Source organism: Carassius carassius, chromosome 21 (assembly GCF_963082965.1).
Source record: "Carassius carassius chromosome 21, fCarCar2.1, whole genome shotgun sequence".
Taxonomy (NCBI): Eukaryota; Metazoa; Chordata; class Actinopteri; order Cypriniformes; family Cyprinidae; genus Carassius; species Carassius carassius.
In genome coordinates, this window is record NC_081775.1 from 893,792 (window position 1) to 965,136 (window position 71,345).

At 41.1% G+C, this 71,345-nt stretch overlaps 4 protein-coding genes across 8 annotated transcripts; 2 read left to right on the top strand and 2 right to left on the bottom strand.

Annotated features, from left to right (window-relative positions):
• The first annotated feature begins 17,859 nt into the window (after positions 1-17,859).
• Positions 17,860-19,829, top strand: trh (thyrotropin-releasing hormone). Of its 5 annotated transcripts, none has more exons than XM_059502690.1 (5): positions 17,869-17,981; positions 18,264-18,479; positions 18,927-19,056; positions 19,105-19,300; positions 19,817-19,829. In XM_059502690.1, exons 2-4 carry the CDS (start codon positions 18,275-18,277, stop codon positions 19,253-19,255), a joined length of 486 nt encoding a protein of 161 aa, XP_059358673.1. In that variant the 5' UTR covers positions 17,869-17,981; positions 18,264-18,274; the 3' UTR covers positions 19,256-19,300; positions 19,817-19,829. The 5 variants fall into 5 exon arrangements, with proteins under 5 accessions (XP_059358670.1, XP_059358671.1, XP_059358673.1 ...); XM_059502689.1 differs by having other exon boundaries at positions 17,870-17,981; positions 18,924-19,056; XM_059502687.1 differs by having other exon boundaries at positions 17,860-17,981; positions 18,304-18,479; positions 18,924-19,300.
• Positions 19,830-21,479: 1,650 nt separating this feature from the next.
• mbd4 (methyl-CpG binding domain protein 4) lies at positions 21,480-26,834 on the top strand. Its single transcript, XM_059502691.1, has 7 exons — positions 21,480-21,592; positions 21,929-22,057; positions 22,953-23,012; positions 23,226-23,360; positions 23,808-23,957; positions 26,493-26,596; positions 26,688-26,834. Exons 2-7 carry the CDS (start codon positions 21,982-21,984, stop codon positions 26,760-26,762), a joined length of 600 nt encoding a protein of 199 aa, XP_059358674.1. The 5' UTR covers positions 21,480-21,592; positions 21,929-21,981; the 3' UTR covers positions 26,763-26,834.
• Positions 26,835-27,987: 1,153 nt separating this feature from the next.
• LOC132097055 (protein disulfide isomerase Creld1) lies at positions 27,988-39,717 on the bottom strand. The gene is made up of 11 exons (XM_059502692.1): positions 39,571-39,717; positions 38,012-38,133; positions 36,795-36,877; positions 36,564-36,674; positions 32,828-32,919; positions 31,699-31,878; positions 31,402-31,497; positions 29,649-29,732; positions 29,485-29,580; positions 29,269-29,409; positions 27,988-28,226 (listed from the first exon to the last, which is right to left on the bottom strand). The coding sequence occupies exons 2-11, from the start codon at positions 38,126-38,128 to the stop codon at positions 28,006-28,008; spliced, it is 1,221 nt and encodes a 406-aa protein (XP_059358675.1). The 5' UTR covers positions 38,129-38,133; positions 39,571-39,717; the 3' UTR covers positions 27,988-28,005.
• Positions 39,718-43,432: 3,715 nt separating this feature from the next.
• wu:fl23c11 (interleukin-17 receptor C) lies at positions 43,433-54,686 on the bottom strand. The gene is made up of 16 exons (XM_059502956.1): positions 54,632-54,686; positions 53,915-54,100; positions 51,096-51,123; positions 50,888-51,016; positions 50,652-50,815; positions 50,188-50,302; positions 50,040-50,075; positions 47,056-47,198; positions 46,906-46,968; positions 46,442-46,493; positions 45,898-46,121; positions 45,660-45,713; positions 45,518-45,569; positions 45,294-45,389; positions 44,793-44,831; positions 43,433-44,714 (listed from the first exon to the last, which is right to left on the bottom strand). The coding sequence occupies exons 2-16, from the start codon at positions 54,017-54,019 to the stop codon at positions 44,002-44,004; spliced, it is 2,013 nt and encodes a 670-aa protein (XP_059358939.1). The 5' UTR covers positions 54,020-54,100; positions 54,632-54,686; the 3' UTR covers positions 43,433-44,001.
• Between the last annotated feature and the right edge of the window lie 16,659 nt (positions 54,687-71,345).

Sequence of the window (71,345 nt, forward strand, 5' to 3'; positions counted from 1 at the left end):
ATCTCTGTTCAGTTAAATAGTGTCTGTGCATTTATTTGCAATCAAGTCAACGATATCGCTGTAGATGAAGTGTCCCCAACTAAGCAAGCCAGAGGCGACAGCGGCAAGGAACCGAAACTCCATCGGTGACAGAATGGAGAAAAAAACCTTGGGAGAAACCAGGCTCAGTTGGGGGGCCAGTTCTCCTCTGACCAGACGAAACCAGTAGTTCAATTCCAGACTGCAGCAAAGTCAGATTGTGCAGAAGAATCATCTGTTTCCTGTGGTCTTGTCCTGGTGCTCCTCTGAGACAAGGTCTTCACAGGGGATCTGTATCTGGGGCTCTAGTTGTCCTGGTCTCCGCTGTCTTTCATGGATGTAGAGGTCCTTTCTAGGTGCTGATCCACCATCTGGTCTGGATACGTACTGGATCCGGGTGACTGCAGTGACCCTCTGATCTGGACACAGACTGGATCTGGTGGCCACGGTGACCTCGGAACAAGAGAGAAACAGACAAATATTAGCGTAGATGCCATTCTTCTAATGATGTAGCAAGTACATAGGTTGTTATGGGAAGTGTTTCCGGTTCCGGTTTACCTAATTAATGCAGCCTAAAAATCCTTTAACGGATTTGGATAATAAAAGCATATTCGTATGTTATGTGTATGCCAGGTTAAAGAGATGGGTCTTTAATCTAGATTTAAACTGCAAGAGTGTGTCTGCCTCCCGAACAATGTTAGGTAGGTTATTCCAGAGTTTGGGCGCCAAATAGGAAAAGGATCTGCCGCCTGCAGTTGATTTTGATATTCTAGGTATTATCAAATTGCCTGAGTTTTGAGAACGTAGCGGACGTAGAGGGTTATAATGTAAAAGGAGCTCATTCAAATACTGAGGTGCTAAACTATTCAGGGCTTTATAAGTAATAAGCAATATTTTAAAATCAATGCGATGCTTGATAGGGAGCCAGTGCAGTGTTGACAGGACCGGGCTAATATGGTCATACTTCCTGGTTCTAGTAAGAACTCTTGCTGCTGCATAGTTTGTTTACTAAGCGTGCAGAACAACCACCCAATAAAGCATTACAATAATCTAACCTTGAGGTCATAAATGCGTGGATTAACATTTCTGCATTTGACATTGAGAGCATAGGCCGTAATTTAGATATATTTTTGAGATGGAAAAATGCAGTTTTACAAATGCTAGAAACGTGGCTTTCTAAGGAAAGATTGCGATCAAGTAGCACACCTAGGTTCCTAACTGATGATGAAGAATTGACAGAGCAACCATCAAGTCTTAGACAGTGTTCTAGGTTATTACAAGCAGAGTTTTTAGGCCCTATAATTAACACCTCTGTTTTTTCAGAATTTAGCAGTAAGAAATTACTCGTCATCCAGTTTTTTATATCGACTATGCAATCCATTAGTTTTTCAAATTGGTGTGTTTCACCGGGCTGCGAAGAAATATAGAGCTGAGTATCATCAGCATAACAGTGAAAGCTAACACCATGTTTCCTGATGATATCTCCCAAGGGTAACATATAAAGCGTGAAGAGTAGCGGCCCTAGTACTGAGCCTGGAGGTACTCCATACTGCACTTGTGATCGATAGGATACATCTTCATTCACTGCTACGAACTGATGGCGGTCATATAAGTATGATTTAAACCATGCTAATGCACTTCCACTGATGCCAACAAAGTATTCAAGTCTATGCAAAAGAATGTTGTGGTCAATTGTGTCAAACTCAGCACTAAGATCCAATAAAACTAAGTGAACTCAATGCATTGCTTACGGCAGCCACCTCAACTTTCTTGAGCAGCGCACGTCATCCAAATAAAGGTAACCTGCCTGTCCCCAAAACGTCACCGTCTTCGTCGCTGTCTTATGACGACCACACATTCATATACTATACACATTGTTTTGATTTTTATGGATAATGAACTCGGATATTTTTTTATAAATGAAAGGTGGCTGATAATCTGGGATGAATGAACATTTAATTGCTTATTATATGACTACATCGTCACACTCCACCCCTCTTTAAGAAAAGCTGGCCATTAGGGTAAGGCGTCAAATCATATGTCTTCAATATTTTTCTCAGTAAATCCAAGAAACTCCTCCTCATCACTGTCCTCCTTAAAGATTTCTAGTAATAGATGTTGTTGTTGTGTTTCAAGTTCTCGTGCAGACGGGAAGCAAGGTTTGAGCCTAGAGACGTGTACCAGTCTTAAGTCTTCTCCAGTGTCCTCCAGGACGATTTCATAGTTCAGAGGTCCTAATTTCTGGACTATCCTGTAGGGGCCTTGCCATTTTGGAGCAATTTTTGCTGAAAAAAACTTAAGTGCCTTGGAATAAGGGTGAGTGCGCATCCAGACTCGGTTCTTCTCCTCATACAACACTTCTCTCCGATTTTTGTCATAGTTACGTTTTTGACGTTGACGTGCTGAATGAAGTTTCTTCTCAACATACTCCTTCATTTGATTTAATTCTGCCAATTTGTCATAGCAAGAATCATCAGGAGACACATCTCGTGGTTGCAATAGCACATCCATGGGGCCTCTGAGCGAGCGATTGAGGTTCAACTCTGCTGGTGTAACTCCTGTGGACTCATGGACGGCAGAATTAAGAGCAAATCTGAACTCTGGTAGGAGCTTGTCCCAATGTTTATGATTGTCACTGACAAACGAGGCCACCATCGTTTTGAGTGTACGGTTCACTCTTTCAGTGAGATTTGTCTGTGGATGGTAGGCAGTTGTCATTTTGCGTCCGATGTTCCATTTTTTACAGAGCTTCTGGAACACGGAGGAGACAAACTGTGATCCTTGATCAGACAAGATGTAATCTGGGACCCCCCATCGGGTAAGTATTTCTCTGATGAGTATCTGTGAGACAGTTTCAGCTGTGGCCTTGCGTAGACTAAAAAGCTCAATCCAACGAGAATAGTAGTCCACAAAAACTATCAGAAAAACATTCCCAGAGGAGCTCCTGGGGAATGGCCCCATCAAATCCACTCCCAGCATTTCCCATGGACGTTGTACAATGGTTTGTTGCAAAAGGCCAGGAATTCGACGACATTCAGGCTTGTAACGTTGACAAATGGGACAGTTTTGTACAAACTCTTTGACATCTTGGTTCAAGTTAGGCCAGTACACCAAAGCTTGCAACCTTTTGAATGTTTTGAATCTGCCAAGATGACCAGCAAGAGGGTCTTCATGAAGAACCTGGAGTAACTGAGATCGGAGAGGTTTTGGTATGTAAACTTGGTACACAATTTTGTGTGGAAACTGGACAACTCTGTAGACTTTATCCTCTAATATGGAAAATTTGGTAGAGGAATTGACAGTGATTTCTCCTGATTCCACTATTTGTTCGTACAGATGGTGAATGTCTTGATCCGTCTGCTGTGCTTTCCAGATGTCATAATCGGTGATTGGCAGATCCTCTGTTTTCTCGGGTTTCCCCTTCGACTTCAGAGATAAAGCAGTGGAACAAGTTAGAAGGCCCGGTTCATTAATGTCAACAGGAGCTCGAGACAATGCATCAGGAACCGTATTATACTTCCCCTTCCTATACTCCACTGTGAAGTTGAATTCCTGGAGTCGAAGAGCCTACCGAATTAGACAAGTGTTAGGTTTCTGTGTTTTGAAGACCCACATCAAGGAAGAGTGATCAGTAATGACTGTGAAGAATTTTCCTTCCAAGTAGTACCTCCGTTTTTCGAGGGCCCACACGACTGCCAAACATTCTTGCTCGGTGGTCATGTAATTTCTTTCTGCCGGATTTAATGTACGACTGGCAAATGCCAGGACTTCCTCAGTGCCCAGTCCTGTTTGCTGCATGAGAACAGCTCCTAAGCCGACCTCACTGGCATCAGTGTAGATGACAAATGGTAGATTCAGATTAGGATGTCCCAACACAGGTGGAGACACAAGGAGCTGTTTCAGAGCTTGGAAGGAAGTTTGACATTGCGAAGTCCAAAAGAATTTGACACCTTTCCTTTTTAAGGCATTCAGGGGTTCAGCCACTTGCGAGAAGGGTGGTACAAACCTATGATACCAACCAGCCATGCCTAGAAATCTCTGGACTTCCTTTATGTTCTTTGGCACAGGAAAATCTTGGACTGCTCTGGTTTTCTCTGGATCTGCCTTGATACCTGTATCAGACACAATATGGCCAAGAAACTTCAGAGAAGTACGGAAGAAATGTGTTTTCTTCATATTAACAGTCAGGTTTGCCTCTTTCAATTTATCCAAAACAGCCTGGATGTCCTGGAAGTGCTGTTCCATTGATGAAGAGTATATAATTATATCGTCTAAGTAGACGAAACAGTTCTTTCGCTGTAGCTCTCCCAGGACTCTCTCCATCAACCGCTGGAAGGTCGCTGGTGCATTTTTGAGACCAAAAGCCATGACCTTGAAATTAAATAACCCCTGATTGCAAATGAAGGCAGTTTTATCTCAACTTTCCTCTTCCATTTGAACCTGCCAATATCCACTGTTGACATCCAGGGTGGAAAAAACAACAGCACCACTCAACGACTCCAGAATTTCCTGAATTGTAGGAAGTGGATAGGCATCTGATTGAGAGACTGAATTTACCTTTCGGTAGTCCACGCAGAAACGGTAACCACCCACTTTTTTGGGAATCAATACCACTGGAGAAGACAATGCGGAGGAGGAAGGCTCGATGACATCAGCAGCTAACATCTCATCAATCAGTTGTTTGATGACCTTCTGTTTCGTAGGAGAAACACGATAAGGCTTTTGTCTTATAGGAACATCTTGGGTAACATAAACTTTGTGTGTCAAAACACTTGTTTTACCCAAAACCTCTGTGCAGACATCAGAATTCTGTTTGAGTTGGATCAGAAAATGCTCCTTTCCTCTCTCATCTAGGCAGGTGTTTTGGCACGCTACATTCAGAGGGTTTGGTTCTTCCTTTGTGGTACCAGGGGGAAGCACAGAAAAAAGAGCAAGAGGGGAATAATTATGCCATTCATGGAAGTGAGCTTCATTTTTCAGAAAATAATATTTTTGATCAGGATGAAACCAATAGACATTGCTCCGGATGTCCATTTGCAGCCCACTGAAGAAAAGATAGTCTAAACCCAACACAACAGGAAAGGCAAGCATTTGTGGGGCTAGGACAACCACTGGTAAGGGAACAGTTAATGTTTGTACTGCAATTTGTACTTCACCCCATCCTAGTGGTTGCCGGGCTCCTCCATCAGCCAGATAAATGGGACCCTCAGTCCAGGGTCTGAGCTGTTGAGTGTGATAACCCATGGTTGCCCACAATTTCTCATTTAACAGTGTATATGACGATCCTGTGTTAACCAAAGCTTGGCCTTGCCAAGAGTCAATATTTACAGGAACAATCAACTGCTGAGGTAGAGAGGTGGAGAAAGGATGAGCAGGTGAGTATACAGACTCCATATGAGTGACAGTGCTAACAGTTGGATGATTATCATGGTTACCTTTAACAGGATTTGGACCTTGCTGACCTTTATAGTTTTTATTCTTAACAGGCCCACTCTGAGGACAAAAATTCGGAGCGTGAGGTCCTTTACACCGCCAACAGAAGGGAGATTTAGTGGAGTCCTGTGATACTGAAGCTGGTACAGGGTTTGCCAACTGACTTGGAGCAGGATTACTTATTTTAAGTTTCCAAGGTTTTTTTCCGTTGTTCATACTGCAATTGGTTTTCCTTGTTTTTTTCCAACTGTTGCCCAAGACGGACTAGACCATCAACAGAAGTAACTCCATTACTTCGAAGCTGACTTGCCATCTGAGGATTGATGTTCTTCAAGATCAACTTAATAACTTCATCCTCTTCAATTTGTGGCTTCCATCGTTTGCACAGCGCTCGGTACATGTAAGCAAAATCTCTTATGCTCTCACCTTCCTGCTGTACACATGTTCTTACTCTCTCCGCTAACTCATCCTCGTAATCTTCTGACAAGAAGGCAGCAAGAAACTTTGCTTCAAACTCCTGCCAAGTGTTTGTCTCAAGTCGAGCAACATCCCACCAGTCTCTAGCTGTACCATGGAGCACATTCCTGAGGGTTGCTATTCAAAGGATCATCACAGTCTTCTAGTCGGCCAAAGCATGGGAACTGGATTTTCACAGGCCGTTTACCCAAAAAACGTCCTCTACCTTCAACAGTGGTAACCATTTCACTTGTGGAATTAGGCTCAGAGTCACCCAGACCACATTGAAATGTTGAATGGAGTCGCTGTAATCTGGTACTCACCACCGGCATTTCCACAACAGTAGAAGCAGATGGTGACGTAATTGTTGGTACAGAAACATTGGATTTTACTGAACTCTGCTGTGATGACTTGAGAGCTTCAATGTCTTTAGCTAATTGATGAAAATGTTGTGTGCACTGGTGGAGTTCATTCTGTAAATTACTATTTGAACCTGTCTGAGCAAGAAAGGTATTCATTTGTTGAGTATATTGATCAGTAGTCTTTTGAATGAGATCCAGAGTATTAGCCATTGGTTCCATGACTGTATTGAAATCCTTCAATACCTCTGCATGATGATTCTTTAGTTGCCAATGCAGCATGTTATTAACCTCTTTCCTGAAATACTCAAACTGATTACTCATAAGCTGTTTTATTTCGGTTGTTTGTTTCACAGATGGAGTATCCATAATGTTTTTCAGCTCTCCAACTTCAGTAAACAAGGTGTCGTTTAGACTCTGGTATTGTGTTCTGGTCATTTCACTCAATTGCTGAAGAATCAGAGTGTCCATGAATCCAGTTAATCCTAAGGAGGGCTGAGATGAAGGTGATCTTGGGGGTCTGAGATCAAAACTTCCTGTTAAGTCCATATCTAGCAGAGTGTGTTGAGATGAAATGGCCTGAAAACCTTCCAAGGTGCTGCTAGGGAGGGTGCTTAGAGGAAAGGATTGAGTTCCATCTTGATCTAAAGCCATAACATCCATAAGATCCTCTTTAAAAGTCTTGGTTGGGGTTTGGTTTCGAGCTCCCTCCATTTCATGGCAAGACCTGCTTGGAGATGCAGCCATTTTGCTTGAAGAATTGGGTGTTGTTTTTAGTCATTTGAAATAAAGAAGGTCTGATTTGAGTGCATTTTTCTTCTCACAAGTGTTTAATATTTGGGTCCCATCTGGGGTGTCATTTTTATGTAACTATTTCGCACACTCTTTGGTTTGGGGTTTTTTATGCTGGGGTGCCAGACAGGTTTACTGTCATTAATTTAGTTCAGTACAAAAACGTACAAAGGTCTTGTGCAGTCTGTTTGTCTTTCACAAAACCCCTCACTTATTTGAGAAAAGAATTGCAATGCAATAATACCCCAAAAAAACACTCTTAAATAGACCACTACTGCATTCAATATGACAAACAACTAGAATTCATTTAAATATGTATATTATTAAGTGTCCACACAGTTTTAAGTGACTCAAAAATGACCTTGAGTTGAATAGGAAAAAAAACAAAAAACAAAAATTAATTCACAAATTGTTCCCCACAAAGGCCACAAAAAAACAAACAATATAAGCTCAAGTCACCAGATCAGCAGTAATTCCAACAGTTTAGTTCATATAGTTCAATAGTTCACATAGTCATATAAATACATTTCCACGATCAAAGAAAACAGTCAAAAAAAAGTCAAAAGTCAAAAGTCAAGTCACTTGAATACAGTCATCCAGAACTGGCCTAGCAGTGTACTCACGACTCGACTGTTTTCCTCTAACAGTCTGGTCCACGTTTTTCTGAAACTACCCAGACAGTGAGTATACAGGCTGGAGGCTCCCAATCCGCCAATTCCGCCCGGGTTTTAGAACTGCTCACTCGTCTCGTACTGTTAGCCCTGCAGCGTCTCAACGACCATCCGCTAGTCACACCATAACGAGGATACAATCCTTTCCTTTTAATGATCCAGCGCGCGGTTGATTAGAACGCAGACGAAACACTTTAGCCATGGATAAAACAATTAATCGCGGGAGTCTTCGAGCGGAGCTCTGCGAGTGAACTCAATGCATTGCTTCCGGCAGCCACCTCAACTTTCTTGAGCAGCGCACGTCATCCAAATAAAGGTAACTGGCCTGTCCCCAAAACGTCACCGTCTTCGTCGCTGTCTTATGACGACCACACATTCACAGACTGATAATCTGGGATGAATGAACATTTAATTGCTTATTATATGACTACATCGTCACAATCTGCACCTCCATAATGAGGATATCCACAATAATCTACATCTCTCATCTGGCTGCATCTAACTGTATATGGATGCAACACCCTAAATAGACTTCGGCAGTTAATATGGTGGCTGCCGGGTTGATTCTGAATAGCCTCCAGAATTCAGTTCCTACAATTCACAGTCAAGAGCAGTCGCCACAGCATTATGAAACGTATCCCATAGTCATAACAGCCATCCTTGGGGGTTTGAATAGTCCGAATCTGCTCATCCCCTCAGACTATGCAGTAGAAATTAAAACCATAAACAAGGGATGGTTATGTTTGGCAGTTATGCAATTCATACATAGGCCACTTAATCTACTCAACAACAATTCCTCCTCCAAGCAACTCCTATACCATTACTCCTTAATCTCGTAAACCGTCTCTTCGTCTCGTTTCCCATTTCAGAAGTTAGACTTGGCTCCGGAATAAATGCGTCTCTCGCCGGTCATACCACAGACCGAACACCAAATAGGCTTTCCAAGAAGCCATTATTAATTGCCTTGCTCCAAAGATGATCTCCAGGATACCACTCCGCCAGAACTGTCTCAAAGCTTCCGTTCCCATCAACCGACCCACCATCCATCTACAACTTAAGATCTTACAGTCATTCCTTCTTCAGATCCCCACTTGCATTTAAACCATACTTCTAAAGGCTTACGAAAACAAGAACGTGCATTAACCATTTAACGCCTGAACTAATCAGCCTCTGCGTCCTCTCTGTATGATCGGGCATTCAGAGCTCACACTTGACTCAGTCAAGTCAGGTCAAGTCACATTTATTTATATAGCGCTTTAAACAAAATACATTGCGTCAAAGCAACTGAACAACATTCATTAGGAAAACAGTGTGTCAATAATGCAAAACGATAGTTAAAGGCAGTTCATCATTGAATTCAGTGGTCATCTCTGTTCAGTTAAATAGTGTCTGTGCATTTATTTGCAATCAAGTCAACGATATCACTGTAGATCAAGTGACCCCAACTAAGCAAGCCAGAGGCGACAGCGGCAAGGAACGGAAACTCCATCGGTGACAGAATGGAGAAAAAAACCTTGGGAGAAACCAGGCTCAGTTGGGGGGCCAGTTCTCCTGTGACCAGACGAAACCAGTAGTTCAATTCCAGGCTGCAGCAAAGTCAGATTGTGCAGAAGAATCATCTGTTTCCTGTGGTCTTGTCCTGGTGGTCCTCTGAGACAAGGTCTTTACAGGGGATCTGTATCTGGGGCTCTAGTTGTCCTGGTCTCGGCTGTCTTTCAGGGCAGTAGAGGTCCTTTCTAGGTGCTGATCCACCACTCAGCTCTTCCCAACTTTGGGGGTCCTCATTGTCTGGCCTAAATATATGCTAGAAATGGTACCCCCACCCTGAGTCTCTCTGAGCCCTCAATTTAAGATGCCCTGATCAACCTGACCATCATCCCATTCCCTCGACCCCTTCATCCCATTCCCTCAACCCCTTCATCCTCTTTCTACTCTTCCCCAGTTTCTTAGTTTGTTTGTGGCAGGGTCCTAGCATGTGAAATGGAGTTAATTGGTAGTAACTAAAGTTCGGGGCAGGGGCACGCCCAAACAATCACCTGACTTCTAAGAACCTCCATATATACCAGGCCACGTCACACCACACTGCTAGTCTCGTTTTCTCGAACCTACCCTTCCCTCGCATCTTATCCATTTAGTAAACCTTCTCCCACATTATATCTCTATCAGGTTGTATCAGGGGGGGTCCTCATTGTCTGGCCTAAATATATGCTAGAGATGGTACCCCCACCCTGAGTCTCTCTGAGCCCTCAATTCAAGATGCCCTGATCAACTTGACCATCATCCCATTCCCTCGACCCCTTCATCCCATTCCCTCGACCCCTTCATCCTCTTTCTACTCTTCCCAAGTTTCTTAGTTTGTTTGTGACGTAGTCCTAGCTTGAGAAATAGGAAAAGGATCTGAACTCAGGATCTGAACGCAGCGGACGTGGAGGATTATAATGTAAGAAGATCTTGTTCAAATACTGAGGTGCTAAACCACTCAGGGGTTTATAAGTAATAAGCAAGATTTTAAAATCTATACGATGTTTGATAGGGAGCCAGTGCAGTGTTGACAGGACTGGGCTAACATGGTCATACTTCCTGGTTCTAGTAAGAACTCTTGCTGCTGCATTTTGGACTAGCTGTAGTTTGTTTACTAACCGTGCAGAACAAACACCCAATAAAGCATTACAATAATCTAACCTTGAGGTCAAAAATGCATGGATTAACATTTCTGCATTTTACATCGACTATGTATTCCATTAGTTTTTCAAATTGGTGTGTTTTACCATGCCGTGAAGAAATATAGAGCTGAGTATCATCAGCATAACAGTGAAAGCTAACACAATATTTCCTGATGATATTTCCCAAGGGTAACATATAAAGCATGAAGAGTAGCGGCCCTAGTACTGAGCCTTGAGGTACTCATACTGCACTTGTGATTGATATGGTACATCTTCATTCACTGCTATGAACTGATGGCAGTAATATAAGTATGATTTAAACCATGCTAATGCACTTCCGTTAATGCCAACAAAGTGTTCAAGTCTATGTAAAAGAATGTTGTGTTCAATTGTGTCAAACGCATCACTAAGATCCAATAAAACTAATAGAGAGATACAACCACGATCAGATGATAAGAGCAGGTCATTTGTAACTCTAAGGAGAGCAGTCTCAGTACTATGATACGGTCTAAATCCTGACTGGAAATCCTCACAGATACCATTTTTCTCTAAGAAGGAATATAATTAAGTAGAATTTACAGTTTTAGCTATATGAAGTTTGCACAAAACTAAATAATGATCTTAGATATCATCACTTGGCTGCATAATTTCAACACTATCAACATCAATTCCATGTGACAGTATTAAATCTAGAGTATGATTTCGACAATGAGTAGGTCCTGATACGTGTTGTCTAATCCCAATAGAGTTCAGAATGTCTATAAATGCTGATCCCAATGCATCTTTTTTCATTATAAATATGGATATTAAAATCACCAACTATTAAAACTTTATCTTGGATGTAAAATCAGCAAATTCTTTAATAAAGTCTGTATGGTGCCCTGGTGGCCTGTATACAGTAGCCAGTACAAAATACACTCATATAATAAGACTAATTTCTCTGGATAGTGTTATATGAAGCACAATTATTTCAAACAAGTTATACCTGAAGCCTGCCCTCTGAGAAATACAGAAAATATTTGTATAAATTGTAGCAACACCTCCCCGTTTACCATTTGGATGCGGCTCATGTTTATAACAGTAATCTGGTGGGGTAGACTTGTTTAAAATAATGTTGTATTGTGAGAGGGCTGATGAGATTTAGAATGTGCCCCGTCACACTCTTTTCAGACCGTTCCTGCAACTGTGAATACAGCACATTCATGTTACTTTAAACTAGGCAAGATAAAAGTTATAAATTCTGAAAAATCGCTAATAAATGCACTGTTCAGGTTAGGTGGCCTATAAATCAAGGCACAGAATAAAGATTCTAACACGGCACACTGAACCTCAAATGACGAAGAGGCTTTAACGGAAACAGTCCGTACATTTATGATGTGTGCATTAATATAATGCTGTATATAAATGATATATGTATGTAGAAATGCATAGCTCTTAAATGTCTAGAAATGTAAGTAATTTTTTACATTTATCTCCGAGAGCATCATAGTACAAAAATAGGGACATATCTAACAGTAGCACAATACTAACAACATAGTGCAATGGACAACGTGTGTTGCATTTGCTGAGTCTGCAAACATCGCAGTAGGGTAGATCATATAGTGTGCAACGATAAGCAGTTAAAGTCCTTAGAGTAAAGAGTAAAGTGGTGCCATAATAGGTATTAAATAAAATGTGTAATTTCTGACCATTACATAATGTCGAGTATTCATCTCTAGACCCCCAGATGTACTTTCTATTAGAGAATCTTACTAAATAACCATTTGATGCTCCACAATGAACAACAAAAGCAGTTAGATTCAAGTGTTAATCAAGGTTACATGTTCTTTCCAAACCATTGAAAGAAATGTTTGAGAGACATCAGGAACTCTTTGCATCACAATGATTTTCGAACACTGCAAAATCAAAAGATGAGGAAAAAATGTTTTTTTCCATGTTTACTAGACACATATCTTTTTAGCAAAGGATGTGTACAGTACATACATATACAGGAATACACACTTCCACAACAAACTAGAGCATCAGCTTCTACATCCACTAGTTATCTTCACTAGTAAGATGAAGCAATGAAATGGCCAAAGAAAAAAACTAAACATACACTGATCATTATGTCTGAACAATAATTTTTTTTCAAGACAAACATTGACCGTTAGTTCGACGGCTCTCCGTCTCCAAATCGTGTGAACAGATTGCAGATGTTTCTGATTATGAGCATGTTTCACGGTTTATTGTTTCATTCATTCGGTGAGGGATACAGATATCAGACTGATTTCTTTGTTTCATGTCATCTCATGCACAGGAAGTCCTCCTGAAATGTAAACCAATTAATTCCTCTTCTTTTTTCCACTGTTCATATGAAATGATTGGTATTGACAGCTGAAGTATTGGACGTGACAGCGCATTAAGAGGCCTGATTTATTCCATTACACGGTGATTCCCTCGCTGCCCTTCTCCCATCAGCTGGCCGACCGTATGAGAGTTTGTGGAGATGATGTGAGCTGTGCAGAATGAATTCAGCGAGGCTTAGAGGAAGCCCAGCAGAATGATGTTTGCTTTAAGAATGAGACTTCGGTCGCCCGTCAGTTCCTGGCCCATTATATTCCTCATTGTAACTCTGAAAGAAGATTAGGGCTTCTTCGGGACGTCTTTAAAAGCAAGAAAGTGATGCAACACCCAGCTCAGACTCAACGTCATGTAATCTAGCAAAACCAGCTAAGGGACACAAACACGTCCATGACTAAGAGTGTGTTACTAACACACTCCACATTCAAAAAACTATAGTATTATGGCCATTTTTGGTGTCACATATTTTAGAGCAGTCAGTGCAATTCATGAAAGAAGTCAGTTAAATCTGATGTAAGCCCCTTCGTGATTGTTGACAGTTTCATAAGTAACTTTAATTTAACTACACTTATTTTTTCTCAGTAATTGTAACAGTTACATTTATTTTATAATTAAATAATGTAATTTAGTTACATGTAACTAGTTACTGCTCAACAGTGGTGACCAATATCCAGAGCAGTGTGTTTCGCTCATATACTTGAGCAGTTCTGCAAAGTTCTATCTATCAAAAATGGCGCCGCTGTGTGTGGCTCGCCGTTTACCTTTGATGGGATTATTGCTAATTTGTCTGTTTCTACTGCTTGTCACTCGAAATGTGTCACCGTTGCTGGTGTATGACCGCCTGACTTTGTTAAGTATATGTATCTATGGCTCTGTTGGTCAGTCAGCCACGCTGCCGCCTTTCATCGCGTCCATACCTGCCTATCTATGGCGTGAACCCTGCCTGCCACTCCGCAGAAATCGCCGCAGGAAACGCGGGAAGAGAGGCGGAATACGTGTCAGGCTCAGAGCGTACCTGACATCATCCTCCACCTGCGATCGGGGTCATCCGTGTTTTGGGTCGTCAGCTGGGTTCATCGGCTGCAATGTGCGTTCTTTGGCATGCAATTACCGGTGGCTCCGGTCGATTGTACCGGGCTCCGAGTGCCCATCTCCCCGCTACTGGAACAGGAAGCGCTCCTCCAAGCGAGGCTGCGTGCTTGGGAATCTCTGCTCGCTCAGTCGTGCTTCCCAACGGACTGAAAGGCGCTCAATTCACATGGCGCTGATCAACACTAGGTCACTTACAAATAAGACTTTTATATTGAATGACTATTTTATGACATACGCTCTGGACTTTTTGTTGTTGACGGAAACATGGTTGAAACCAGGTGATGACAGCGCCTTCTCGGAGCTCCTCCCCCCTGGCTGCTCTTTCTACAACTCCCCACGAGTGTCAGGTCGAGGCGGTGGGCTGGCCACGCTCTTCAAAAATGAGTACAGATGCCGGTTACTACCTGCACTTGTCTATAATAGTTTTGAACTTCAGCTGTTTGTGGCTGATCTAGATTATCCTGTATTGTTTGCAGTTATTTATCGCCCACCAAAGCCAAACAAAGATTTTATGCACGAGTTCTCTGAGTTTTTAGCTGATATGAAATAAATATGATAAGCTTTTGGTTTGTGGGGATTTCAATATCCATATGTGTTGTCCCTCAAACCGACTTGCTCATGATTTTAAAACTCTTTTAAGTTCTTTTGGCTTAAATCAATGTGTGAAAGGTCCGACACATCAACTTGGCCACACATTGGATCTCATTATTTCACACGGGCTCTCAGTTTCACTTGAAGAAATAACAGAATCTGGTATCTCAGATCACTTCCCCGTTAGATTTGAGATCAGTATTCCACCACCCACTAGTAAACCTGTCTCCTCAGCCTCTAGGCGCCGCTGCATCACACCCTCCGTAGGTGTAGAGTTTGCTTCTGTGTTTATGGGCTCACAGTTTTATGCTATGAATGGTCTGGTCTCTCCTTCATCCCCAGATAATATTCTTTCTGTGTTTCTCTCCACAAGCACTGACATTCTAGACTCTATTGCCCCTTTTCGGACTAAATCTATTAAACCTAAGGTGGATCCTTGGCTAAATGACACCACAAGGGCCCTTAGGCAACACTGTAGGCAAGCCGAACGAAAGTGGAAAAAGGACAAATTATTTTCTTCAGTAGGTTTATTAAGAGACAGCCTAGCCACATACCAGAAGGCTGTGAAGGCGGCGAAGATGCACTATCTTTCTTCGGTCATAAATAGCAGTTGTCATGAACCTAGAGTTTTATTTAATACCATTAACTCTGTGTTGAATCCATGCACCTCTGATCCGACAGAGGTTTCAGTTAGTACATGTGAGAAATTTCTTGGTTATTTTACTGACAAAGTAGCAGCTGTCAGGCAAAACTGCAGTGCTAATTTTAACGTGTTTGTACCTGCTGATCCGGTGCTTTCTGCTGTTTTTGAGGATTTTAAGCCAGTTTCACTTACACTGCTTTCTGAGGTAGTGCAGCACATGAAACCCACCAACTGTCCGTTAGACATTGTCCCAGCCAGGATAGTGAAAGAAGTTTTTAATACCGCCATTGGGTCAAGTTTACTCACTTTAATTAATTTGTGTCTTAGTCTAGGTTGTGTCCCAGCTGCATTTAAACATGCTGTGGTCAGGCCCCTACTTAAGAAACCAAATCTTGACCCTTCAGTGTTATCTAACTTTAGACCAGTTTCTCATCTGCCTTTTCTGTCAAAGGTTTTGGAAAAAGTTGTTTTTATACAGTTACAAGCCTTTATGCAGAAAAATTCTGTCCTTGAAAAATTTCAGTCTGGTTTTAGATCACGTCACAGTACCGAGTCTGCACTGCTAAGAGTACATAATGATATTGCCTTGTCTGTGGATGCCGGGAGTCCTGCTGTGTTAGTGCTTTTGGACCTCACAGCAGCGTTCGATACGGTGGACCATGCAGTCCTCCTCTCTCGTCTTGAGCATTGTGTGGGCATTCGAGGATTGGCACTTCAATGGTTTAGCTCCTATTTAGCAGATAGGAGCTTCTCTGTTATGATTGGTGAATGCTCCTCGTCAGCTGCTCCTCTTTCTTGTGGGGTACCCCAGGGTTCAATTCTTGGCCCAATCTTGTTTTCTTTATATATGTTGCCGTTAGGGAGTATTATAGGAAAGCACAATCTATCCTTTCACTGTTATGCTGATGACTTGCAGATTTATTTGCCTTTAAAACCGAATGATAATGTCGCACTAGACTCCCTACTTAGTTGTATCGATGATATTAGGATGTGGTTGTCACAAAATTTTCTTAGTTTAAATAATGAAAAAACGGAGTGTATCATCTTCGGCAACCCAAACGGTTCAGCGGTGAGTTTGGGGGCTTTGGCTCCATACCTTAAGCCTGCTGTCAGAAATTTAGGGGTTACTTTTGATTGCGACATGAAATTTGACAAGCAAATCAGCAATATTGTCAAAATGAGTTTTTTTCAGCTTCGTCTTCTAGCTAAAGTTAAGCCTTTTCTTAATAGGCATGATCTAGAAAAGGTGATTAATGCTTTTATTAGTTCGAGGTTGGATTATTGTAATGCTCTCTATGTAGGTTTAAGTCAAGGTTCTATTGCACGACTTCAACTTGTGCAAAATGCTGCCGCTCGGTTTTTAACAAATACACCTAAGCGTGTACACATTACTCCTGTCCTCTATTCCTTACACTGGCTTCCAGTACAGTTTAGAATAGATTTTAAGATTTTGTTGTTCTTTTTAAAGCCCTAAATGGCCGAGCACCAGAGTACATAAGTGAGATTTTAACCCTGCGTGAGCACAGCCGGTCGTTACGGTCTTCAAATCAACTGGTTTTAGAAGTCCCAAGGTCAAAGTACAAGCGTTGGGGTGATCAGGCGTTTGCAGTTGCTGCCCCAAGACTTTGGAACAAGTTACCCCCTGATATCCGTACAACTGCAGATGAAACTCTTTTTAGGTCTAAACTTAAAACCCACCTGTTTAGGATGGCTTTTAATACATAGTAGTGGTGACACAATTTCCCTCTTGCTGTTTTCTTTTTTGTTATATGTATTTTATGATATGATGTTTATTGTATTCTATGATGTGAAGCACTTTGGATACCTGACGGTTGTTGTAAAGCGCTATACAAATAAATGTTGATTGTTGATTGATTGATTGATATACTGCACAGTACAGTATCTAGCAACTCAAGTCATCTGAAAAAACCTGAAAACATATCAAACATGCTGCTAATATATCAACAATACATTTATTAAACAGTATGAAACCTTAAGTATATGGCAATATTTGAATATATTACTTGTTAGATCATGCTAAGATCCAGTCCGGGATGCCGGATCATGTCAGAAATTAGCAGTTTTGTCTCAGCAGAATACAGCGAGTCCTGTCTGATTCCCAAAACTGTATTAACAGTCCTCTATCAACTAAGAAGTGGACTGAAGAAAAGCCAGCGAAGAGCAGAAGCTGGAGATGAAGTGCTGTTGATTAACATAGAGCAGAGTTTATTAGAAAAATAGTATTAAAGACATATAACTGTCTAATCAATAAATGAATCGATGAAATGGTTATCACGATTATTATAAATAATTATTTGATGAAATTGAAAAATAAAATGATGATAAACGATTATAAATAAATGAATAACTAATACAAAAGAAAGTAAAACACTCTCTGTTGAGGCTAAACAGTTTGCATTTGAGGAGATCCTTCATACTTGTGAAGAAATCTGGAACTGAAATTTTACATTTTTAAACGTTATATTTTATGTATTATCAATCAATTTGTTCTGTGTTATTTATTTTATTACGGAAATTTGATAATGGTGACCGCGGATGAAGTAAAGTTGCGATGCACTAAAGGAAAACCATTATGTTAAATATTAGTCCCTTTCCAAATAAATACAAGTGACAAAAAAAGCTCTCATTGGTCTAAAGAAAGACATTTATATGCCGTTGTGTGTTCGTGTATGTTTCAGTTTTCTGAATGAACAGACCGTGTCTCTGCAGCACACTGCCCCCTTCAGGACAAAACCTCACATCAAAGTCATGAGTTCCGCCGACATGACGTCAGAGGGTCGCGCGGGGGGGGCGAAGAGCGCCTACATAAAGTATCCGCGCGACTTTGACGCTTCAGTCCACTAACAGACGCATCGACCGAGCATCATCAGACTCCAGGTGAAGCAGCTCCGCACCGCAGGTGAGAACACATCACAACTCTCTCGGGAACACTTTACTGTAGTGTCCTTGTTACTCATGCTACATGTACTTACTATTATAATAACAATACATGATGCATAATAACTTGCAAGTTTTCCTGAATCCTAAAACTAACCATATAGTAAGTGCATGTAGTTAATTAATATTGCTCAGTATTTGAATGTATAATTAGAGTGTAAACGCAGTGTAAGCACCTTCTCTGACCCGAGTCCTGAGCAGACTGGTGTTGTGTGTGTGTGTGTGTGTGTGTGTGTGTGTACAGTATCTTGTCACATGTGTCAGGTGGTGTGTGTCATCAGCAGGACACAGCTTGTGATGAGGGTGGTGTGTGTGATCCTCTTGGCCTCTCTGACGGTGTGTGTGTCACCCGGGGTCCAGACTCAGACTCTGCCGGGTGACAGTGACCCGTCTCTGGATGAGCTGCTCCAGCTGCTCGGCTCCATGCTCTCACAGATGGAGGACGAGAACTACGCCAACGGTGTCTGCTCACAGCTGAACACATCTACTACAACTCTCTCATACAACTACTGACACATAAGACATCTTTTAACAACTGATTCATTGTTTATTGTCACAATATCACATATTCATTCAGTCACTATTCAAATTGTGTGTGTTTTGTGTACTATTATAATAACAATTAACTATGCATTATTACATGCAAATAAGCCTAATTATAATCCTAATCATACAGTAATTACATACTTAGCACTTGAATGTATAATTACACTGTAACCTTTTCTGCATGTAACAAATGGACAATAAAATACAAACTGTGTAAAATTTACCATCAGAACAAGCACAAAGTTTCAAAAGAAACCAGTTATACTATGTAGAAATGATTGTGTTGACTTCTCCGTGGCATCATCAAGACACTCCCAGAGTTAATGTTCCCAGAGCTGAAGTCCTGATGTCTCTCCAGGAGAGCAGACGGCGTGGCTGGAGAAGAGACAGCATCCTGGTAAACGTGAGGAGGACAGCGTCCGGCGGCTGAGGAGGCAGCACCCCGGGAAGCGTCTGATGCTGGAGGAGCCCAGCGAGCAGAGCGAGCTCCACAAGCGCCAGCACCCCGGCCGGAGAGAGCTGCAGGAGGCAAGCCTGGCCAAGCGCCAGCACCCCGGGAAGAGACTGTGTGAGGACTGTGATCCAGCCAGCGTCCTGCTGGAGCTCCTGGACAGAAGCAGCGGCGAGGAGAAGCGACAGCACCCCGGCAAACGCCTCGAGCTGGAGGACGAGCTCACGGAGCGAGAGTGATGGCAGAAGAGCTCGCTGAACTGTCCGAGCTGTCAAAACGGACAAGTAAGTGTTGATTGTGATTCACGGAAAACACATCCGTCTCCATGTGTCCTATACAACCTGTTCCTGCAACAACATTCCAATCGACCAATCAGAAATGATGGAGAACTTTCTCAGTTTTCGGCTTATGATCAGGGTTAGGTGCTTCTACACCCTTGTTAATCAGGTGAGATTTCCCACTGATTTAAGGTAGGAATAAATTATGGGTAGAGTTGCCCTTATGAAAATTAACCATGTTTTTACCACAAATAAAACCAAATACCCATGTTTACTAAAATTCAGCCATGCTGGGCTAACCAAATGGTTTTGATTCATAACGTGGTATTTGTAGTAAAACTGTGGTTACGCAAATTGTAATCACAATACTGGTTAAAAAAACATGGTTACTACATTTTAACTACAATAAAACCATGGTTAATTTCCGTACGTGTAGGTTTAGGGGTAAGGACTGGGTTAACATGTCTTACTTGGCAAGGTTTTGTTTTACCGTTCTCTTGTACGTTTCTCGTTTCGTTCCAGCAAGAGGGTGTTTATGGTTTTTGGTCTCTGCAGCCCCTGCTCCACAGGTTTGGTCTGGCACACAGCTGTGCTGCTCCTCCAGGTGCCAAACATTTCACTAAACATCTCCAGCACCATCTCCCACCAACCGGTTCACTACCAAACAGAGCCGGGATATTTTTCTAATCCTTGCATGACTTGACCTGTACATGAGTTTATGGTTTATTTTTGTTCTATTGATAAAGATCATATAGATGATTATAATGTTGTACAATAAAATGCTTTGGATGCGAATGTCTGCTTTGAGTATCTAACATTCACAAGAAGGGAAAACAGATTGACATGAGCTGTGATGAGAATGCATCAGATTCAGAGTCAGTCAGAATCACACACAGCAGTGAAACAGACACAGCACAGTCATGGAGAGCGCTGGCCAGTTAACAGAAGTCCATCAGCTCTCAGTTCAAATCTACCTTCATTTTATAGTTCACTCTCCTCTGAAACTGTGCCAGTTTATTTTATTGTATTCAGCTCAAAGGGCTCCTGATCTCTGACTGACTGCTGATGATCCTCTCAGAGCTGCAGGGTGACCTCGGGAATATACAGTGCATATGTTTACAACAGAGGCTATGAGAGATTATTATGAGACATGATGATAGTAAATGATGCCTGGATTGCGCTCACTAACTGTCCTTTTAAAATAAGCCCTAAAACGGGATATCCCTGGGGTCATGGGTCACAGTGACTCAAAGATCTTCACAGTGCTGATTTCCTCACTTCTAAATCATCTGAGGAAAGACTTTGGTGTACTTTACTCCACTATCATTAGGGGGCAGAATTATCATTATTAAAATGAGTGTACTCCTACAGTACATTTCTTTCACTACTTCAGTGTGTGCTTTTAGATAAACACATAATGGTGGAGGGGTGTAAGGATGATAACTGGTTTAACAGAGGCTTTAACTGCATGTAGCTGTGATGTCCAGGTGCTCCTCTGATCTGTGGGATATTGGGCACTTAAAGGTCATCCAAAGGAGATCTTCAGTAAGGTGACCAGATGTCCATTTCCCAGGGACACATTCTGCACAGGATTTCCAAATTGCCTAACATAACCAGGTTTTTCTGTTTGAGCTGTGGACACCTCAGGCCAAGGACATCTCTAAAAAAGAAAAAAAAAACATATAGGTATTTTAATTATAGCCAATGTTTTACAAGAAGAGGCCCAATTTACTTGGATTCAGCCTATAAATCCCCATCGATACCATGTGCAATAATGGTGTACTACAATATACAATTAATACACTGCAATTGCTGACATTATCAGAGAGAAACAGGATTCAGTATTCCAGAAATGGTTTATTACACATATATCTGACCTTTAAAAATACAGAAATGTCCCGTAAATCTACAAGGGTTTAATTCTGAAGTGCACCCTCAGAGTCCTGTGAATTCATTTTAACAGTTATATCCTAAAAAACAAAATGTTCTAAGAAAATATTGGTTTTATATTCTTTATTTGCGTAACACAATGCATGAATTTTCGCTTGTTTTATATTTTCATTATGAATTCGTTCTGAAAAAAAAAGAAAACAAAAAAAGAACATAAGCAGCGTTATTTTCCTCCGAAGCGCTAGGTGTCGATAGAGCAGAAGTGTCCCTGTTGACGCGACGCGTCTCTCTCTGAGCTTCCGCTTCCGGTGTGTACGGTCAGAGTCAGAGCAGAGCCCGTGAGGAGCGCAGGTCTGTGTTCGGATCCCGGCGAGAATGAGGCGCTCGGAGGACAGCAGCAGCTGCGTGGTTTATCTGTCAAGATGTGATCCAGTCCGATCGAGGAGACCGAGACAGCACTGACTAAAACACGGGCTTCATTTAATACAGAAACACTGAGACATCGGGAAGTATGTTGAGTCTAGGAAAACCACTAAATCAATTGTGGTTATAGATTTTTAGTATATCGAATTTCACTTCAGAAAACAGGCAGCATTGTTTTAATCTCAGTAGAATTATCAGATAAACTTTCTGCCAGTTTAATGTTGTGAGAGACCTTAAAGTCATGAAGACACCCTAACAACAGCCCAGTAATAAAGAGTCCGAGCAGTGGTTCAGTGTTGAGCTCTCTGTCTCAGTCCTCAGGGAGAGATCTTCAGGTGCAGGACTGGGCTCCTCAGACACTGAACAACACAGAGATGTCTCAGACTCCACACAGGAGAAGAGTGCTGACCACAGAGCCTGCAGACAGAGAGACGAGGTCACGAGAGCATAGTGAGATCCCCCTCATCACAACACCACACTCACTCTGTCCGGCTTTACCATAGTCCTAAACAGACATAAAGACAGGGCACTGAAGGAAAAAAAAGAATATCTTTCTCAGTATTTGTATATGTCAATATAAATATCTAAACATAGGTTGACTTGGATGCAAATGTACATTGTTAAACACTGAAGAAAGTGGAAGCTTAAACCAGTGCGGTTCTCTTGCCCTGAAGAATAAAAGCTTGTTTTTGTTTTTGGCCGATGGGCAGATTATTTGTTTGTTTTAATCAAACGCACTTTTTTTATCAGTTTGTCAGAAAACGACTTCACTCATGTTATTTTGCTTCTCAAGGAAATGTATCTTGATTTAGACATTTGCACTGTAGAAAAAGACCACAATGCACTTGTTTTTCAGCTCCAGTAATTACTCATTCAGATGCAGTGCAGGCCTGTTGGAAGCTGTATCTTCAGTCCTAAAAATGAAAATGAGTCCATGTTTTACTCACTCTTGAGCATCCTAGGTGAATATGAGTGTCTTCTTTCAGACGAATCTGACCGGAGTTATATCATTAAACATCCTGGCTCTTCCCGGAGCCGTGTGAGGCACATTTTTATTATGGATGGATGCGCTTTATTGTGCTCCTTTTGTGAAAACACCCATCCACCGCCATTATAAAGCTTGGAAGAGCCAGGACCATTTTAATATAACTGACTGGATTCATCTGAAAGAAGAAAAGTCATATACACCTAGGATGAGGGTCAGTAAAACATGGACTGTCCCTTTAAATGTCCTCTAGCAAGGCATTGACAGGTGTTCAGTGAGGATTGTTTGTTTGGGATTCATGCAGTGATAAACTATGATCTAGTGTCTAACACACGCAAATGGATGTGTTTCTGTTTTTAGGGTTGAGGTTATTAGCAGAGAAACGGAAAACGAGTCCATACTTCAGTGGAAGGAGTGAGGGTAGGTGATTGAGTCTGATCTTCAACTGAGCTAACGGAGCTAAAGGAAGGATGTGGCTGTAGCTGGGCTTGTTCTAATATAATCATGTTGTGAGATAGTATTTCTGCAGATAAACCCAGATATGATCTGTGGTCATAATGCATGGTGTCTGGTTAGGAACGCACATTTACAGCTCAACTCAAAGAAGACGAGTTGAAAAGCTTTCTTCCTCAGCTCTCAGTGCCCCGAAGCGCAAGGCCTTCAGGAAGTGGACTCCGCCGCGCTCGCCCTTCAACCTGGTGCAGGAGACGCTGTTTCACGACCCCTGGAAGCTGCTGGTGGCCACGGTCTTCCTCAACAGGACCAGCGGTACGCAGCACATCCACGAACTCACTCGGCTCCGTCTGACGTGAACACAAACAGACTGTGTGTCCGGTCTTAAAGGGACAGCAGCCTCATTTCAAGCCTGAATCACTTTAGTAGCCCTAATAAAGATTAATGTCAGTTTATTTTATGTCCGCTTGAAAGAATCAAGAATGCATAATTAGCCATTGGTATTTAATTGAAAATGATGAGTAGTGATTTTAAGTTTAATATAAAGGCATTTCAATCAGTGTCTGTCATGATAAACCCTTTATATCAAACCTATATAATGAGTTTTAGACAAATGCTTAAATGCATTACACTAACTAAACCCCTTAGATTTAGTTAACTAAATGTATTGTAGATTTAGTCGATTAAAACTAAAGTATGGCTAAATCGAACAGTGCTGCCCAGTAGGAGTCCTGAGGTGTGTGTGTGTGTGTGTGTTTGCAGGTAAGATGGCGATCCCGGTGCTGTGGCAGTTCTTCGAGCTCTATCCGAGCGCAGAGGTGACGCGGGCGAGCGACTGGAGACCTCTGTCTGTCCTGCTGCAGCCGCTCGGTCTCAGCACGCTCCGCGCCAAAACACTGATCCGCTTCTCCGGTGCGTGCCTCACTCTGAGCTAACATGTGCTCACTCACGCTCACGGGTGACTTCTGTCTTCAGCAGAGACCGAGTGTCCTCACACTGACGCTCTGATGTCCTCACGCTGCACACAGTGCCACTCTGAAAAACCTGTTACAAATAGTCATATTACTGCATTTTATTTAGATAAAACATTCTTAATAATACTATTACATTTCAAAATAAAGTAGGAGTATTAAATAGAAATACAATTATTTTATAGTAAACTTTAAAATAATGCTAATACAACCCGAATTCCGGAAAAGTTGGGAAGTTTTTTTAAATTTTTGAATAAAATGAAAACTAAAGGAATATCAAATCACATGAGCCAATATTTTATTCACAATAGAACATAGATAACGTAGCAAATGTTTAAACTGAGAAATTTGACACTTTTATCCACTTAATTAGCTCATTTAAAATTTAATGCCTGCTACAGGTCTCAAAAAAGTTGGCACGGGGGCAACAAATGGCTAAAAAAGCAAGCAGTTTTGAAAAGATTCAGCTGGGAGAACATCTAGTGATTAATTAAGTTAATTGATATCAGGTCTGTAACATGATTAGCTATAAAAGCTTTGTCTTAGAGAAGCAGAGTCTCTCAGAAGTAAAGATGGGCAGAGGCTCTCCAATCTGTGAAAGACTGCGTAAAAAAATGGTGGAAAACTTTAAAAACAATGTTCCTCAATGTCAAATTGCAAAGGCTTTGCAAATCTCATCATCTACAGTGCATAACATCATCAAAAGATTCAGAGAAACTGGAGAAATCTCTGTGCGTAAGGGACAAGGCCGGAGACCTTTATTGCAGTGGTTCCCAAACTTTTCCATTCTACGACCCACCTAGACAAGTGTAATCTATTTCACGACCCACCAAAATATATATATATAAAAAAAATAAGAAAACGATTGACATTACTTTAAGCCTAATCTTAAAAGTTTGATGACAGAAATTAAGTATTTAATAAAAATAACAAATTTTCACTACTAATATTTCAGTTTTAATTTTTGTTTACAGACGTTAAAATATGTAGTGTTCATAAAAACGTGAAGCAGGCTCACTCTAGTGAACTGTAATCTGCGCTGCTGTGTTTTGTTGCAGAAAATACATTCATGATCTTCCGTTTGTGTCGGCGAGAACGGAGCACAATCCAACACTTATTTAGAAAAGCATGAGAAGCAAAGCAGAGCTATCTAACACAGTTTTGAGATTAAAATAATTGTGAAATTGGTAAAAAATTATAATAAACAGATGTGTCTCATTTTAAATAATAATAAAAAAAAAAAATTTATTTTTGTGATGGTTAAATAAATGTTCAGCAATATCTTCAAAAGACTTCTGAACTTTGGCAAATTTTTCTCTAAACAGAGATGATACATCAAGGAAATATTGCAAACTTTTGTACATTTTGTTATGTGGAAATGTTTAAATCTTGTAGTGTTACAATTAATCCTGCATTTGTGCCCTGCTTATGGAATTACATTTGTTTCAATAATAATGAACGAAACTTTATAAAACTGAACGTAACTTTTTCAGAAACTATCAAAAATATGCCATTACAAAAGAAGAAAAACACTATGAAAATGAAAAAAAATTAACTCAGTCGCACAAATTTAACAGGCTCTTCAAATATGCTTCATTCTTTGTTAATGTTTTTCAAAGATTCGTTTTCGCTAATCGTGGATTCTGAATTCATTGCTACAGATTTCGCTTACGTTTCGCAGTTTTTCGTTTGGTGTTTTGACACAAACATCTCATGGGGGTGGTGTTAACAGTGATCTACTCTGATTGGATAGTGAGCTTTTGATGGACAGGTGCTCTCTGACCGGGAAGTACAGACGCCACCCAGTGGCCTCTCTCGTCCTTCACTGTCGTCGCTCCTCTTTTGTATACTTCCTATCTCCTCCGGGGTTCTCGAGACCGGTGAGTGTTGCAGGTGTCGCTCATTTCCCAATCACTCCACGGCTCTCGGCCCCGCCCCACTCGTCACATTCGTGCAGCCCTAGACTGAACTGTGTGAGTGTGTGTGTGTGTTTTTATTGAAACGCAAATTTAGCTGCAGCCAAGTGACTTTGTGTGACCCACCTTGTTCCATTCTGTGACCCACAAGTGGGTCGCGACCCACAGTTTGAAAACCCCTGCTTTATTGGATGCCCGTGGTCTTCGGGCTCTCAGACGACACTGCATCACTCATCGGCATGATTGTGTCAATGACATTACTAAATAATATATACGGTCTTATGAAGCAAGAAACAACAGCATCCAGCTCCAGGATTACAGTTAATAATGGTTAGTTTCTTGCACAGACCAGTCGTTTCACTTCATAAGACCTCAGTAGGTCGAGTATTATAGTTGTGTTTCCTTTATCTTCTTATCTGACTCTCGAAGTTCATCTAAAGATCTGAATAAACGGTTCGTTTCAGCCAGTGTAAAGACTGGTGCTTACATGTAGTGTACACACTATATATACAGTATATATCAGTGGACGTCTCATGATTGTGTGACATCGTCTTTGTCAGATGAGTATCTGAGTAAATCGTGGCGGTATCCCATCGAGCTCCATGGCATTGGCAAATACGGCAACGACTCGTACCGTATCTTCTGTGTGGAGGAGTGGAGAGAGGTACAAACACACACTACTTTACATGAGTTATGCTCTCGTGCAGCGGCTCAGAGAGTGTGTGTGTGTGTGTGTGTGTGTGTGTGTCCTGCAGGTCACTCCAGATGACCACAAGCTCAACGACTATCACGCCTGGCTCTGGAAGAACCAGGAGCAACTAGGAATCTGATTTTCTGATCTCTGAATAAATCATAATGTCTGCAGCACACATGTGAATCAGTGTCAGATCTGTCTCCTCAGAACATCTGATGTCATCATGTCGGTTCATCAGTTCAAGAGAAACGGTTTCTCTTTGTGTACAAAATAAATGGACTTTTATCTTTTGTACATGCTTTGGCTTAATGAATTTTCATGAATTGACGGGTTTTAAAGTCAGTGTTTGCCTTTTGTGTAGTAGATGTGTTATCGGAGTATTTGTTGAGGGCATTGATTGACTAACAAGGCTTCGGTGGCACCCATTGATAAGCCTTTTCAGAGCAAGAAAAGCTCGTCACATTTTAATGAACCTTTAAGAAAACGTTCTTTGCAATAGAGTGCACTGAAGAATAGATCACAATTCAGATTTCATGTTTACTTTAAAAAGGAGTTCATAATGCTTGTAAAAGAGTTCAGGTGGTTTCAAACGGGTTCTGTGTCACTGGTTATAGCTGAGGAAAGCGAGGCAATTCAATAGTTTTTTTATTAGATCAGCGTCCTCCACCCTAACCTACAACAAGTGATAAAACAACTCCAAACAGAATTCACATTCACACTGGACAAAAAATAAATATGACAAACGAGATGAAATAGTTCCACATGTTCATCTAAAAAAACCTACTAGTAAAATCTCACATTTTCTAGTTGTGCTCGGTGGATATTGCGTCGTGTTGAAAGCCACGGTTATGAACGAGCTCACAAACTGGTCTAAAAAGAAAAGCAGAGAAAACATCCAGTGTTGATGGAAATTCATTGATCAAAAGGTGTGTGAGCTCTGTTAAAACTGGTTTGCTTTTGATGAAGACATTTCACATGATCTCTCACACACACACACACACACATCCTGGTTTGAGAGCGAACACACTGGACATCTGTGACCGTGCTGCATTCATGCATTTGGGAGCGTTTCAAACAAGATTTCTTGTGTCACTTCAGAAGTCTTTCAAATAAATGGTTGTATTAACACAGGATCCATGTATAAATGAGTGCACATGACAATAATGTGGTGGGAATGCCAGCATGTACAGTACCTCTACCTGAATGAGTCTCATACAGTCCATCTCTTGCGGTTTGGCCAGACATAACCGTGCAGAGACTCACGAATACAGCAGCAGTTGAACTGTTGAAACCGTGTTATAAATGAGCTTCATCATCCACAGAGCTTTAATCAGCAGCACTGCTCCTGATCGACATGCACTCCCAGAGCTTGACGTCCATCAGCGTCCCTTAAGGAAGCCGTCCAGCACGCGGTCACCCTTCTCTGACAGCCAGTATCCTGCCATGGCCGCCAGTCCTCCGATGAAGATGGCCGTGAAGACCATGTCTCCTTTGGCAGCTAGAGTAGCGAGAGCACAGATCACCACGCCGAAGAACATCTGCTGGAGCACGAGCACCTCGTCATCCGTCATGTCATCAAACAAGCCCTTCTCTGGCCCCGCTGCGAGGACACAAACAGACCAGGTTACAGGAGCACAGGAGAGCTCAGTTACTCAGAAGGTGTCACCGTATAAACCCTATCCACCCTTCTCTCAGAAGTAGCCCTATGGGCAAGACTTAACAAGAAGAATACCAGCATGGAGTAAACAGTAAAACTGTTTGCACTATAAACCAGTGTGTTTCTGATTAAGATTTATTAACATGGTAAGACACACCCATTTTCGATATAAAGCAGCAAAACGAGAAAAAGGTGGATATCATAATCAAAATTAGGAGCTTCCTTCAAGTGCTCTTGGTCAGAATGTAATGGACAATTTTATATTCATTACTCTATAAAAGATACTTTCAGAAATGTCTTTTTGTCCATACAATGGAAGTCAACTGGTGTCAACGTTCCTTGTTTAAAATATCTTAAATTATGTTCCTGGGAAGAAAGTCATCCAGGTTTGCTGAGTTTTTGTTAAATGTGAGCCAAAATCATTACAATTAAGAGAAACAAAGACATTAACTACTTCAGTCTGTGTGCATTGAATTTATTTAATACACGAGTTTCATAATTTGAGTTGAATTAGTGAAATAAATGAACTTTTCCATGAGATTCTGATTTATTGAGATGCATCTGTAAAGGATGGCATGGAGTTCAAAACGAAACGCCTGAGAAGGACCTCTGAGGAGACACATTTTCATTATACACCTATGAAACGGGCCTGTATTATTTTCATTTATTGTGCTGTGAAATTGTTTTACAAAATTGTAATTTAGACTGAGACAGTAGAACACAAATAAAGAGAGGCTTGAGTCAATTCACCGACTTCTTTCTGAATCAAGTTTTCTTCATTGGAGCTCTTAATTTTGAACTCTCAAAGTAAATTAAATAGAATAATTTAACATTAAAATGACCCCCCCCCCACCCCAATTCTTAATTTGTCTCATCTCCTCTAAATCTTGCAGTAAATATTGTATGGTGGACTTTATATCATAATAATATCACGTCATGAGATTTGAATATGGTTCCTTCCTCCCGTGTTTGGACTGTAACTCACTCGGTGGCAGATTCTCCACACAGATGCTGTCCCGTCGAATGAAGCCCTCGGCACACTCGCAGCGGAACGAGCCCTCCTCATTAACGCAAGCTTCGTTGAGTCCTGGGCATGCGATGGCTCTCTCCGAACACTCATCGATGTCTGAGAAAGCCAGAGACTCATCAAACATCATCTCACAAGCATCGAATGTACCAGGGTTTATAGAAGTTGTGTTACCTAGACACTTAGCTCCAGTGAGTCTGAACCCTCGAGCACACTTCTTACAGCGAGCAGGTCCACTTCCCATACAGCCCACACACGCCTGATCACAGCCTGCACACAGCTACATGAGCACACACTCCAACACACATCTGCACTCGGAGCATTAGCGTGAGACTGACCTCTGCACTCATAAGAGCCGTCTGTGTTGAAGCAGTACGTGTTGGACGGACATCGAGCCAGTTCAGTGCCACATTCATCCACATCTGCAGCACACACACACACACACACAGTGTTAAAGAGCTGGGAATACTGCGGTTAACTGACGATCTTGTTGCAGCTTTACATTACCATTACCATCATGATCATGTTCAGACTATTGCCACACTCTGTTCTCCAGAGATAAAAACACAGAAAGACTTCAGTTTTGGTCTGTTCCCCACTCTAGCTTCACAGGAATACTACAGGACAAAGATGTTTTCTTCTGAGACAGCAGGGAATGAGGAATTTGATTTACGTAATTATTCAGTAAGCTGATAAATTATTGAGAATATGATTGTTTCTTGTTTATCATCGTGTCAGTGTTTTATTTGCAATAACACATCATTTATTACAACTGTAACATTACTATTCTAGCATTTGCTGTCTTTATTTCTTCAATTTCAAACATTATTATAACATCTAACTTTTATTTTGAAGGACAACCGTTTTCCTTGACTCTGAAACCGCACATTTCATGTTATGATTTAGTTTTTATTCTGATTAATCATGCCACTGTGTGCTTGTGTTGTAAATCTCCATTTGTGTTCCACACAGAAGCTCACATGGGTTTGGAACAACATCTCCACCCCAAAATGAACGTTTTGTCATTAATCACTTACCCTCTGTCGTTCCAAACCTGTCACAGCTTTGTTCGTCTTCAGAACACAATTTAAGATATTTTGGATGAAACCCTTGAGGCTTGAGACTGTCCCATAGACATATGTCCCATAAATAAATAACAGTGTCAACAGTTTTAGTTCAAATCAAAGCTAAATGCATGTAGAAACAGCGCATCCTTGTGGTGCGGAGGACACAGAAGAGCACACGCTGATGTGTAGGGTGGCCATATGCGCCGTTCATACGGGACACGTCCCAGACAGGGTTTTAATGATGCCAAAAATATCCAGGTTGACCGTTGTGTAACATTCATGAGAGCTATAAAGAGCAGAGCAGACGGCTCCTTATGCTTCTGAATCACTTTCATGTGTTTCTTCATTCATTTGGCTTGAAGCATTGTGGCGCACTTTGGTTTTTTTTTGGATTTGTGCGCAGCGACGCTTCAAGTCAATCGAACGAACAAACACGTGCGCATATTTGCATCGCTTTGATCGTTCCCTCTAGATCTCGCCTTCTCACACGCAGCCCCACGATTGGTCGATTATGTACAATACCTGCATGTTATTGGCCATACTGTTCTGGATGTTTTAGGTATTATTCAAATCCTGGCTGGGACGTGTCCCGTATGAACGGCGCATATGGCCACCCTAGTGATGTGGACAGACACAGAGGAGACCGTTGACAAAAGAAATAATTGAATAAAGTTGTTATTTTTGTTTTCTTCGCTTACAAAAAGTGTTCCCGTCACTTCACATAACCCTGATTGCACGTCTGAAGGCAGATGGACTATTCTGATGATGTCTTTCATACCTTTTCTGGACCTTGACACTCTTATTTATTTAGCAATCTATGGGACAGTCACAAATCTTCAAAATATCTTAAATTGTGTTCTGAAGATGAACAAAGCTTTTACAGGTTTGAAACGACATGGGAATAAGTGATTAATGACTAGATGTTCATTTTGGGGTGGAGAATCCCTTTAAGTAAAGAGGTTTCATCTCTTGCTTTAAGTCAGTGTTTGATAGTTTGACTAGCTCTGAATCTGGTGTCACTCACCGACACACTTGTTGCTGTGAAGGATCCATCCAGGCTTACAGTCCAGACATGTGCTGTCTTGTGGTCCTGTGCACTTTTTACAGGAATGATAGCAAGCTACGTACAACAGGAAACAATGTAACTTACAGTCAATATATATATAATTGCCTGAGCTGGCAACATTTACTACATTCATTTCTTTCTTTTTCTAATCTCTAGTCTCGCTTCAGCTGAAGTGTAAGTTTATCAGCAAGCACGAGTGCAGATCACATATAGAGAATTCACACTTCACCCTAGTGATCAGATGAGACCAGTTACCTGAGCAGGGAGGCTGTGTGTGGTTGGAGCTCTTTTCTCTGTAGTATCCGTCAGCACAGTCCTGACACAGGACGCCCGAGTATCCCGGGTCACAAACACAGTCTCCATCTCCCAGACGTGTGCCCTCGCCCTCACAGCGGCCCAGACCTCCACACACTCCTCCAGGACCAGACGGACACTCTGCACACACACACACACACACACACACATAAAGACTGATCAGCATGTGTGTGTGAATGAATGGACCAAATCAAAGTTTTTATGCTTTCTCACTGTTTTATGTGAAAAGGTGCGCTGTTGAAGACAAGTTAATTCACTTTATTTGCTTTCAAATATACACGTTTCATATCATTATTGGATGCTTTAATATAATTGTGCATACTGTGTGTTGCATCATTGCATGCAATTACATAAACTTGTGAACTAAGTTGAAATGTAAAAGAACGGATCAGATTTCCCTGTTTGCTCATGGATTAGGGGTGATAAGGTTGTTAATAAAGTTCAGTTTCTTGCACAGACTGATTGTTTCACTTCACAAGACCTCAGTATATCGTCAGGACCACAGGGATTCATTTTCTCTTGCATGTTTTTTTTTGCGTGTTTTCTTATTATAATTGACTGATTGATTTTATGAATGATCAAAGACCACAGTTTCAGCTAAAAATCTTCTTGACTGATCTACTGAAGAAAGTAAGTCACCTCTATCTTGAATGGCCTAAGGGTGAGTTTTACAAGTTTTACCCTTTAACAGTCTGCTTCTGTGGACAATATGGGAGAGCCAGTCAGTTTGTGTTTCAGAGCAAATATGATATTTGTTTTGTCGTAAGGCAGAGATACTCAAATTACCTAGCCTTGGGGCCAATATGACAAAAAGACGTTTAACCAGAGATCATTGAATCAAATGACAAGGTAGCAGAAATAACATGATTTTAATTTGGTTTCAGAATGTGCAAAACATCAAAATCCAGCAACGACTTCACAACCGATTCTGATGGCCCTGTCTACTAACACAATCCATTACTAGATCAGGAGTGTGATAAGCATATGGGGGAAAAGTTGTTCCAGTTTCACACAGAGGTGTGTGTGTGTGTGTGTGTGTGTGTGTGTGTGTGCGTGCGTGTGCGATCACCTGTGCATTCGGGCCCGTAGTGTCCAGGTGGGCAGCACAGTCTGAGCTCCTCAATGCACAGCCATTGGAACAGGTCTGGAGCTTCCTGCTGTCTGTAACCTCACACACAACACATTCTCATGCATACAACATCTCGCGTATCAGTTAACAATTAGGCACACTTCACGCTAACATCTAATAGGACATTAAACACACCCAGGTGAGTTTACTCAGAGTAAACAGACAATAATTCATTCTCTCAGGATATGCACATAGCCAACTTATGCTCTGAACAGAACCTGTTTGATCAGTCTTTCTTTTTAAAATGTAGCATTAAGCAAACCGTACAATCTTTGTTCACAGTCATCAAAAACTTCAGTGTCAGTGAAGCATGGCTCAGAGAGTAAAGAGTGAAAATTGTGACCCTGGACCACAAAACCAGTCGTAAGAGGATCATTTTTTTCTTTCAACTGATGTATGGGTAAGGACAGGATAGGACAATATTTGGTCGAGATACAACTAGAATCTGCAAAACAAGTTTTCCACATGAAATTCTATATATATATTTATTTATGGTAGTAAATAGGATTGTAACGACATACCAGTATGACAGTTTATCACAGTTTGAACGTGCACGGTGATCACACCGTAAACATATGCATATCTACAGTTAAAGAAATACACAATAATACACACAATCTGATGAATGAATAAATCAAAAGTGATAAGACATGTGTCTGTGAAGCAAGATGAGACTGCTATATAAATAATCTGCTTGTTTCTGCACGTCTCTGAGTGACGCCGTTTATCTACTACATACTGAAGTACGCATGACACTAATGGTGTTATCAGTGTCTACATAAACATGAACATCCCCAAAGCTACTCCGAGAGAAAACTTAAACATTTCCCTTCCGAAGGGGACTTCGAGCTGCGTCCTCTAGGGGACTGGCGTCTTAAGCATACATCTAAACACTAGGCCTACATAACATGGACTGTGACGTCATCACCTGGTGCGGGAGCCGGGAGAACATGTCCTCCTCTTTCTCACCTTCAGGACTGTTTTGTTTGAAGCATGCATTTCTGGTAAGAATGATTACTCCTCATAAGCATGGTGAGCGTTTAAGAAGCGTGGGGATCCGTGTCCTCGTTCTATGACACCAGATGACTCAAAAACTCTTTGCTTCTTATGTTTTGGGGGAAGAGCCGGTGCGTGATGTCATCGAGGGAGCAGTTTTCTATGAAAAAGCTCCACTCTCGTTTGTCTCTCTTTTGAGGAAAGAGGGACAGTTAACACTGCTGTTATCACAGTCCTGCAAAGGTTAAAAAGCAAATTTACTCATAATTGCTATTTGCGGCAAAACACGAGGGCAGTTGCGTTTTAGATTAGACATATAAGCGTGAGTGTGTGTGACCTGTACGTGTCAGTGAATGGTGGGTTCTTTTTGTAAAATAAAATAATCCTGTCAGAAAAACTGCATAAAAACCTTTTATAAACATATTTAACATTTTTTCATGTTTCACTGTGGATGAGACAAGGTTTGCAAAATGCTTGAAAACGCTAGTGTGAACGGAGAGCATTTTAAAACGGAAACGCCGTTTTCAAATGCATCTGGATTAATGTAGACGTAGCCTTAGGTTTATCAGGCTGATCTGCTGAAAGGTCTGGATAAGGGTCAGGGTCTATCTCCTGATAAGGTGGCTGAGTTGCGTCGCACCACAGATCTTGCTCTACGTGCCACTTCGTGTACTGTTACTTCCTCTACAGTCAAAAATCTGGGTGTTATATTAGACAGCAACTTGTCTTTTGAAAATCATAATTCCAATGTTACAAAAACTGCATTCTTCCATCTTAGAAACATTGCCAAGCTACGAAACATGTTATCTGTTTCTGATGCAGAAAAGCTAGTTCATGCATTCATGACCTCTAGACTGGACTATTGTAATGCACTTCTAGGTGGTTGTCCTGCTTCGTCAATAAACAAGCTACAGGTCGTCCAAAATGCAGCAGCTAGAGTCCTTACCAGGTCAAGAAAATATGATCATATTACCCCAATTTTACAGTCTCTGCACTGGCTACCTATTAAGTTCCGTATCAGTTACAAATTATCATTACTTACCTATAAGGCCCTAAATGGTTTAGCTCCTGCGTACCTAACTAGCCTTCTACCACGCTACAACCCATCACGCACCCTAAGGTCACAAAACGCTGGACTTTTGGTAGTTCCTAGGATAGCAAAGTCCACTAAAGGAGGTAGAGCTTTTTCACATTTGGCTCCCAAACTCTGGAATAGCCTTCCTGATAATGTTCGGGGTTCAGACACACTCTCTCTGTTTAAATCTAGATTAAAAACGCATCTCTTTCGCCAAGCATACGAATTATGTATCTCTTAAATTGTGAGTGTAGTTGCATCTGCATTTTTATTCTTTAGCTTTGGTTAAACTAATTTTACTTTGTTGGAACATCAGCTATGCTAATGATGTCTCTGTTTGTTTCTCTGTTTCTGCTGGGATCTTCATCCCGTGGTAACTAGGATTTACACAAGCTCCAGTCTGGATCCAGAACACCTGAGAAGAGATGATGCTGACCCTCAGAGGACCCCAGATGATGCTAACCTTGAATCAACAACAGAACTAACAATTATTGCTACATGTGTGACTGCATCATATAATTACTATTAATTAATAATATTGATAGTTCATCATCTAGCTGACTACGTCTTGTATTATTATTATTATTTTTATTTTTCTAAAATCCTGTCAAACGTGCACAAACTACTAGCTACTACTAAATATTGTAGAAACATAATTTTCTGTAAAGTTGCTTTGTAACGATTTGTATTGTAAAAAGCGCTATACAAATAAACTTGAATTGAATTGAATTGAATATATTGCGGTGATTAATATGCACGATATTCTTATCAAGAACTAATTAATGTCGGGCTGTGTATGGGAAGGTTCCCATAAACTCGGTCATTTCCCGCCACGTGACACTTGTGAAGAGAGGTGCACTGACATGGCAGAAGAAAACAGGGAAGCTTTAGTACAGAAACTTAAGACTTTGTTGAAGGATTGCACAGTCACAATGACCACAGACATGAGGATTATCGGAAAATTAGTTATTTGACAATCACATGCCATTTCATTAGTGAGGATATGGAACTGGTGAATAAAACCCTGACAACTACAATGTTCCCTTTGGAAGAGGCAAAGACAGGAGAAAATATCAGATGGGAGATATTGAAACTACTGGTGACAAAGTTTGGCCTTGATGCTTCCTCTCTCAGCAAAAAAGTATGGGTGACTGACATTAAATTAGCTCTGCGGCCTTACCAGAGATTAGACTGCACTGACCATGTCATTAACACGGTACTGTGTCATGGACTCGAGATCGCAGAGTTATCCAAAGCCCACGGTGCTCCGGACATAGGAGATACCTTTTCTTCTGCTAAATCATTAGTCAGATAAATAAACAGTCAGGGTTGGCTGCGCAGCTGTCAACAACATTGCTGCAAATAGGAGACACTCGGTTCAGTACGGTGTACCTCACACTGACTTCTATACAGGCCATTTATCATGTTCCCTGTAGAAATGAGTGATCCCCTTCTAGCAGGATCCCATTTCTGATGTCCCATCTGAGACAACTGTGTGATTTATGACTGGTTTTGTGGTCCAGGATCACAAATGTAAAAAAAAAAAAAAAAAAAAAAAACCTTTACCGAATATGTAAATCACCATTACACAAAGAAGACGGGCACCTGTGAAACCACCATGTCTCCACCTGGTCCTCGATCTGCTCCAGCAGTCTGTTGCAGTCAAAGTCAGACTTGTCACACACAGCCTCTACGATCTCTAACAGACGCGTTTCACTGCGCACACACACACACACACACACACAACAGGCTTTGAAACAAAGGCTTGCAGACCAAACATTAAGATCACATATATGAGGATGACTCTGTTCTGTAATAATAAGTACAGATGTTTACCTGCGTGCATATTTTGCCAGTTTCTCCTCTTCCCAAGCCGTGTTCCCTCCTCCGAAATTCTTATTGGCTGTTTGCTCCAAACCCTAACGAAAGAAGCACCATCATCTGAACTCAAAATATAACACCTTAACACTGGTTTAGAGAATGATGCATCAATCACACAACGGTGTATATTCACAATATATATGCAGAGGTTTCACAGGTCAAACTGAACAAGACTGGGATTTTGATGATTAGAGTAGTTTCTCAGGTAAGTTTTCTGTTATTTTGGGGACTTTTATATTAAGATGTTTTATTTAAATCATTTAAAACAGTTTATTATTATGTTTTGTTATATGTGTATATAAAAGAACATGTTTATATAAACAAAAAAATAGATGTCTGCACATTTACTATTCATTAAATAGATTTTTAAAATGGCAAAAATTGCAGCTCTAGAAAGTTTATTTACAAAAAAGGACGGGGACTGTGCCTGATGAAGACCGACTGGTTGAAACATTGTCTTTTTCATGTGTGTTTGTGTGTGTGTGTGTGTGTGTTTTGTTTAGTTTTTTGTTTTTGTTTCCTCATATAGATGGACCCTGTTGAAAAAAACAGCCAATGCTGGTTAGATGTTTAGAATCATGTCTGCTGGTTCGAGCTGGTTTGAGCTGGTTTGAGCTGGTTTAAGCTGGTTTGAGCTCATTTGAGCTGCTTTGAGCTGATATGAGCTGGTTTAAGCTGGTTCGAGCTGGTTTAAGCTGGTTCGAGCTGGTTTAAGCTGGTTTGAGCTGATTTGAGCTGGTTTGAGCTGATATGAGCTGGTTTAGGCTGGTTTAAGCTGGTTCGAGCTGGTTTAAGCTGGTTTGAGCTGATATGAGCTGGTTTAAGCTGGTTTGAGCTGATATGAGCTGGTTTAAGCTGGTTCGAGCTGGTTTGAGCTGATTTGAGCTGGTTTAAGCTGGTTTGAGCTGATATGAGCTGGTTTAAGCTGGTTCGAGCTGGTTTAAGCTGGTTTGAGCTCATTTGAGCTGGTTTTAAGCTGGTTTAAGCTGGTCCTAAGTATCTAGCTCCTGCTCAGGACCAGCTCAAACCAGCATCCACGCTTCTAAACACACCTAACCAGCATATGCTGTTTTTACAACAGGGAAGCTGACTGAATCTGCTATTCGACTCTGAGGTAAGTTAGAGTTCGTGACATCAGAACGAGCAGTAGCTAGTGAATGTGATCCCCAGACCTTGATGAAGCGGTCCGTGAGTGTTCGGCAGGTCTGACAGGGCGCCGTCCTCACCGTCCCCACAGACAGGAGCGAGCAGAGCACCAGCACAGACACCAGTGGCCACGACCAGCACATACCTCCTGCACACACACACACACACACACTGTCCCAGTGCACTACAGACCAGCCCAGGCTACTCTCAGACAATCACTTACTGTACTGCCATTACTGTACGTTATGATTCTGACGAACCGTTTTATAAAGAAATGAAATAGAAAAATGTATGTTCAACCTGAATATTCCTGATCTATGCTACAGAGGTAAACAAGAGAAGGGAATGCGCTTAACAACGTGAATTGTTTTTGGGTTAAAATATTGAAGATTGAACCTCTTGATCCCAGGTTATATTTATTACAAATTTCTCCTCTGAATTTTAAAATGACCACACATGAAAGATTGTTAAGTCCTAATGCCTTGCCTTAGAAAAGTTGACCTATTTTTTGAAAAACAAACTTCATATTTTTTGGTCCATCTGGAAAGTGTTCTATGAATTTTTCGGAGAGTCTAGAGTCTAGTCTAGACTTTTGTGGAATTGATGGACATTGAGAGTATACAGAAAAGTGTGTTATTGCTTTTATTTCTTTTTTAAGGGTATTGAGTCTTTAAGTTCATGTTTTTTTTTGTTATAATGAAAACATTAACTGTTGTCTTAACCTATATGACAAAGTTTGAAAACAAAATTGTAAAAAAAAAAAAAAAATACTATACTATTTACTATAGCAATAAGTTTTTTTTTTATTATTATTAATTTTTATTAACTTCCCCATTCCTGCTATTTTACAATTTTTGGTTACACTTTATTTTAAGGTGTCCCTGTTACAGTGTAATTATACATTTACTGAGTAATATGAATAAACTATGTGTACTTACTATATGATTAGGTGTAGGATTAGGGTTTGGCTTAGGGTTCTTGCATCTAATTATGCGTAATTTATTGTTATTATAATAGTAAGTACATCAGTAACAAGGGCACCTTAAAATAAAGTCTTACCAACTCTTTGAATTCCATGATATTGCCCAATGGTTCCTGACTGTGGGAATCCTGTGTGATATATGAAATATGATGAAACATTGCTTTACATTTCACTTTCACTGTTATGTTGACCATAGTATTAGTAATAAAAAGAGAAGTGTGAGGTGTGGTTCTGACTGTAAACCCGAGACACGCACAGACTGATTCGAGCTCTCGTGGCTCTGAAACATCACTTCCTCTTCCTGTGTGAGATGTGTTTATGGGCTGATCTGATGTGATCTGTGATGTGATGCTGATGCTGTGTGTAGGCCAGACCAAAGATGACTGACTGACTGACTGACTGCTGGAGTTCATATACTCTCGCAACACTACAGCTCTAGTCTTAATATAAACGCTGTCATTCATTGCATTACTCATCTACACAAGATTCGTTAAATTGCAACAATGTTACTGCGACGCTGCACCGAAACACTGTTTCATTCACAAGATTGTAATTGATCATTATGTAAACCGAAGTGCGATGATTTTTGTTCCGTATACTCACTTTGTAAGACTGCGTTTGGGCGGTGAGCAGCTTCCAAATGCTGTCGACAGAAACACGTCTTCGAGGAGCAGTTATAATAATGATCTCGCTGCACTGAACATCTTCTAGCTCATTCTGTGTATGCTGCGGCTGTTCGCTCAAGCCCCGCCTCCGTCTGTAAACGACCAATCCTTATCAAGCAAGGATTCTGATGCGCCAATCACAGACCGCCGTGTGCCAAAATGAAAGTAGTGGATCACGCCTCGTCATCGCCCAGCAGAGCGAATAACATTTTATTTAACCTTACGGCCATTTTTTTATATTGATCAACAAAAGTATATTTTATTATTACTATTTAATTATTATTATTATTATTATTATTATTATTATTATTATTATTATTATTATTATTATTATTATTATTTGCTAAACACATCATGCGGTCTGGCACACAATGGACTGACTTGTTAATATATAGTCAAGTCAAGTCAAGTCTGCTTTATTGTCAATTTCCACATGTACAGTACATACATACAGAGAATCGAAATTGCGTTACTCTCAGACCCTGGTGCATACAGATAACATTAACATTAAAGCCTAAAAATCTAGATCAAATATAAAATGTAGATACAACTATACAATAAGGGAATGTAAAAAAAAGGCATATAATAAAAATAAAGTTAAATAAAGCAGCGCAAGGCAAATGACAGATATAGTGCAAATCAATGAAGTGAACAACAGTGCAGATAAAAGATTTTTAGTGCAGGTAGTGGAATGACGTCAGTTCCATGCTGGTCAGTGGTGCCTGGGGGAGAAGAGGGGAGGGGGGGCAAGTTCGGGAGCGAGTTCAGCTTCCTGACAGTCTGGTGGATGAAGCTGTCCTTCAGTCTGCTGGTCCTGGCCTGGAGACTCTGCAGTCTCCTCCCTGATGGCAGCAGACTGAAGAAGCTGTGTGACGGGTGTGTGGGATCACCTGAGATGCAGAGGTATTTGCGAGTGAGACGGGTTCCGTAAATGTGCTGGAGGGAGGGGAGAGAGACAACAATGATCTTCTCAGCTGCTCTCACTATGCGTTGCAGAGTCTTTCAGCAGGACGCGTTGCAGGCGCCATACCACACAGTGATGCAGCTCGACAGGATGCTCTCGATGGTGCCTCTGTAGAAGGTGTACATGATGGGGGGCGGGGCTCTGGCTCTTCTCAGTTTGCGGAGGAAGTAGAGACGCTGTTGTGATTTCAGTCCAGGAGAGGTCCTCTGTGATGTGCACACCCAGGAACTTGGTGCTGCTCACTCTCTCCACAGTCGCACTGTTGATGGTCAGAGGAACGTGCTGAGTGTGCACTCTCCTGAAGTCAACAACAATCTCCTTCGTCTTCTCCACGTTCAGAGAGAGATTGTTGTCACTGCACCACTTGGCCAGGCGGCTCACCTCACTCCTGTAGTTTGTCTCATCTTTGTTGCTAATGAGACCCACCACAGTCGTGTCATCTGCAAACTTAATGAAGAGGTTGGAGTTGTGTGACGGTGTGCAGTCATGGGTCAGCAGAGTGAAGAGGAGGGGGCTCAGCACACATCTTTGGGAGGCCCCAGTGTTCAGTGTGATGGTGCTGGATGTGTTGCTGCCGACCTGTACTGCCTGAGGTCTTCCAGTCAGAAAGTCCAACAGCCAGTTGCACAGCGAAGTGTTGAGCCCCAGCTGAATCAGTTTGTAAATGAGCTGTTGAGGGATGATTGTGTTGAATGCTGAACTGAAGTCTATGAACAGCATTCTGACATATGAGTCCTTTTTGTCCAGATGTGTGAGTGCTGAGTGGAGGGTAGTGGCGATGGCATCATCGGTCGAGCGGTTGGACCGATATGCAAACTGGAAGGGGTCCAGGGAGGGGGAGAGGGCAGACTTGATGTGGTGCATGACTAGCCGTTCAAAGCACTTCATGCGGATGGGGGTAAGTGCAACAGGACTGTAGTCATTGAAGCAGGATGGAGATGGCTTCTTCGGAACTGGAATGATGGTGGTAGTTTTGAAACATGTGGGAACAACAGCCTGACTCAGTGAGATGTTGAAAATGTCTGTGAAGACATCAGTGAGTTCTGCTGCACAGTCTCTCAGTACACGCCCAGGGATGTTGTCAGGACCCGGCGCTTTGTGTGCATTGATCCTGCTGAAGGATCTCCTCACGCTGTCTGAGGTCAGCGTCATCACCTGGTCACCGGGAGGAGGTGAAGTCTTCTATGCAGTGGTGCTGTTTTGTTGCTCAAAGCGAGCGAAGAAGGTGTTCAGCTCGTTCAGTAGAGAGATGTTGCTGTCACAGGTCCGTGGTGGGGGCTTGTAGTCCGTAATGGTCTGTATCCCCTGCCGCAGGTTCCTAGTGATGATGTTGAACGGGGGAATATACACCGAAATGAGCAGTATAGCAGTATATTCCTTCGGCAGATAGAACGGCCGGCATTTAATAATCATAAACTCCACCAGGGGTGAGCAGTGTTTGTTGATCACAACAGTATCGTGGGACCACGCGTCATTGATGTAAACAAAAACCCCGCCACCGCGGGTTTTTCCTCCCGTGACGAGAGCTCTGTCCGCTCGATAGCATGTCAGCTGGTCGAGCTGAATAGCGCAGTCTGGAACACTGTTGCTGAGCCATATTTCCGTGAACACAAAAACACAGTCTCTTACAGTCCTCTGAGTTGAGCGTAGTAATCGAATGTAGTCCAGTTTATTGTCCAACGAGCGTACGTTAGCGAGTACGATGGTGGGGATAGATGGCTTGTGTGGGTAAGCAGTTAGCCTAGCCCGGATACCTCCGCGTTTACCCCTCTACTGCTTCCTTTCACACCGCTTGTGTCGCCTCCGCTGTGGGCGAGATGCAGTAGTGGGGGTCGGTGATGGTGAAGGCCTCTTTAGCAGACCGAGATCCCGCAGCTGTTCTGCGTGTGCGGAGTTTAACTGTAAAAATGCAGTTCTGCCAACATCGAGCAGAAACTCGCGACTGTATTTGCGCTTACAGACAGGTAGACGCGACGACGACGTACAAAAACACTGCGACTCACAAGACAAAAAACACGAAAACACCGTTCTGTCGGGACAGAAAGAAGCCGCTGCGTGTGAACGTGCCGCCATCTTGGTATAGCAAGTTCATTGTGTGTCAGTTTGCATGATTATATCTCTTACGTAATTTAAAATAAAATTTTAACGCACTTCAGGCCATTTAATTAAACAAAACAATCCCAAATTGTTTAACATTATTTTACAATTAAACCGATAAAGAGACTGGGACTAGTTGTCATAATTTTTACTGTAGAGACACACAACTTGAAGTCACACATATAAATAAATGAAAATAAAACTGGACAAAACACAAATCATTCATGTAACCGTACATCTGACTCAAAAGCTTACATGTACATCTTATATGAGAGATATAGCTTATTACAGCCTTGGTGCCCCCTCTATACTCCAGAAGCCACGGCAGTTTAATTGTGCACCCTTTTTTCTGCCATGTTGTGTCAAGAGGGAGTCCAGCTGGTCTTATGTAAGACAGGCTCTTGTCCATCCTGCAGACTATATTCTGAGCTTGAGATAAGGTATATGTTCACACATCATATATACATTTTTACATCAGTGTCAGACAATGTCAAGGGTACACGGTGTCTTCCTGTCTAAAGATGCGTCACATTAGCAAACTGTAGACAAGATGTCATGGGTGGAAAAGCTCCATTGTCTATTGTAAATAGTGATATATATAAAGCACAGCTCACACATAAGTTCAGCTTTCTTTTGGTGAAGGAGCTGAATCCACATGATCCAGATGAAAATGCCAAATTCCAGATCATGGACTCCTTTTGAAATGACTGGATTTCACCTGTGAACTTTCACTAAGTGTGCACTAAAAATGTGCTGAAAATGCCCTCCCCCTAAGTCCATCTGAGATCAGAATGAGTTTGTTTCTTCATCAGGTTTGGAGAAATGTAGCACTGCATCAGTGTCTCATCAATGGATGCTCTGCAGTGAATGGGTACCGTCAGAATGAGAGTCCAAACAGCTGATAAAAACATCCCAATAATCCACAGCACTCCAGTCCATCAGTGAACATCTGGAGAAGACAAAAGATGAAACAAATCCAGCATTAATATGTTTTTAACTCAAATACATAGAGTCTATAATCCATAATAACACTTCCTCCAGTGAAAAAGTGTTCTGGTCTGAATCAGGAGAGAAATCTGCACAGATCAAGCAGCGTTTAAACAGCTCTAAACAAATCTGTGAGAGACAACATGAGATGCACTTTTTCACTGGAGGAAATGTTATTATGGATCATGGACTCTTAATGCTGGATTTGTTTCGTCTTTTGTCTTCTCCAGATGTTCACTGATGGACTGGAGTGCTGTTTTTATCAGTTTATTGTGGTTCCTGACCTGATGTTGTCACACCAGAGGTCTGGTTGAGACTAGTTTAGACCCATCCTTCAGAGCTTGTTTTGGTGTGGAGAGCAGGGCTCGTCTGGTCTGTCTGTAGCGGGACAGTTTCCTCTGCCCCAGGCTCTACAGAGACCTTAGGGAGCCCTCGGAGTGAGCGGGACACTGCTCTGGATGCCAGCGCTCGCCCCCAGCGCTCTGACACCCTGTGTCCCTCACCAGCCCCTCGCCTCAGCTCCATTATGAAGTCCAGACTCTGAGAAGGCAGGCTGAACAGAGGCAGCTCCCTGAAGAACTCCGGCAGGGCCGTCGCAGGGCTCTGCCCATCAAAGTGGACCAGCATGAAGCGCTGTCCAGCTCGACCCAGCAGATAGTCGGCCAGAATGCAGCTCAGCGATGCGTTGAAGACCTCGGAGCACGTCGGTGACTGAACACCTCTGTCTACCCACGTCTGTCTTTCTTCTTCTGGTCTCTGCTGGGCGACTCGACAGCCCCATTCCTCGGCCCGCTCACAGGCCGCCTGGGTCAGGACCAGCACCGCCTTGCCCCCGTGCCGCTGAACCCGGTCCAGACAGGAGTGCAGCCAGGGCACGGGTCCCAGAGCACTGATATCCGAGCGGCTCCACAGGTCAAGAGAGACGCTGAAGCCCACGGCGGAGAGACTGGAGCACAGACGGCACACCAGGTCAGAGACGGCTTGGTCAGCATCGGGAGGACACACCAGCAGCACCTCCACCCCCCCCACAGTGGCTGAAAACACATGAGCGTCACTCACAACAACTACAGGAACTGACCACCAAGAGAAGAGAGAGCATGAAGGAAACTCACGCGTCACATCGTCCACCTTCAGCCATCTGAACACACAGCCTGTTATATAGAGAGAAGGGTTATTAGCACTCCAGCTCACATGATACACGTTCTACACAATAATCCAATTGTAGAGCCAAATCTGGGGTTCAGAACTTTCCGAATCTGAAAGAGGAGTGGCTTCATTCCGATTGAGGAAAATCAGTGCATGTAAAGATACCTATTAAGGACTGATTAATTGACTGATGTCCCAACCACCATTTCAGCTAATATTGCAGCTAATATTATTATTTTAAAATGAGAGAAGTCTCTTCTGCTCACCAAGGCTGCATTTATTTGATCAAAAATACAGTATAGACTGTAATATTTTGAATTATTATAACTGATATAAATGTAAGTATCTGTTAAAGTGTAATTTATTTCTGTGATGTGCAGCTGTCATTACTCCAGTCTTCAGTGTCACATGATCTTCAGAAATCATTCTGATCTCTCATGTGTCAGTGTGATCCGTGTTGTACTCACTCTTCAGTGTCCCCTGCACAGCATAGGCTGCCAGCACGGACAGACCCACGAGCAGCGCACACAGCACCAGCGGCACGCTCCAGCGAGCCCTCGACACTGCAGCACGCAAACATCAGCTGTTACTAAATCACTGCTTCAGCTGCAGTGCATTATGGTGCAGTACTGAAGTACTATAGCACATTACAACTGCTCTCTAATCAGAACTAATAAATTAGAGTTCTTGCCTTCAAAAGGACACACTGGTCCCAGGTAACCATCCATTCCTGCCACATTAACCTGGACAAGAGACACAATGCTTCCAGATCTTCAAAACACACAGGTATGTCAGAAACAGACTGCAAATGTGATCAAATATGTATTAGGTACCTGCAAACACAATGAAGGATGACGATCCACTTGTAGAAACTCTCCTTCTAACTTCTGCAACGGACAGAAGAAAAAAAAAGTAAGTATCAGAGAAGTGAATGGTTTTCTCTGACTTATACTGTAAGTGAAGCCTCGCCATAATTACTTCTTACAGTTCTTGTTCTTATGGTTTTAATGGACCGCTAACCCGTAATATCAAACTTCACCATCATATTTGACATCAGGAGTACGTTCGCACCCAGTGTCTGTGGTCAGTCTGCTTCCAGCTGTCGTTCAGCCGGGTGTGGACCGGAGATCTGCTGCTGACCGCCTGACAGCTGCTGTCCAGTCCTGAGCCCTTCCTGCACAACCACAGCTGAGCCTCCAGCCTGCAGGGGGCGCTGAGACTCCACACCAGAGCTGGCTGCTGGAGACGAGTCTTATTCTCTGCCAGAGACACGGACACGCTGGAGCCTGAGACAGCTGAGGACCAAACCAGAAGCAGACACTCATGATGTTACAGGGTCTGCACTGAGCTGACACTCTATGGACTGCATCTGTAGCATGCACCAAGAATATCTTTTCAACGCTTTCTTCAGTTTGTCAAAACAAACAAAAGTCCCATATAAAGCATATGAGCTTACAGTGGAAATCTAGAGAATGGAGGTTTAAAAGGGTGTATAGTGCTTCTCTTCATCGTGAAAAGAGCGTGTCCACTAGAAAGCCACTTCCAACCTGTAAACTCTTTGATTTTATCAAGGTGTGGCTATATAATCAGAATATGTTTGAATGCCGTACTGTACCTGGTTCATTCAAAAATGGGCAATACTCTCTTCGGAGAAACTGTCCCCAAATCTATGCCAAAGTAGAAACAGAATAAGCATCAATTAAAAAGCAAGAAGAACTGCAAAAACAATAACATTACTAGGTAATATTTACTTTCTTGGTAGACATGATGTTCACGTTCGAATATAAACATTGCTGTAATAGCTTTCAGTCTTCAATGTAACTTATATAACACATTTACTCTGTATGTTTGCATGTGGTAATTTAATATATGATGAGTTTCTATTTAGTTGTTTAGTAATTCAATAATTAAACTTTTCCTTAATCCTCCCAGTAGCTTGTACAATTCTAAACCATGTCTGAAACTTTGTATGACAAACACTTGTGTTTTCCAGTCTGTTTATGATGAATCACTTGTATTCCTCTGAAGTGTCTGCTAAATGAATCAATATAAATGTAAACAAAGGTTTGGTGGCATTACCTCAAAGCACAGACAGGGGGCGACAGAGCCGAGTGGAATCTTAAACTCATGGCTGGCGTTTTTCTTTACATTAAGCAAGAGACAGACAAACAAGTTCAAACATAAATGAAGCAATTAAATGTAAATGTATGAGAGAGAAGCGTGACATACCCATTCCACCTTAACACAGCGTCCCTTCCTCTCCAGCTTCTGGCACACGCTGAACTCCTGAAACCTCTCTTGGTCTGCACTGGTCACATACAGTATCACTGCTCCGCTCACGATATCAGTTTTCCTGAGCAGTGTGGGAGCTGCTGGAAAACACAGCTAATGAGAGGAGGTCCTAGTGGCCCACTGATGGGCATGCACTACACATCTTTGAAAAAAACCTCTTTGACCTTTAATAATTTTGGCACCCTTGGTTAATATGAGCAAAATAGACAAAACAGTAAATATTTGCTTTGGCAGTTTTGTCCTCTTGTTCTTGGATTCAAAATAATCATAAAAATGTTTTTATCCAACATTTGTGTGCAAAAAAAAATGACATATATTGGCCCCACACAGTGAATCAGTTGTTTAAGTAACTAATGAATCTATAAGAATCACAGCTGGAGACTGCAGACACTAATTGGTTTATAGGGTTAGAAAGTCTCCAAACCTATAAACAGACCTGTCACATGTTCCTTGTTTGTGTGTGTGTGTGTGTGTGTGTGTGTGTGTGTGTGTGTGTGTGTGTGTGTGGCCGCTCACTGGACCACATCCATCTGATGTTAGTTCTTATATTACTTCACTTCTGTTCTCCTGTCTATAGTCCCTGTGTTTCCCTTGTGCTTTGTCAGTTGTTGAATGTAAAATAAATAAAGTTTATTTCACTTCTCCATTTTTTTGTTTATTTATATATACATGTGTTTCTTTATCTCATCTTAGCTTTTATCATCTATGTGTGGTTTTTGTCTCTGTATACTGGAAGTTTGTGACACTAAAACAAACTCCTCGTATGCGCAAACATCCGTGGCAATAAACTTGTTCAGTTTACCCATGCTTTTGTTCCTGGTTTTCTGTGTTTCTGGTTCTTTGTTTATTTTTACTTCATTAAACTACCTTCAAATAGATCGCCTCCGCTTCTCTGCAGCTGCACCTATATTACAGAACAACTGGATCTGGCAGGAGTCCTTCTGATCCTTCTCCCACAGTTTCTGGACATGGCCTACCACACGCATTTTACAGACAATTCACTCAGAACCTTTTATCGTGCTGGACTTGATGAACCACTATCCTGTGATGGTCCTTGAGGGAATTTTCAGCTATTTGTGTGCCCCAGCTCTTCAACTGAGTGGAATCCCTCTTTACTGTGTGAGAAAGGGAACAGGATCCATCATCTTAATGTTGCTCTGACACAGCCACAGGGGTCTCTCTTGAACTCCATGACTGCTCTGACACGACCATGTCCATAAACTCTATGTCTCCTGATCCACTGTTGTGGTCTTCTGCTCCTCTTTGGCCTCCTGATTGTAGTTAGTCTTGTTAACCCCATTATATATAAGCCCTTGTGTTTTCTTCTGTTCTTGTTCAAGTCTTGTCCATGTATAGATGTTGGCCTTGTTGGTGAACTCAGTTTTGTTCTTTGCATTTTTAATGAAATCAGGCTCCAGTTCACCCTGGTTTCTGAGTTCACCTTTGTGATAAAGTATGGTGAAGCATTCAAAATCAACAGATATTAAATTAGCATCTAAATAACCCTGTCACAGAAATAAAACTGGGCTTCCAGCAGGCAAACTGATGTTATAGCTATAATAACTCAGGAAAGTAAAGGGGTCCAGGGTTCCTGATCAGCTGAGATCCTTCTGCAGGGAGGCATGAGGACTGCAGATGTGGACAGTGTAATAAACTCCAGTGTCTGTCATGTAATAAGACTTGAAAGTGAAAGTCATGGCATTTGCCAAGTATGGTAACCCATACTCTGAATTGGTGCTCTGCATGTAACCCATCCAAGTGCACACACACAGCAGTGAGAAGTGAACACACCCCCGGAGCAGTGGGCAGCTATAGATCCAGCACACAGAGAGTAACTGGGGGTTCAGTGCCTTGCTCAAAGGCACTTCAGTCATGAGTATTGAGGGAGGAAGAGAGCACTGTTCATTCACTCCTTCCCAACTACAACTCCTGCCAGCACCGAGACTTGAACCGGTGACCTTCTGGTAACTAGTCCGGCTCTCTAACCATTAGGCCACAGCTGCATTTGCAGGGAGATGCAGTAGGAAGGACAGCTGATCATCCTTGCTGTGGTAAACCATGTGTACCATTCTCCTGAAGTGTCCACCCCTTTCTCCCCAGGTGTGTTTGATGTTGGAAGAGTGGAGTAACGTCTCACAGCAAGACCTTCCATGAGGACGAGACGCACACACACACTTTGTTCAGGCACTCATTACTCTCTTCTGTTTGTCAAATGCCTGTGTAAATTGTTCAGTTTATGTCTCCGTTGTTTAACTTTTTATGTTTTTCATTTTAAACAAACATTTGCACATTACAAAATTAGCAGGAAATAAAATCGGTTGAAATCGAGAAAACATTTCTCTCTTTATATATATTTTATTTTAATTACAAATACAATTTCTTTCAGTTATTTTACTTTTATAAAAAGTGTTTTGAGTAATAAACTATTTTAATGTCTATGGCTTGTTTAGCTCATATTTGTCAAGTGTTTAAACTGTGGAGAATATGTAAATCATACAGTTACTGATTTAAGGACTCTTCTGCTGCCAGAACACTTAGTACTGAAACATCTGAAACAAGACCTTACTATGTGTGCACTACCTCTTAACTCTTAAAGGCAATAACCAATGTGTACTTTCATGACACTAAACCAGAAACCCGTGACTTTTCCCTGAGCTGCCCTAGATGAATCAATTTTATCTTTTGGGTAAACTTTTCCGTAATGGATTAGTGTTTGTCAGTAATATTTGATTTCACAGCAGCTTCAGTTGCTGCTTTTTACACAAGGTGTGTTGGCATTCACTGAGGCAGTGTCAACTTTAAAGTGCATTCAGTCTACACACTTCATCAGAATACATGATGCCATGGAAATCGAACCCGTGATCTGCAGCTTTATTACTGTCACTCTACCAGTCACATGAACTTGACACCGGATAACTTACCTTTACAGAAGATGGCATCCAGACCCTTGGAACACGCTGTCAAAAACAGAAAGATGTATTAATGCCATCCATCAACAAGTGTTAAGCAGACATTCATGCATCTCAAATACTGCGTGAAAGAGGTGTGCATGTTTTGCAGCATATTTACCTTCCTCTTCTGAAGGGAGAACAACACGTTTAGTGGAGTTTGAGTATGAAGAATGGACTAGGACGAAACTGCCGAGTTCTGCCTTCGATATGTTCACCACAAAAGAGATCCAGACCTAAACACTTCACAAATCAAAACCCAACTAGAAAAGGTTTAAATACTGATTTTAAATGTCGGCTTGACAAAGGCTCGCCCAACAGTGGAAAACTGTCTGAAGCTGAGGCTTTAAGTCTAGTCTTGAGAGAACTTGCAGGTATGCAAACCTGGTCTTATCTAAATACTTGAGCAGATTAAAGAGAGATATGAAAGAGATCTGAAAGCTGAAATGTGGTGCTAGAGTATTGCTATGCCATTACTAAGGCCTTCTTCTTGCTAGACCACTGGTATGTGATAAATAGATGGATAGATGGATGGATGGATGGAGATGGATAGATAGAGATGGATAGATAGATCCTGTGTTTGACCTGCAGTGCAGTGCTGTCATCAAACGCTGTAGAGTGGACTGTGAAGTGAAGCACACTGGAGTGGCGCTGTGAAGAGTACGTGTAACACACACTAACAGCGATGTGATGCATGTCCTCTGTCCCTTCTTCACCACTGCCATCACCTGTCACAGGCTGATCTGCACCTGACACAGCATCAACACACCTCAAGAAATAATCCTGCGGTTCAGAGAAACTCTACTGTGATGATGACCCACCTGTGACTGTGACGTTCACCAGGACTTTCAGGCACAAGCTCCAGGCCTGCTGCTTCTGGCACTGCACAACGTAGGCATCTAGACTGCTCACCAAGACATGCTCGTCCTCCTGAATACAAGTAGGGCCACCTACCACAGGACAATCAGACAAATGAAGCCAGTGAAGTATCTGCCATACGCTGACTCATACAATAGTCTGTTTTCTTACCTGCTTTTACTCCACAGTGAATGATACCCTACAGAGACAAAACAATGAACAAACATACACTCATATCAGCACTACACAACTTACACAGAAAGCCATATATTCTTTCAAAAACATGCACAGGTCACATATCGTGACAAAATCTAAATGTTTTGCTCGAAGACAATAACACCTATATTTCAAGACCATCGAGACTCAGGGATACAAATATTAAAAATTACATTAAGGTCTATATTATTGTCATTTCAATAAAACAAACCTGTATTACAGTTGTATATGCATTCAATTGTGGTGGCATTTTTTGATATGCATAGATTGTTGTAGATAACAGCATATCTCTACAAAGCTCATGTGTGCGTGTATGCAGAAAATTAAACACATGCACACAACTCTCCACAGCAAACAACAAAATGTTTAACTTCCTAAAACTTACACAAGTCCACCCACTCTATGACACACACACACACACACACACACACACACACACACACACACACACACACACACATGTAAATCTACCTTTCACACGAAACTACAAAAATGTTTAGATGATCAAAACACTTCATTCTGCATGATTTTTAAGCCTGCATGATTTATAAGATTTATAAGATTCATAAACCAAGAAATGTCCGCAGAAAGACAATGATTTTGGATATTGGCATCTTTGTGAGGATTTTTTTTCCCTATAATGTAGGGTATAGACTGAACCACACACACGTTTATCTAAATTGGGTAACTCCATAGGCGTAATGGATTTTATTCTGTACAAACTATATATTCTACACCTAAACCCACTAGGAAGCTTTTTTACAGTTTAAAAAACAACAACCTTTGTTTACTTTACAACCCAAATTCCGGAAAAGTTGGGACGTTTTTTAAATTTTAATAAAATGAAAACTAAAGGAATTTCAAATCACATGAGCCAATATTTTATTCACAATAGAACATAGATAACGTAGCAAATGTTTAAACTGAGAAATTTGACACTTTTATCCACTTAATTAGCTCATTTAAAATTTAATGCCTGCTACAGGTCTCAAAAAAGTTGGCACGGGGGCAACAAATGGCTAAAAAAGCAAGCAGTTTTGAAAAGATTCAGCTGGGAGAACATCTAGTGATTAATTAAGTTAATTGATATCAGGTCTGTAACATGATTAGCTATAAAAGCTTTGTCTTAGAGAAGCAGAGTCTCTCAGAAGTAAAGATGGGCAGAGGCTCTCCAATCTGTGAAAGACTGCGTAAAAAAATTGTGGAAAACTTTAAAAACAATGTTCCTCAACGTCAAATTGCAAAGGCTTTGCAAATCTCATCATCTACAGTGCATAACATCATCAAAAGATTCAGAGAAACTGGAGAAATCTCTGTGCGTAAGGGACAAGGCCGGAGACCTTTATTGGATGCCCGTGGTCTTCGGGCTCTCAGACGACACTGCATCACTCATCGGCATGATTGTGTCAATGACATTACTAAATGGGCCCAGGAATACTTTCAGAAACCACTGTCGGTAAACACAATCCGCCGTGCCATCAGCAGATGCCAACTAAAGCTCTATCATGCAAAAAGGAAGACATATGTGAACATGGTCCAGAAGCGCCGTCGTGTCCTGTGGGCCAAGGCTCATTTAAAATGGACTATTTCAAAGTGGAATAGTGTTTTATGGTCAGACGAGTCCAAATTTGACATTCTTGTTGGAAATCACGGACGCCGTGTCCTCCGGGCTAAAGAGGAGCGAGACCTTCCAGCATGTTATCAGCGTTCAGTTCAAAAGCCAGCATCTCTGATGGTATGGGGGTGCATAAGTGCATACGGTATGGGCAGCTTGCATGTTTTGGAAGGCTCTGTGAATGCTGAAAGGTATATAAAGGTTTTAGAGCAACATATGCTTCCCTCCAAACAACGTCTATTTCAGGGAAGGCCTTGTTTATTTCAGCAGAACAATGCAAAACCACATACTGCAGCTATAACAACAGCATGGCTTCGTCGTAGAAGAGTCCGGGTGCTAACCTGGCCTGCCTGCAGTCCAGATCTTTCACCTATAGAGAACATTTGGCGCATCATTAAACGAAAAATACGTCAAAGACGACCACGAACTCTTCAGCAGCTGGAAATCTATATAAGGCAAGAATGGGACCAAATTCCAACAGCAAAACTCCAGCAACTCATAGCCTCAATGCCCAGACGTCTTCAAACTGTTTTGAAAAGAAAAGGAGATGCTACACCATGGTAAACATGCCCCGTCCCAACTATTTTGAGACCTGTAGCAGAAATCAAAATTGAAATGAGCTCATTTTGTGCATAAAATTGTAAACTTTCTCAGTTTAAACATTTGCTATGTTATCTATGTTCTATTGTGAATAAAATATTGGCTCATGTGATTTGAAAGTCTTTTAGTTTTCATTTTATTAAAATTTAAAAAACGTCCCAACTTTTCCGGAATTCGGGTTGTATTTTATTTTAGTTTTACAATGGGGACATCCCCAAAGGGTGTTTTCTTTTTAGATTTTGCCAGGTTTAGCTCACTTTTGGATACAAATATGTCCCCAAAATATGGTTGAGTAGGTACACACACACCCACACACACTTCCCCTCAACAAACAGTCAGATTCCCAGTAACTGTATCCATGTAGAAACATGTCTGAGCTGGAACCTCTGCGAATCAACTATTAGCTGACAACAGTTAGAAAGAGGACGGAAACAGGTTTATAACAGTTTTATGGCTTCAGCTAATTGTAGCTACTTTAGTATTGATCTGCTTGTTTATTACTAACTTTAAAAAGTGAACTTTTTAGAAATACAGACGTGTTGAAGGTACTGTAGCCTACCTGTCCACAGGTGAGCGCATGATCCTCGCGGAGCTCGATCCTCTCCAGTGCCTGTGTGAAGATACACAGCGGCACAGAGACCAGCAGCAGGGGCCACACACTCATGACACACTCACACACACAAACTGGATGCTGTCTGGAGTCCCACTGAAACTCAACAGCTCCCGCCACTCAGTTCACAAGAGACTGAGAGAGAGAGAGAGAGAGAGAGAGAGAGAGAGAGGGAGGGAGGGAATTTATCTAAAAAAAACCTTTTGAGCTATGGCTTCTGCCTAGTTAAATAGTAATATGTACCATCAATACTTCAAACATTCCCTTACAAAAAACTGACCATGGATTTACTACAAAAAAAGTCTAATTTAAGTCTCTTTACCTTATTAAATTGGCTTGTAAAAAGAGTTAAAGTTAACTTTTAAAGGAGCTGAAAATGGCTTAATTTTTATTTTAAAAAAAGTTAATGTAAAAACACATGTAGTCATGACTTAATTGATCATATAATGTTTTACAGTAAAATAATCATTGTTCGAAAGATTCACATAACTGAAAATGCAAATGAAAGCTGCTATATTCTGTGTTTGTGTGTGTTCATGTAAAATCATTCATGGCAGGTTATTATCAATCTGAAAACGGGTAATACACTGAATGTATTCATTAGTAAAGCAGGAACTGAAAGCTGCTGTCTTTTGTTCCGTGGGTTAGGAAAGTGAAATGACTCACCATGTGTTCCTCAGGAGCAAGTGTTAGAGGTGTGTGGTGAGCAGAACTCTACAGCTGTTTTACAGGGAACTGTTTGGAATAACAAATATCCTCCTACTCCACCCAACAGCAGCACATCAGCACAAACACTTCACACTCTTTCAGAAACACTCGCTCAATATTTACTTCAGAAACAGCTACCTCAAATATAACTAAAATATTGATTTAATACACTCAACACTCTAATGCATAGTGTGACAGATGAGATCATATATCATTGATGCTGTACAATAAATCAAATGCATAATCTTTTTTTATTTATCAAATCCAGGCAGTTACAGTTAAATAATTATAGTTCAATTCTTGCAGCAATGTTACCTGTCATGTACTGACCAGTTTCTTGAGTTTACCATAAATGCAAAAAAATGCTCAGATTGCTAACTTCACCTTCACAGGAATGAGCACTGCGTTAACTTATCTTTTGATAACGCTTGTGTAGCTGCATAAACAAACTGCATTTCAGCTCTCCAAAGCAGATGGGCCATCTGCCTATTTAAGTTGGCACTAAATGGCATTTCATCAGAATATTTCAACTGATAAGCAGCAGCATTAACTTCTACAGCTACGCAATGCTTATTCCCCCACATTGCATTAACCTTACACTGTATTGGGAACGATATTCAAGGTGAGGGCCCCAAAGTTTCATATAAGATCAGAACTAATCTGGAATCAGAGAGACCCAGGCCATGATAGAGGAGTGTTCAGACAAAAAAAGGCCCTAATAGGTCTGACCACCGTCAGGGGCACAGGTTGGTTCAGCGGTCTTAAAGGGGACATTGGATGCCCATTTTCCACAAGATGATATGATTCTTTGGTGTCCTAATGAAAAGTCTGTAACATAGTTTGGTTAAAATTTCTCAGTGTTTCTCAGGTGATCATGGACATGCCTTTGTAAAGCATATATTGCGCAACATGGACTACATACTGTGCCACGGGGCAAAACTTGCCTAGATTTCAGGTGGGTTTGACCTCTGCATGTTGTGCCAATGGAAGCGTAGAAAAGAATGGTCTTCTGGTAGTAGCCTAACTTGGTGGAACATAGATTTGATGTCCCCACTAATTGCCACTGGGCACTGAAGAAAGCGGAGTAAGACACCAAGTAAGGAAGGGCCCAATTGTGGAACTGTTAAGTGAAACAGCTTTATATTGATAGGAGCAATTGAAAACTATTATTTTCTTTCCATTATGTTCCCCGATATAATGAGGAATATACCATGAATCATTTGATGAGTCATGAGAAAGTTCCACTTTGGAAACATATCCAGATTTCTCCAACTAAGCAATTTCTTGGTCATACGCAGCAGCAGTTGTGGGACTTCTCTGGAGGGAACGCTCGATACATCTGAGAGAAGACATAACTGCATTTGGTGAGGCTCGTAACTTTATGGCGGAAGCAGCACGCAATAACGGAGTGGCATACCTTTTCACACCATCCACATCAACTATTTTAGACTTGGAGGCCAACAAGTCCATAGCTCCTTGGTCCTGCTTGGACCTAGTAATGACCTTTTCATTCCGGAAAGGAAGGATGGCTACCTTCCATAGTTTCTCAGCATCGTGGCGAAGTTCTTCTAATGGATTAGCGATGGTAAAAAGACACTGCATCTCATCTGTGTTAGGAATCGGTATTGGGCCTTGAAGGACCCAGCCTAACCTGGTCTGGATTGCTGCTGGAGATTTAGGAGGCCCAAAATACACCTGATCGATTGGGTTTCTCAGGTGTGGATAGTCTGCATCAATAAGAATAAGTGGTTGGACATTAGTGAAAGCTGGAAGGGGTAAGTCCTGAAGATGTCTGAAACATCACTGCAAGATCTCAACAGGATAAGTCTGTTCTGCAAGTCAATATGGCGGCAGAAAAGGCATTGGAAATGGAATACTTCTTCTCTTTATTGGCCATGGATGATATCTCAAAGGTTACAGAGAGCCTTCAAGTGCGAGAGTGTCTTGACGTACAGTTCTGATGATTAGGGACTCGGTTACCCCATTGAGGCCCAAATAATCAGATGCTTGAGGTAGCAACATGGTGCATTCTTATCCATCATCCAGGATGGCATAGGTTTGCAAGGATCTGCCTTTGTAATGGAGAAGAACTTCAACAACTTTAAGCAGTACCTTCCCAGAACCTCCAAGGCGACTAAGATAAAATGTGCCATTATCCTGGTCACGACAATTAACTCCACGAAGAATACCCAGATGTCTGCCTTTTTTACTGTGGACAAGGCTTTTTCAATTCATAGTTGACAGCTAGATGTTTAAGCCCGCATCTCCAACATCTTTTGTTCTCTCTAATCCATTAGGGGTGTAACGATTCACTCGTTTTCTCGATGCATCGATTACAAAACCTGTCGATTCATATGCATCGATCTTGAAACGTGATTTTTGAATCGTGAATCACCGATCTTGGACAGTAATCGATTCAAAATGCTAAGAATCGAATGAATCCCGATTTCTATAGCGATTCAATGCTTTCAAAATGTATACACATTAAATTACTACACGCACAAATTAATGGAGACCTTGAAGAGTGTTCGTGAATCGTGCCTCTTATCTGTCCTTCACGCGCTCCACTGTTTACCGCCTGAGACTGTCACAGGATTGCGCTCGAGCTCCGTTCTCTCTGACGCAGCTGACGTGTGATCTATAGGACTCGTGGCCAGTAATACTAAAGTGAAGTAGCTTTACTTTTCTGTAGTTTGTCAATGGCTCTCTGCATCTTACCGACGGAGTGACCGGAGCCGTCGACAGCTGTATTTATTGCATGGACGGAGCAGAAATGTAAGTGTCTAAATCATACGCACAGTTCCACTGAATGATAAATGTGTTTAAACAATGCGGATGAACCGAATATATGAAGGAAACTTTTAAAATTAACCACAGCATTAACAACGACCTTGAAATAAGAGCGCGAGATTTATCTGATAATCAGATGCATGAAAGTAGCGTTTGTTTCATTAGCAAACAGACATCTGGCACGTTTTCTCTCAGAATCATTCGCTGATGGGGAGGAAAAGTTAAATAGAGATGAAGACGTTTTCACACTGAAAGAGAAGCGATCTCGCTCTCATAGACGTGCCAGGCTATATCTGTAGCTAAACTGAATAAAAGCAGAATGAAATGATGAAACCCACAAACAATTTATGAATGATGCAGTGCTAATTGACATTTATTACAGTACAGAAACTATAAAGTGTATTTTCTCCCTTATTCTGTGCAGAAATTTTAAATAATTGCTAATTAAATGTAGCCTAGTATTTAAAACAATCATAAAATTGCCATTAGGAAAAAAATATCGATTACAAATGATTGATTATTGTCCAGCAGTGTATTTGATTTATTACAGCTAATTAAAAGTAATTAAAAAAGAAGATAATTCCTTATAAAAAATAATAATAATTATTATTATTATTATTAATATTATATAGGATACATACATAAAATGATTGTATTTGACATTTCTGTCACTTCTGAAATTATGGCTACGCCCCTGGTGTGACAAAATGTTAGCTTATACATAATACTCTTTAAGCTCTTTTTTAAAAACTTGGCTTACATACATTTTTATGTATGCCATGTCACATCATTAAACTAGCATTTATCAATGGACAAAAGGTTTTTTTTTTATAACCTATGGTTCTCTAACCATAAATGCTACTGTAATTTGCCCCCTGACTAAGCATTTAAAGAATTTAGTAGAAGCATTTAAATAATCCCGTGAATGCACTTAAAGAATGCAGAATCGAGCCGTTATACTCGAATCGAATCGAATTTAATTGTGAATCGAATCTAATTGAATCGTTCTAAATTTGCAAAAATCGTTCTTGAATCGAATCGAAAACCTATGAATCGTAATCGAATCGCTGCCTTGCCAAAGATTCACAGCCCTATAATCCATGCATCCTTCCTGCTGTCATCTAAGGATTTAAAAGAAATGCACAGGCCACTGAAATGGTCTCTACTGGAACATTATGCGCATGAATACTTGGAACTCCATTCTCCCTCTCACATATTCTGGGGTTGCTTAGCTGTGGATCTTGGCTCAACAGAATTACCGTTGACTCCGTACAAGACTGTTCGTGTGTTAACATAGGTCTTTGGTTGAGGTTTACTCAGGAGTGGTTTTGGAAAGTCACTAACCTGATCTGCCATTGCTTGACACTCAGCCTCTTCTTGGAGCCAGGCGGAAAAGGTAATGAGGTTGTAGCTTTGACCCTTTAGGATTGTACGGGCATAACGGGCAAAGTTGGTCAGATGCTCTGTGGGCAGTTTACAGAGTAGTTGCTGTACATGAGAAGCGCACGAAAATTTGGATTTAACTTGGTCTTGGCCCAAAGATTGGAGCATGCCAACCAAAGCTCGTACCTTCAGTGCGAAGCTACTAAATGCTTTTCTGTCACCTGGTCTCACCCTGGGGAGAGCTAGGATGGCTTTGATTTCTCTCAAAACTAGTTGGTGAGGTTGCCCAAATTTCTGCTGTAGTGCAAAAAGAGGCATGCTGTAAAGCCTAGGATCATTAGCATAAGCTAAAGCTAGATCACAAGCTCGTGAAAATTTTAAATGATCCAGCAAGGTATGGAATTTGTAATGTTCTGGTTCATGGGGTGACAACAAATTTGTCAAGGCTAACTGCAACATTGCAAATTCTTGGGGGTCGTCATTCACTAAGAAATGAAAGGAATGTCCCTGAACAAGAGAAGAAGGATAGGAAGAAACAGGATATGAAACATATGACTGAGAATATGGATACGGATGAAGGAATGGAGTTGCGTTCATCTGGGTAGTGGGAGCAATTGGTTGAATATAGGAAGCAGGGTTGTGTACAATAAGATTCCCTACCTGACCTACAGACGGTGGTTGAATATGAGGACTTACATTAGCGGAGGATACATGAGGAATCGCCAAGCTAGAGGATGGTCCTAATGGCTGTGAATGCTGCGAAACAGCATACAGTGGCTGAGGAGGTAACTGTGCTGATGTTACTTGTGAGGATAACTGAGTATGAGCCATCGGAGGGAAAACAGGACTACATGATATACCTGGCTGTGGTGAACCAATTGGTTGTACCAACACTAGCAATGTTTGCACTTGAAGGGAATGACATTTAAGAGGCTCAGGAATCAATGGAACAATAGAAGGTTGTAACATATTACTTGATTGTAATTGTGAAGTTATATCATGTGTGTGCATATGTTGGGGTGGACTGCGTAACAATGAGGAAGGGGGAAGAGGCAGAGAACTAGGACTACTCAGTGGAGGCGGTGAAGGAACAGTTGAGGAATTACATTTGTCACATGTATGTTTCTGTTCAGCATTCTTATTATTTCTACTCTCCGGCTCGAAGGACCATTTGAAGGATATCAGATGTTAATATATCCAAAGTTCATCACCGCATATACTTGAGAGTGGAAGTGGTGCACCTCTTATCCAGCAGCTCCTGAAGGAAGGACAAGATAGATGAAATGTCACACGACAAAAGGTCTTCATCCCGGACTGCACATCAGTCAGAGACATGGACCACTTGAGGGCATAGAGGCATCTAGTAGTCAGGACTCTGGCCTCTGATATATTGTTGATGACCCTTACAGGAACCTGCAGAGGCTTCTGTTGAGGAGCAATAGATGTAGACTCCACAACTCAGGTTGGGGGTGCGACATTGCTTCTTCCACCTGGGAGAGAAGGTCCTTCCTCCGGGGAATCGCCAAAGGGGCTGTCCACATCAGCTGCACAAAAGGTCCTTGCACACTGAGTCTGGAGTTCTTGTAAAATAAATACGACTTCACAATGTGTCAATCACATACACAGCTTTTGAAACTTTCATCCGTCTTAAAAATAATTGGATGGGGTTAAATGCATTTTCACATCCGTAGCAAACCGTTTGAGAGGTGTTTTCAGTACCACCATACAAGCAAATGCCAACATACAGAATGCTCTACTTCATCTCCCAGCACAAAACACTATAACAAACAAGTGCTGAATACAAAGAGATGGAATATGAAAACTTAAAGATTTTAATATGTGGCTCGGGCTGGACTGAGGTGCCCTTGAGCAAGGCACCGAACCCCCAACTTCTCTCCGGGCACCGCAGCATAAATGATGCCCACTGCTCTGGGTGTGTGTTCATAGTGTGTGTGTGTGTGTGTGTGTGTGTTCAGTGCTGTGTGTGTGCACTTTGGAAGGATTAAATGCAGACCACGAATTCTGAGTATGGGTCACCATACTTGGCTGTATGTCCCGTCACTTAAACTGAGCCACTGACATCCTAAAGTAAGCTTTGAATCGCTCATTGATAAGGAGGAACTCTCCTTTCTCTCTTTGCAACCTCAGGATGGGTTGGACCCAATATTTTTAGGATGACAAATACACACACACACACACACATGTATATATATATATATATATATATATATATATATATATATTATATATAAATGCAGTTTCATTAATCAAAATAGAAATTATTCAAGTATAATACAGCCATTTATGCATTAAAGGCCGTGTTGCAGGGTTAATTTTTCAACGAATTTGTGCAATTTGCTTGTTGGTAATAACATTTAGACTGTTATCCATTGTATTTTATGTTGTTGGGTATCACAAAACGGAATAAAATATGAAAAAGTAGGTACTATCTTACAGTGGTTTGCAACGATTCTCCTTTCCCCCACAATGCATTGCATTACGTCACCTTGGGGAGAGAATTTACCAAAGCCCACCTTGAGAGCATTGAGAGTGACTAGAGAGACGAGTAGTAGACGGGAGTATTCAGATAGCGCAGATTATAGATAAATAGTTAAATACATAGATATAGACAGATAGATAGACTAGATATATCGATAGATAGACAGACAGATAGATAGATAGATAGATAGATAGATAGATAGATAGATAGATAGATAGATAGATAGATAGATAGATATCGACCAACAGCGACCACAACGCACTCACTTCCCTAAAGCACAAGCTTTCCAATGTAGTTTCCAAGGGACAGCACCACCCACACAAGCACCTGCCAACACAGCGACAGACACGCGGCTACGTTTGCAACAACATTTTCACCGGAGGAAGAGATAAACGCTTAGAAACGCCCATATAGCTAGCATGATGCCTTTTATTTCTAGATGACAACGACAAAGTTGACGGCCATCAGTTCTTGGCAATTCTTCATTTTCCCTCTCTCGTCTGGTTGGTTCAAAATTATACAGCTGCGGGCCATCATACAACTTGACTCTTGCCACCTCTTCCTCATCCGTCAGTCGCCATAGTTCTGATGCTGCGTTACAGGCAGGTTTTTGAGCTCGTAATCACTATTTCAAACCACGACTAATGACTTTGTACCGTTCCAGGCAAGTTATGCCAAACTTTCTGAGCGCAAGCAAATGTAGCTAGATTATTAATTTTAATGCAACGTTATATTGTCCTAAAATCGTTTTTTCAACCTGTACCACTTGCATAAACACTGCATCCTTAGGCAGTATTATCCGTAGGGGCTGTCATTGTTGTTTCGCGTGCTGTGTGACGTCGGAACTCGGAGTACATTAATCTAGTACGAGTTCACGGGTGGGAAGTCACGGGTTTGACTGTCGTTCCAGTGCAATTTCACGGGTTTAAGGTTGGAAAAACACGGGTTATGGGTTGCCTGGAATGCGGCATCATACTAGGCTGAGGCTACCTTTCCTCCACTTCTCCCCAACGTGACGTCATTACCGAATTGTGTAAAAAAAAACTTAAATACCAAAAACTTAAAAAAACTGGTCTTTAAGACCATTTTTGAGACATTTTAAAAATGATATACATATCTTGAGTGATTTATGTACCCATTAATCGACAGTGGTGGTTAACCTGCAACATGGGCTTTAAATTATTCTACTATTATAATCATGTGTATTTGCTTGTGTGTACAGAAGTCTGTATGAGAATGGAATGTGCAGACATATGGTGAAGCACATGATGGGGCCCTTACTTTCACAGAAAAAAAATGAAGGCTTCATGACTGCATTGTGGTCCCTTAACAAAGATGTATTGTGTGAAACATTGGCACCTTTAGAAAGCACTGTGTAAGAGAGAGTACAGACACAGATCTGAGAAATGATTCCTCACTGCATCAGCAGAAACCACCACAGGACTCAGTGTTTAGGGACCATAACTCTGGGAACCACGTTTCTCCAGAGTGGGGCCACTGAGCATCTGTCCTCCCTGACTTAAAGTAGTCCTGACCTTATTTATGGGCTAGCGCATCCTGTTTCTTTGAGAAAAAATATTGGGCAATGCGAGCTGTCTTCTGAAGCAGACAGGTTGACCTCTGCCTACCTGAAGACCTCCCAGATCATTTGAACTGTTTTGGGGTGGAGTCTCGATTCCCCTGCAGATATGGCACCCTGGGGCAACAGGCCCACTCCCTGGTTCAACATGTCATCAAGTGCACCGCTTTTAGTGTGCCCATGTGAGGAAGAGCATCACAAACTTCTATAGAGGCCACAACCTGATACCACCTTGGTGTTTAATGTAGGCCACAACTGCCATGATGTCTGGACCAGGATGTGGTGCCTCTTTTGGGCTGACAGGAAAAATGCCATCATTTCCAGGCAGTTGATATGTTTGCTGGACCAGGAGCCTAGTTGGAGCCTGAGTTGAAAACATCTGTCATTGTGATCACCTTCCTTCTGAAAACCAGTCACAGCTGAGTACCTGTCTGATACAGTGAGGAGCTTTCCAAGAGGCACAGCTGTGAGTCACCTTGAGGTAGAGGCATCCCAGATGCCAAGCACGGGACGGGACATGGGTTTTATCCACTACTGAAGGGGCTGCAAGTAAAGCAGCCCCACGGAACCATTGAGGACATGGCTACCGTCAGGCCCAGCATCCTTTGGAAAGTCCTGAGAGGAAGAGAACATTCAGTGATCATTCCGAGCCAGTCCCACAACTGGGTCCCTAGGAAAGGTTTTATTGACCCTAATTCCAAGTGACTGAGGAGCAATGACCTGAGGGCACAAAACTCATGCTCCGAGTCCGACTGGGTCTTTTTCAGAGGGGAGAGTGCCACATCCACGCACTTAGTAGTAAAGGTGAGTGAGTCGCAAACGGGAGGACTGTATTCTGTATTCTGTCAAACCAGCCCTCAAACGTGAATCTCAAGAATGGTCTGTAATGAGGGGCTTTCTGCATATTAAAGTAAGCAGTGCTAACTTATAGTAGCAGATGCCCCTGCCCGTTTTAGCAAGCTGAAATTACATTTATTCATGCAGCTTCAAGAAAGATATTAAATCAGGCTCCCAAACTCTGGAATAGCCTTCCTGCGGACTTTCGGGGTTCAGACACACTCTTAGTTAAATACACATCTCTTTATCCAAGCATTCACATAATGTATCTTATAACCTTGTACTGCAGTTATATCTGATCAAATGCACATTATTATTCTTTAGCTTGGTTGGAACAGCAGCTACCCAACGATGTCTGTGTCTGCTTCTCTGTTTGAGAAGACATCCCAAGACTACTAGGATTTACACAAGCTTCAGTCTGGATCCAGCCCTTACAAAGACTTGAGATGACCGAACACCTGAGAAGAGATGATTCCTCAGATGATGCCAACCCTGAAACAACATACAGAACTAACAAAGTTCAATCATATTATATAATCACTGCAGTTAATAGTTGATTACATGTCATTAAGTACATCGTAGACCCACTGAAACCAATGGAGCTAAGATTAACTTAAGCTTACCATGCTTTTGGGAAACGCAGCCCAGGGGCCCGTTCTTCGTACGTCGCTAACTCAGTTAGCTGGATTTGAATGTTGACGATTTGGCGTGATCTTGGATCATTTGGTTCTTCGAAGCTCATCCCGGAGCTGCTGTCATAGCAACAGGTCCGTAAGCTTAAACCTGCTCGGGAGCAGGCTTATTTCATGTAAACAGGATTAGATCGCTTCTTTTCAACCAGAACTGATACTCAAAATATGTCTGCTACCACCGCTACTTTATTACAAGAGTATCGTACTGATCCAGGGACAATAATTTATAATAATAATCATTAAAAAAATTATTTAAAAATAATATAAAAATGCTGTGTAGTCCATAACAGCCTACTATAGACACAGCCAGTTTTACTTACTGAAATATTTATTTGTCATAAAATTATTACTTCATAATTGTATTAGAGTCTTACACACATGCTATACAGATAATAGAGTCGTGCATTATTTTGAGTGATGACTGCTATTATAAGAGTGGCTTGATGGAGTGCAGGAGATGCAGATAACATGATATTGACCCTTAAGAAACTTTCATTAATGCTGTCACGTAACAAATCTGTCCAAATATAAAATGAAATGAAGAGATAATTTCTACACTGAAATAAAAATGTAAAGACTGCACAACTATTATAAATTGCGAATCTAAATAATTGGGAATCATGAAAAAAATTCTAATAAAATAAAAACATGTATCTATTATCTGTTTCATGTATCTATTATAACATTTATGTAGTTTTGTTTGCTTGGCTGTTTCCTTATAAAAGTCCAGAAATTTGTCAAGTTTTTCGTTAGATGTCGTTTTAAATTATATGACGTCATTACATTGCCGTCTTGCCACCAGCCAATCGCTGCACTGCTGATCATGGTTTCGAGTATCGATACATATCCCCTTTTAAGCCAACACATGAACGCGCAATTATCTCAGATAACTCAATCCAGCGATACTAATCATACACAACAGGTGTGTTCGAAGAACCCAATTATCCGGATCATGATTAGCAAGATGATATCATCTTGGATGTGTCATTTGATCTCGGATGTAATAAGCGACGTACGAAGAACGGGCCCCAGGTTGTTTATTGTGTGCTGTTTTGGATACTCATGTTTGTTTCACATAAATGCTAAGAACGGCCTGAGAGCTTGAGGACAGTCACTTTTCTTCACACATGTATTGATAATGCCATTCTGAATACAGCAGGGGCCCGTTCTTCGTACGTCGCTTATTACATCCGAGATCAAATGACACATCCAAGATGATATCATCGTGCTAATCATGATCCGGATAATTGGGTTCTTCGAACACACCTGTTGTGTATGATTAGTATCGCTGGATTGAGTTATCTGAGATAATTGCGCGTTCATGTGTTGGTTTAAAAGGGGATATGTATCGATACTCGAAACCATGATCAGCAGTGCAGCGATTGGCTGGTGGCAAGACGGCAATGTAATGACGCCATATAATTTAAAACGACACCTGACAAAAACTTGACAAATTTCTGGACCTTTATAAGGAAACAGCCAAGCAAACAAAACTACATAAATGTTATAATAGATACATGAAACAGATAATAGATACATGTTTTTATTTTTTTTTATTTTTTTTTCATGATTCCCAATTATTTAGATTCGCAATTTATAATAGTTGTGCAGTCTTTACATTTTTATTTCAGTGTAGAAATTATCTCTTCATTTCATTTTATATTTGGACAGATTTGTTACGTGACAGCATTAATGAAAGTTTCTTAAGGGTCAATATCATGTTATCTGCATCTCCTGCACTCCATCAAGCCACTCTTATAATAGCAGTCATCACTCAAAATAATGCACGACTCTATTATCTGTATAGCATGTGTGTAAGACTCTAATACAATTATGAAGTAATACTTTTATGACAAATAAATATTTCAGTAAGTAAAACTGGCTGTCTATAGGCTGTTATGGACTACACAGCATTTTTATATTATTTTTAAATAATTTTTTTAATGATTATTATTTTAAATTATTGTCCCTGGATCAGTACGATACTCTTGTAATAAAGTAGCGGTGGTAGCAGACATATTTTGAGTATCAGTTCTGGTTGAAAAGAAGCGATCTAATCCTGTTTACATGAAATAAGCCTGCTCCCGAGCAGGTTTAAGCTTACGGACCTGTTGCTATGACAGCAGCTCCGGGATGAGCTTCGAAGAACCAAATGATCCAAGATCACGCCAAATCGTCAACATTCAAATCCAGCTAACTGAGTTAGCGACGTACGAAGAACGGGCCCCAGGACTGCTGTTTTGCTTTGCTTTGTTTTGAGTAGTTGCAATCAATGATCATTGCAAACTGAACAAGATTACCTAAGCACCAACTAACAAGCAAACGTGTTATAGCAAATACCCAAATGATGCTTTAAATATAGTCTGTAAGACAAAAATATCCTGTATGTAGTAAGAAGAGTCAATTATTCTGAATACTGACGATTTAAGCAGTAGTCTAATAACAGCACATGGTGTTTCCCTTTGAATATGGTTTACTCACATTGAATCGACTTAACACATATGGGGAAACTATTTCTCCAAAAATATTCAATTCACATCTGATATCAGAAATCATGCAGTTAGTTAAGCTAACCATGCTTTTGGGAAACGCAGCCCAGGTTGTTTATCGTGTGCTGTTTTGCATACTCATGCTTGTTAGTCACGCACAGCATAGTTACTATATGGGTCTTATGCAAATTCACTGATCCTAAAGCACTCATATTACATCTTAAAAGCTGTTGCACGTTTGAGTACAAATGTTCAGAAAAAGAACTGGCGAATGAAGTGTTTGCATTGTGCATAGCACCAAATGATGGTGTCATTTCTGCCTGAATGAACATTCATGTACAGCAACTGAACACTGTGTGCACTGCCAACATAATTTTAGTGATATTTCAGGGTCATAAGAACTGATTATCTCTGGATAATATCTTTATATTATCACGGATACAATTAAAAAATAAAAATTTTAATTTGAAAATGCATTGTGCTGCATCTACCCTTCATTTGTAGATATGCTCGGGCCAAAGTTAAAACTTGTGTTATTTGCTCATTTCATTTCAGATGTGACTTTCTTTATTCTGCTGATAGTCTTCTGAAGTCACATGGTAAGGTAGCTTTCAGTGGTTATCAAATAAAGTCACTGTCCCATTGTAGCTGTCAAACCTTATTCAAGCATGTGTGCTTAATATCAATGTGAAGTAAAATGTACCCTATTCACAGCTTTAAACTAGGGCATATCATCACTGTTAAAAGGTAAATATATATTTTTATGTTTTATCTGATCAAATAACCTCTGAAAAGGGCTGATGCCACATAACCCTTTTCATCCTCCCACATTTCTTTCAGTTGAATACCCTGTGTAACTCAGACATAAGTCATGATATACAAGTGCAGTGGGCTGGAAATGGCATTTCATGTTTACCTTGAGACACAGCAGGTCTGACATCAAACCCTAGTTTAGCTCAGTTTGATCGAATGGTTGTTTAGTAATGTTGGCTTCAGCAGTTCTTCTAGAAGCCATGAATCCTACTGAAACCCAACACACTTTCTGTCATTGGGATGTTGTTGTGTGAGCAAATGGATGGATGCACTTGATAAAATAAGAGTTTTGGTATAATTTGCCTAACATCCAGCTTTCAGTTATTACGACAGACGGGAGCCGTAACGCTCTGCTGACACGTGATGCATCTGCAAAACATGTCAGGCCGTTGAGAAAACTTGTTAGGCAGCATGTCATCAACAAAACAGTCGTGCACCAAACAGTTTTGATTGCTGCATAGCTCCAGGGGGAAAATACCTTTCTGACATCCACAAGAATATATAGATGTTTCCCTGTATGTATGTATCCCTGTTACTTTCCATTAACTTACTGACGCATTTAATGATATACGTAAACGTGCTCTTGCTGCTGCACAGAAGAATTTGCATGTATTTTACTGTTGGTAAAATAGCTCCAAGATGGTTCCTGATTCTACCCAAAAAAAGGAAGATAAGATCACTGTGACCACACGAAAACATGTCAAGTTGATCCATTTGTCATACAAACACAGAAAGAAAACATCATTTGTCTTTTTTAACTGGGCTGTAATCAGCTAAACGGGAGTTTTAATGTTTGATGCTATATTTATTTAAAGCACAGAATTGCTGATTCTGGTTTCCAGCTGTACCAAGTTCAGCGGTACAGTACAAAGATAAGTCTACAGAAGCAGGTCTTTATACAAAAATATAACATGTTTACATATGAAAACAGATGTTATCTGCTGGAGAATTTCTTATCTTCAGCCAGCAATGTGCTTTGCTGGAGGGAGTGCTTACTGTATATTTACTGATGCCTTCAGCTGCCAGAATGATCAGATATAATTAAAATAAGCACAGTGTACAAACAGCAGCGTGTGTCACAGTTACCAGTAGATGATCACTCACTCAAGACTATCCTGAACTTTACTGACATTCAATTCTGTGCATTATTCATTTAGCAGACACTTTTATCCAAAAGCGACTTACAAATGAGGAAAACAACCACACACAACACAGGAAGTGCTTACAATACAAAGTTTCAGGCATTGTTCAGATTGGTACAAGCTAAACGGGGAGGAATAAAGAAAGAGAGAATTTCAGATGATGTCAGATTGCGTTTTCAGGCGCTGTACATGTATTTACCTCATTTGTAAGTTGCTTTGGATAAATTAATACAACAAGTGATTCATGTTAAGCAGGCATTTTCTAGAATAGTTCAAGCTAGAAGAAGGACGGATGAATCTGTGTGAAATCACTTGAACAGAAACGCTGGGGCTGGAGATCACAACATGAACACCAGAGACATACAGCGCATCCCATCAGCAGGCTTGTTTCTTTGAACACAAACACATTGATACAACTTTACTTTGCCGCTTTTTTCGCCACCATGTCTTTCGCTTTGTTTCGCTCGGCACTGGAAGTCCTGTCTTTAGTCTGGGCGCGAGCTGATGCCACATGAAGAATGCCAGCACCTTAGACAGAAGACATGGCCAACATCGCCCACTCCATTGGGCTCTTGTGGGCTCTCCCAGGTCCTGTAGTGAAGAGGACCCAATCGCTCCAGGCGGTGCCTTCTGCACAGCCTGACACTGTCCATACAGCCACGGCACGGCCCCAGCTGAGCCAGAGAGGATGCCCACTGCGCCAGCCGCACGTCCATCAAGAGCTCCCCCTGCAGGACGGAGGCTAGACTGCAGACGGCAGAGATGTGGGCCTCATCGTCAGACGAGCACACGAGCAGCACAGAATGTCTCCACCACACAGCAGAAACAGAGACATCTGTGACCCTGGAGCACAAAACCAGGCAGAAGTAGCAGGAGTATGTAGTAAATATACAATGGGTCCAAATTATTGTTTTTTCTTTTATGCCAAAAGTCATTAGGTTATTAAGTAAAGCTCATGTTCCATGAAGATATTTTGTACATTTCATACCATAAAACATAATTTTTGATTAGTAATATGCATTTCTAAGAACTTCACTTGGTCACCTTTAAAGGTGATTTTCTCATTATTTAGATTTTTTTGCTCCCTCAGATTCCAGATTTTCAAATAGTTGTATTTCAGACAAATATTGTTTGATTGTAATAAACCATAGATCAAAGGAAATATTATTTATTTAGATTTCAGAGGATCTATTAATCTCAATTTCAGAAAAAAATAAAAACTGATTTTTTTTCCCCCTCACAGGGAAAGCCTATTTGTTCAGCTTTAGATGATGTATAAATCTATATTTTGCAACTTAATTTTTAAAAGTTATTGTTTTTAAAAAAAGGTTTTATTTTTCCAAGTTAAATAAACATTCCAACACTCACATAACGTTCACCAACTGAATGCTCACTTATTAAACCTTACATATGTTTTTTCTGGTTTGATTTTGAAGTGACATAAAGCTGTCATCTAACTGGTTGAGTTTACAAGAGAATGGAACAGACAAAAAAGAGAAGTAGGATTTATTGCGTGAACAGTATATATCATCTCCTCCCACGTGAACTTTTCCCCCATTATTTTTCTCATTTACCCTCCATCAAACCCACTGCGCACTTTAGAGGTTCTGTTAAAACTTAGTGGGCTCAGGGGAGGCACGTGAGACAAGCCTCCGGCTGTAATTTTAACTGCTGGTGTTGCTATTGCACAGTGTCACTTACCTATTTTAAAAGTCAATATATGTATTATCATTGTTAAATTTTACATTTTTTCTGTCTCCCTTTGCGCCCTACAATTTCAGTGCATTGAAATACATTCTTCTATGGGCTGTTTCTCTTTTTCCTCTTTCAGGTTTACTATGGAATGTTGGAGCAAAAATTTGAAGAGAATCTCTCAAAAAGTTAGTTAAACTATCGATAGGTTCCTCTCCTATAGTAGAGAATGAGTGGAACTGTTCCTCAGGGGTCTATAGTGCACAGTCTGATGTGATACTGTAGCTGACGGCTGAATGGTTGCAATTTTATCTCTAATAGTATCGATTTTAGAAGTAAAGTAGTTCATAAAGTCATTACTGCTGTGGTGTTGGGAAATGTCAACACTTGTTGAGGCTTTATTTTTCATTAATTTAGCCACTGTATTGAATAAATACCTGGGGTTATGTTTGTTTTCTTCTAAAAGAGAAGAAAAGTAATCGGATCTAGCAGTTTTTAATGCTTTTCTGTAGGATATGTTACTTTCCCGCCAAGCAATACGAAATACCTCTAGTTTTGTTTTCCTCCAGCTGCGCTCCATTTTTCGGGCTGCTCTCTTTAGGGTGCGAGTATGCTCATTATACCATGGTGTCAAACTGTTTTCCTTAACCTTCCTTAAGCGTAAAGGAGCAACTTTATTTAAAGTGCTAGAAAAGAGAGAGTCCATAGTTTCTGTTACATCATCAAGTTGTTCTGAGGTTTTGGATATGCTAAGG

What these genes read in the sequence shown, in the direction of transcription:
- trh (XM_059502686.1), top strand. Translation starts at nt 18,275, where the DNA reads ATGTGTCAGGTGGTGTGTGTCATCAGCAGGACACAGCTTGTGATGAGG. An exon ending in GGACGAGAACTACGCCAACG is followed by an intron (nt 18,480 to 18,923) that starts GTGTCTGCTCAC and finishes ATGTCTCTCCAG; the next exon opens with GAGAGCAGACGGCGTGGCTG.
- mbd4 (XM_059502691.1), top strand. Translation starts at nt 21,982, where the DNA reads ATGTCTCAGACTCCACACAGGAGAAGAGTGCTGACCACAGAGCCTGCA. An exon ending in CTTCAGTGGAAGGAGTGAGG is followed by an intron (nt 23,013 to 23,225) that starts GTAGGTGATTGA and finishes TTTCTTCCTCAG; the next exon opens with CTCTCAGTGCCCCGAAGCGC. An exon ending in CTTCCTCAACAGGACCAGCG is followed by an intron (nt 23,361 to 23,807) that starts GTACGCAGCACA and finishes GTGTGTTTGCAG; the next exon opens with GTAAGATGGCGATCCCGGTG.
- LOC132097055 (XM_059502692.1), bottom strand. Translation starts at nt 38,128, where the DNA reads ATGTGCTGGTCGTGGCCACTGGTGTCTGTGCTGGTGCTCTGCTCGCTC. An exon ending in CACACAGCCTCCCTGCTCAG is followed by an intron (nt 31,498 to 31,698) that starts GTAACTGGTCTC and finishes TGTTGTACGTAG; the next exon opens with CTTGCTATCATTCCTGTAAA. An exon ending in CACTGGAGCTAAGTGTCTAG is followed by an intron (nt 29,410 to 29,484) that starts GTAACACAACTT and finishes TGGCTTTCTCAG; the next exon opens with ACATCGATGAGTGTTCGGAG.
- wu:fl23c11 (XM_059502956.1), bottom strand. Translation starts at nt 54,019, where the DNA reads ATGAGTGTGTGGCCCCTGCTGCTGGTCTCTGTGCCGCTGTGTATCTTC. An exon ending in TCTCCCTTCAGAAGAGGAAG is followed by an intron (nt 50,076 to 50,187) that starts GTAAATATGCTG and finishes TGTTTTTGACAG; the next exon opens with CGTGTTCCAAGGGTCTGGAT. An exon ending in GAAGGTGGACGATGTGACGC is followed by an intron (nt 44,715 to 44,792) that starts GTGAGTTTCCTT and finishes ATGTGTTTTCAG; the next exon opens with CCACTGTGGGGGGGGTGGAG.